The sequence below is a fragment of the Aegilops tauschii genome, chromosome 4 (assembly GCF_002575655.3).
Source record: "Aegilops tauschii subsp. strangulata cultivar AL8/78 chromosome 4, Aet v6.0, whole genome shotgun sequence".
NCBI lineage: Eukaryota > Viridiplantae > Streptophyta > Magnoliopsida > Poales > Poaceae > Aegilops > Aegilops tauschii.
The window spans coordinates 365,726,140-365,798,228 of NC_053038.3; positions in this window are offsets into that span (position 1 = coordinate 365,726,140).

Here is a 72,089-nt window from a genome sequence, read left to right on the forward strand (position 1 = left end):
ATATTGGCTCACAGCGAAGTGTAGTAGCACTATTTTTAAAAAAAAGGCCGCCGTGCGTTCGGCCGGGATCGAACCCACAAAACGAGGTATACACTCCCGCGACCACTAGTAGTACTCGTTGGAGTACAACGCAACCTAGAATCGCCTTTTGTCGCTAGTAGTACGTACATTGTTCCTTACAAGAAACCCCTAAGAGCATGGTTAATAGTATAGCCAGCTGCTGGCTATAAGCCAGTGTCATGTCATCTACAGCCCATCTTATAGCCAACATGTACAATAATATATCAAAAGAGTGTACTACTTTTTTATTATGTGGCCCACTTCTCATTCTCACAAAGTGCCTAGGAGCACGTGCTAGAGCTGGCTCTTCACGAAGAGCCTGCTTACCTTCTCTCTCCTCTTCTCTTTCCTCCAACTAAACAGAAATATACTAGTTTATTTCTTATAGCCCGCTGACTCAGCTCTATTGTACTTGCTCTAATAATGCAAGAAACCACTAAAATGCCAAGAAACTACTACCACTTGCATACATGGCAGACTTAAGATAAGACTACCTTATCAACCATTGTACATGCTCTTACCAACAAAAATCCTCGAGTGACCTCCTACCTCCGGCCCGTCCACCTAGTCATCCTCGGCCATGGGACGCAGCTACCGCCGCCGGCAGAAGGCGAGGTCAAAACCGCCGGCGGTGCGGAGCCCATGTTGCGGCAGCCTGGATGCCAGCTCCGTCCGGCACTCGCGGCCGCTAGCTAGCCAAGATAGCTCCGTCCAGCTGCTTGTCTGCAAGGTTTGCTAGCTAGATTGGCACGGCAGCGCGGCGGCTTGCTCGCGCGCGCCGCGCTAAGGCCAGCCATCTGGCTCGAGCGAAGGCCAGCGTGGCGGCTTGCTCGCTCGTGAGTCACGCTCGGGCCAGCCTGCCAACCCGTGCGGAGGCCAGCGCGGCGTCCGGCCCGTCCGGCGGAGCGGCGGCCAACTCGCTCATCACCGGCGCCACCGACGAACACGCATCAGTACTGTTTGAAGTAATGTTCAGGAAAAATAATGATTTGAGGGGGAATAACAAGATAGAAGGTCAGATGTGGGTCCCTCGTGTCAACGGTCAAACAAAATGTGTTGGTTTAAGCTGCCTCGTCAGCACGGACGTGTGGGCCAACCCTGTCATAAATGGGTTTAAACGAACCTAATCGGTAGGAGTACTAGGTAGTTTTTGGCGTGGATTAAGAAATTTTGGGTATGTTTTTGCTATTTTTTGTACAATAGATTCTTCCTAGGGCTCGTTGAAAGTGGTAGCTTTTTGTTAAATACTCTACATATTGTAAGTAGGAGTGAAAGTTAAGCTTTGGAAGCCAATAAGCAAGGCTAGTTACATAGTGCATATGTGTACATGATTGAAAGTAAATATCAACCATGAGTGACTAATATCTTGATGGAAAACTCGAAACTATGGAATACTAGGAAAAAATGCATGGTTGGAAATACTAGCAATGTTCATGTCCGTTGCAACGAATCATAATTAGAATAATACTTATTCACAAACTTGGTACAAAACACTCTAATTTTGATATACATATGTCACTAGAGATATATTATGTTTCAATTAGAATATATTCCTTGGGCTGTTTTGGTGAGGTCAGGGAGGGATGTGGTTGGTTTTAAGATACTAATTATGGGTTTTTCTGCAAATTGGTAGACAAGTGGGATGTTGGTGAGAAAAGGCAACAACTTACCTCACAATCGTTAGATGTAGATCTAATGGTCAGAAACGACGGATGGCAGACACACCAGCATCACCAACTTAGTCTTGTGTAGGAGTACTAGCAAGATCCGTGCATTGCACGGAACATCAAGATGCATTTTTTTTATAAAACACTTGTTGTGATTGACCCTTGCGGGAGTAATCCCATGTGTAAAAACTAATGATATCTCGAGAAATATGAGATAAGGTGAAGAGGAGTGGGGTGTGGTGGTGGGTGGTGGTCGGACTGAACGGAGGCATGGGGATTGACGACGCCGGCAGCGGCCACCAGGCCAGTTTGTTCCAGAGGCTTCCTTTCTTAATTGCTCAACAATGAGGTTTGTTGGAGATAAGGATGAACGAGGGAAGGCCTTGTCTACAAATGTGGAGAGGGGTGTGGGTATCTTTTAGTTTAATTTCCATCCGTCAGATATAGATTGGACGGTCTATATTGCAAGATGGCACACGTACCATCATCACCAACTCGGTTTTTTATAAGAGAAGAAATATAAGTATGGAGATACAAACGTATTATCGATACTTGCTTCCATAAACTAGCATCTACATTCTATTCAATGCCTCAGCATGTGGGGCCTTAACACAATGACTTCTCGACTGTGTAAAACAAAGATTTTCCCATCGCCGGCAAGGAGGGGGTGACGGCGGCGCGCTTTTTGGCTTGCTCTAGTCCTAGTAGTCATACTAGGTGGTCTAAGCACGTGTAGATTTATTCTTTTTCACGTCTCGTGTTCGCCGTACTGCCACGACTGTTGATGAATAGACGGTATGTTATTCACGGGGAAACCCTTGTTGAGCATGTTTGCGAGAGAGAGAGAGACAGTGTGCGTGTGTGATATGTTAGAGACTGAGGCAATGATAACAGATTCTTTGTGTCTATGTGTGTGGAGGATAGAGAGAGACATGTACATGGGGCTTTGTGTTGTGTAACGTGGAGACACATATACATAATTAGAGAGTGAGTGTGTGAGATACACATGCGGACATGAGGAGAGATGAGGATCCAAATAAATGGGTGTTTGTGCGTGTCTGTGTGTGTTTGTGCACGCATTTGTGTGTGAGAGGGAGAGAGTGTATGTGGAGTAGAGACCCCACTGATGATGTAAACCTAGTATAAGGGAAGGGGGAATGGTGTGACATGTGTAGTAGCGAGATAGCACGGGTGCGGGCGGGGGGAGCAGACTATTTGGAAGAGACATCGAGTGTGTGTGTGGGAGAGGGGTGTGAGAGCGAGAGAAAGAGAGAGCTAGCGACGGAGAGAGAGAGAGAGAGAGAGAGGAAGAGAGGGGGCGAGAGGGGTCGTTTGTGTCCATAAATGGCGTATAGATAGGGAGACAATGTTGATGTTGTCCGAAATTGTCCTATGAACGGAGACGCAAGGGAAGCGAGTCATCGTGTGTGTGATAGGGACTTCATGAGAGATCTAGAATAGATGGTGTAGAGAACAATGTGCGAAATCGAGAACGATTATACATTAGGGAGCTATGCAAAGAGTCACGACATATATGTATACAGGGAAGGAGCTGGGGCGGGTCCGCATGTGGGAGAGATAGAAAGAGGAGAGTGGTACACAAGGAGACAAAGTGTGCTTGTTTGCAGTGGGGGTGGTGTGTGAGGTGAGTGCGCGAGAACCACATAACTAGGGAGATAGATGTTTGGGGGCCACGTTTTGTGTGTATGGGAAATATACACTCTACATAGTGCGTGTGCTTGGGTAAGAGAGATAGCGGGAGACCTAGAGAGTGAGGGAAGAGATGTGTGCATGCCCGAGACTCCGAGAGACAAAGTGATAGAGACCTATGTTGGGGTCCGGACTTTACAAGAGAGAGGGGTGTTAATGTGCTCGTGTGTTGGTGTTTGGGGGAGAGAACCACTTCTCTATGTGTGTGTGTGTGGTGGTGGGGGGGGGGGTTGACTTCAGATAAAGAGTGAGGTGTCTATATTTGAGGGACTTTAGCGTAATTGAGATATTGTGCACTCATGGTTGATCAATTTGTTTCACAGTTTGTACCATGAGATAACGATACTTTTGAACATGCGTGATATACCTTGATGTACCAGAATTACAAACCTAAGATTGGAATTTTGGAATTCGACTCCATCATTAGCTTTTGTAATTCATTTAAACATAGGTACATTTTTTAAGCCGGGATTTCGTGATTTCAAATTCATATATCAAACCTAGAGATATACACATACGGGCATGTTCAAACTTTATAATCATCCACTTTATTCATACACATACACATTTTTGCTTTTGTCATCATATTTAGGATAAACACATTTGGAATTTCATTTGAATTGGACCGTATGATGGTATTTGCTTGTAGTAGCTCAATGATCCATATTTGAATTGAATGGACAATCTAAGTTTCGAGTTGGAGACATTGATTTTCAAAACTTGCAATTTTTTTTGCGTGCAAAACAAACAAATTGTCGGCCATGATATCATAGTCGGCCGTACGAGAGCAGAATACTTATAATTTTAGGCTCCAAAAGCTTTCAAACTTCCCGCTCACATCGAAATATCACGCGCCCGAAAGTTTAGCCCTGCAATATTTCTGTTTTACCCCTGCCACATGAACGGAAAAGGGCTGCTTTGGTAACTCCATTGTTTTCCCCTCTTTGCCCCCAACATTCTTCACCAGAGCCCCTCCCCTTCCCCTCCCCGACCCCCCAACCACGGCAAGCCGCCTAATCTAGTCCTCCGCCGCAGCGGTGGACCTCACACCTCGCCGGATCTTGTTGGGGAACGTAGTAATTTCAAAAAAAATCCTACGCACACGCAAGATCATGGTGATGCATAGCAACGAGAGGGGAGAGTGTTGTCCACGTACCCTCGTAGACCGACAGCGGAAGCGTTATCACAACGCGGTTGATGTAGTCGTACGTCTTCACGATCCGACCGATCAAGTACCGAACGTACGGCACCTCCGAGTTCTACACACGTTCAGCTCGATGACGTCCCTCGAACTCCGATCCAGCCGAGTGTTGAGGGAGAGTTTCGTCAGCACGACGGCGTGGTGACGATGATGATGTTCCACCGACGCAGGGCTTCGCCTAAGCTCCGCAACGGTATTATCGAGGTGTAATATGGTGGAGGGGGGCACCGCACACGGCTGAGAGATCTCAAGGATCAATTGTTGTGTCTCTGGGATGCCCCCCTGCCCCCATATATAAAGGAGCAAGGGGGGGTAGCCGGCCAAGAGGAGAGGCGCGCCATAGGGGGGAGTCCTACTTCCACCGGGAGTAGGACTCCTCCTTTCCTTGTGGGAGTAGGAGAAGGGAAGGGGGAAGGAGAAAGAAGGAAGGGTGTGCCCCCCTTCCCTAGTCCAATTCGGACCAGACCATGGGGAGGGGTGCGGCCACCTTATGAGGCCTTTCTCTCCTTTCCCGTATGGCCCATTAAGGCCCAATACGAATTCCCGTAACTCTCCGGTACTCCGAAAAATACCCGAATCACTCGGAACCTTTCCGAAGTCCGAATATAGTCGTCCAATATATCGATATTTACGTCTCGACCATTTCGAGACTCCTCGTCATATCCCCGATCTCATTCGGGACTCTGAACTCCTTTGGTACATCAAAACTCAATAAAACTGTCATCGTAACGTTAAGCGTGCGGACCCTACGGGTTCGAGAACTATGTAGACATGACTGAGACACGTCTCCGGTCAATAACCAATAGCGGGACCTAGATGCCCATATTGGCTCCCACATATTCTACGAAGATCTTTATCGGTCAGACCGCATAACAACATACGTTGTTCCCTTTGTCACCAGTATGTTACTTGCCCGAGATTTGATCGTCGGTATCTCGATACCTAGTTCAATCTCGTTACCGGCAAGTCTCTTTACTCGTTCCGTAACACATCATGCCGCAACTAACTCATTAGTCACAATGCTTGCAAGGCTTATAGTGATGTGCATTACCGAGTGGGCCCAGAGATACCTCTCCGACAATTGGAGTGACAAATCCTAATCTCGAAATACGCCAACCCAACAAGTACCTTTGGAGACACCTGTAGAGCACCTTTATAATCACCCATTTACGTTGTGACGTTTGGTAGCACACAAAGTGTTCCTCCGGTAAACGGGAGTTGCATAATCTCATAGTCATAGGAACATGTATAAGTCATGAAGAAAGCAATAGCAACATACTAAACGATCGAGTGCTAAGCTAACGGAATGGGTCAAGTCAATCACGTCATTCTCCTAATGAGGTGATCTCGTTAATCAAATGACAACTTATGTCTATGGCTAGGAAACATAACCATCTTTGATTAACGAGCTAGTCAAGAAGAGGCATACTAGTGACACTCTGATTGTCTATATATTCACATATGTATTATGTTTCCGGTTAATACAATTGTAGCATGAATAATAAACATTTATCATGATACAAGGAAATAAATAATACTTTATTATTGCCTCTAGGGCATATTTCCTTCAGCCTCCCACTTGCACTAGAGTCAATAATCTAGATTACACAGTAATGATTGTTACACCTATGGAGCCTTGGTGCTGATCATGTTTTGCTCGTGGAAGAGGCTTAGTCAACGGGTCTGCAACATTCAGATCCGTATGTATCTTGCAAATTTCAATGTCTCCCACCTGGACTAAATCCCGGATGGAATTGAAGCGTCTTTTGATGTGCTTGGTTCTCTTGTGAAATCTGGATTCCTTTGCCAAGGCAATTGCACCAGTATTGTCACAAAAGATTTTCATAGGACCCGATGCACTAGGTATGACACCTAGATCGGATATGAACTCCTTCATCCAGACTCCTTCATTTGCTGCTTCCGAAGCAGCTATGTACTCCGCTTCACATGTAGATCCCGCCACGACGCTTTGTTTAGAACTGCACCAACTGACAGCTCCACCGTTCAATGTAAATACGTATCCGGTTTGAGATTTAGAATCGTCCGGATCAGTGTCAAAGCTTGCATCAACGTAACCATTTACGATGAGCTCTTTGTCACCTCCATATACGAAACATATCCTTAGTCCTTTTCAGGTATTTCAGGATGTTCTTGACCGCTGTCCAGTGATCCACTCCTGGATTACTTTGGTACCTTCCTGCTAGACTTATAGCAAGGCATACATCAGGTCTGGTACACAGCATTGCATACATGATAGAGCCTATGGCTGAAGCATAGGGGACATCTTTCATCTTCTCTCTATCTTCTGCAGTGGTCGGGCATTGAGTCTTACTCAACTTCACACCTTGCAACACAGGCAAGAATCCTTTCTTTGCTTGATCCATTTTGAACTTCTTCAAAACTTTGTCAAGGTATGTGCTTTGTGAAAGTCCAATTAAGCATCTTGATCTATCTCTATAGATCTTGATGCCCAATATATACGCAGCTTCACCGAGGTCTTTCATTGAAAAACTCTTATTCAAGTATCCCTTTATGCTATCCAGAAATTCTATATCATTTCCAATCAGTAATATGTCATCCACATATAATATCAGAAATGCTACAGAGCTCCCACTCACTTTCTTGTAAATACAGGCTTCTCCAAAAGTCTGTATAAAACCAAATGCTTTGATCACACTATCAAAGCGTTTATTCCAACTCCGAGGGGCTTGCACCAGTCCATAAATGGATCGCTGGAGCTTGCACACTTTGTTAGCTCCCTTTGGATCGATAAAACCTTCTGGTTGCATCATATACAACTCTTCTTCCAGAAATCCATTCAGGAATGCAGTTTTGACATCCATTTGCCAAATTTCATAATCATAAAATGCGGGAATTGCTAACATGATTCGGACAGACTTAAGCATCGCTACGGGTGAGAAGGTCTCATCGCAGTCAATCCCTTGAACTTGTCGAAAACCTTTCGCAACAAGTCGAGCTTTATAGACAGTAACATTACCATCAGCGTCAGTCTTCTTCTTGAAGATCCATTTATTTTCAATGGCTTGCCGATCATTGGGCAAGTCAACCAAAGTCCATACTTTGTTCTCATACATGGATCCCATCTCAGATTTCATGGCCTCAAGCCATTTTGCGGAATCTGGGCTCACCATCGCTTCTTCATAGTTCGTAGGTTCGTCATGGTCTAGTAACATAACTTCCAGAACAGGATTACCGTACCACTCTGGTGCGGATCTTACTCTGGTTGATCTACGAGGTTCAGTAATAACTTGACCTGAAGTTTCATGATCATCATCATTAACTTCCTCACTAATTGGTGTAGGTGTCTCAGAAACTGGTTTCTGTGATGAACTACTTTCCAATAAGGGAGCAGGTATAGTTACCTCATCAAGTTCTACTTTCCTCCCACTCACTTCTTTCGAGAGAAACTCCTTCTCTAGAAAATTTCCGAATTTAGCAACAAAAGTTTTGCCTTCGGATCTGTGATAGAAGGTATACCCAACAGTCTCCTTTGGGTATCCTATGAAGACACATTTCTCCGATTTGGGTTCGAGCTTATCAGGTTGAAGTTTCTTCACATAAGCATCGTAGCCCCAAACTTTAAGAAACGACAACTTTGGTTTCTTGCCAAACCACAGTTCATAAGGCATCGTCTCAACGGATTTTGATGGTGCCCTATTTAACGTGAATGCAGCCGTCTCTAAAGCATAACCCCAAAACGATAGCGGTAAATCAGTAAGAGACATCATAGATCGCACCATATCTAGTAAAGTGCGATTACGACGTTCGGACACACCATTACGCTGTGGTGTTCCGGGTGGCGTGAGTTGCGAAACTATTCCGCATTGTTTCAAATGTAGACCAAACTCGTAACTCAAATATTCTCCTCCACGATCTGATCGTAGAAACTTTATTTTCTTGTTACGATGATTTTCAACTTCACTCTGAAATTCTTTGAACTTTTCAAATGTTTCAGAGTTATGTTTCATTAAGTAGATATACCCATATCTGCTTAAATCATCTGTGAAGGTGAGAAAAATAACGATATCCGCCACGAGCCTCAACATTCATCGGACCACATACATCTGTATGTATGATTTCCAACAAATCTGTTGCTCTCTCCATAGTTCCGGGGAACGGTGTTTTAGTCATCTTTCCCATGAGGCACGGTTCGCAAGTACCAAGTGATTCATAATCAAGTGGTTCCAAAAGTCCATCAGTATGGAGTTTCTTCATGCGCTTTACACCGATATGACCTAAACGGCAGTGCCACAAATAAGTTGCACTATCATTATCAACTCTGCATCTTTTGGTTTCAATATTATGAATATGTGTATCACTACTATCGAGATTCAACAAAAATAGACCACTCTTCAAGGGTGCATGACCATAAAAGATATTACTCATATAAATAGAACAACCATTATTCTCTGATTTAAATGAATAACCGTCTCGCATCAAACAAGATCCAGATATAATGTTCATGCTCAACGCTGGCACCAAATAACAATTATTTAGGTCTAAAACTAATCCCGAAGGTAGATGTAGAGGTAGCGTGCCGACCGCGATCACATCGACTTTGGAACCATTTCCCACGCGCATCGTCACCTCGTCCTTAGCCAATCTTCGCTTAATCCGTAGCCCCTGTTTCGAGTTGCAAATATTAGCAACAGAACCAGTATCAAATACCCAGGTGCTACTGCGAGCATTAGTAAGGTACACATCAATAACATGTATATCACATATACCTTTGTTTACCTTGCCATCCTTCTTATCCGCCAAATACTTTGGGCAGTTCCGCTTCCAGTGACCAGTTTGCTTGCAGTAGAAGCACTCAGTTTCAGGCTTAGGTCCAGACTTGGGTTTCTTCTCCTGAGCAGCAACTTGTTTGCTGTTCTTCTTGAAGTTCCCTTTCTTCTTCCCTTTACCCTTTTTCTTGAAACTGGTGGTCTTATTGACCATCAACACTTGATGCTCCTTTTTGATTTCTACCTCCGCGGCCTTTTAGCATTGCGAAGAGCTCGGGAATTGTCTTACTCATCCCTTGCATATTATAGTTCATCACGAAGCTCTTGTAGCTTGGTGGCAGTGATTGGAGAATTCTGTCAATAATGCTATCATCCGCTAGATTAACTCCCAGTTGAATCAAGTGATTGTTATACCCAGACATTTTGAGTATATGCTCACTGACAGAACTATTCTCTTCCATTTTGCAGCTGAAGAACTTATTGGAGACTTCATATCTCTCAATTCGGGCATTTGCTTGAAATATTAACTTCAACTCCTGGAACATCTCATATGCTCCATGACGTTCAAAACGTCGTTGAAGACCCGGTTCTAAGCCGTAAAGCATGGCACACTGAACTATCGAGTAGTCATCAGCTTTGCTCTGCCAGACGTTCATAACATCTGGTGTTGCTCCTGCAGCAGGCCTGGCACCCAGCGGTGCTTCCAGGACGTAATTCTTCTGTGCAGCAATGAGGATAATCCTCAAGTTACGGACCCAGTCCGTGTAATTGCTACCATCATCTTTCAACTTTGCTTTCTCAAGAAACGCATTAAAATTCAACGGAACAACAGCACGGGCCATCTATCTACAATTAACATAGACAAGCAAAATACTATCAGGTACTAAGTTCATGATAAATTCAAGTTCAATTAATCATATTACTTAAGAGCTCCCACTTAGATAGACATCCCTCTAATCCTCTAAGTGATCACGTGATCCATATCAACTAAACCATGTCCGATCATCACGTGAGATGGAGTAGTTTCAATGGTGCAACTGTTTTGCACCCGTTGTATTTGAACGTAGAGCCTATCACACCCGATCATCACGTGGTGTCTCAGCACGAAGAACTTTCGCAAGGGTGCATACTCAGGGAGAACACTTATACTTTGATAATTTAGTGAAGGATCATCTTATAATGCTACCGTCAAACAAAGCAAGATAAGATGCATAAAGGATTAACATCACATGCAATCAATATAAGTGATATGATATGGCCATCATCATCTTGTGCTTGTGATCTCCATCTCCGAAGCACCGTGCTTGTGATCTCCATCTCCGAAGCACCGTCATGATCACCATCGTCACCGGCGCGACACCTTGATCTCCATCGTAGCATCGTTGCCGTCTCGTCAATCTTATGCTTCTACGACTATCGCTACCGCTTAGTGATAAAGTAAAGCATTACATGGCGATTGCATTGCATACAATAAAACGACAACCATATGGCTCCTGCCAGTTGCCGATAACTCGGTTACAAAACATGATCATCTCATCCAACAAATTATATCACATCATGTCTTGACCATATCACATCACAACATGTCCTGCAAAAACAAGTTAGACGTCCTCTACTTTGTTGTTGCATGTTTTACGTGGCTGCTACGGGCTTAGCAAGAACCGTTCTTACCTACGCATCAAAACCACAACGATAGTTTGTCAAGTTGGTGCTGTTTTAACCTTCGCAAGGACCGGGCGTAGCCACACTCGGTTCAACTAAAGTGAGAGAGACAGACACCAGTCAGTCACCTTTAACCAACGAGTGCTCGCAACGGTGAAACCAGTCTCGCGTAAGCGTACGCGTAATGTCAGTCCGGGCCGCTTCATCTCACAATACCGCTGAACCAAAGTATGACATGCTGGTAAGCAGTATGACTTATATCGCCCACAACTCACTTGTGTTCTACTCGTGCATAGCATCAACGCATAAAACCAGGCTCGGATGCCACTGTTGGGGAACGTAGTAATTTCAAAAAAATTCCTACGCACACGCAAGATCATGGTGATGCATAGCAACGAGAGGGGAGAGTGTTGTCCACGTACCCTCGTAGACCGACAGCGGAAGCGTTATCACAACGCGGTTGATGTAGTCGTACGTCTTCACGATCCGACCGATCAAGTACCGAACGTACGGCACCTCCGAGTTCTACACACGTTCAGCTCGATGACGTCCCTCGAACTCCGATCCAGCCGAGTGTTGAGGGAGAGTTTCGTCAGCACGACGGCGTGGTGACGATGATGATGTTCCACCGACGCAGGGCTTCGCCTAAGCTCCGCAACGGTATTATCGAGGTGTAATATGGTGGAGGGGGGCACCGCACACGGCTGAGAGATCTCAAGGATCAATTGTTGTGTCTCTGGGGTGCCCCCTGCCCCCGTATATAAAGGAGCAAGGGGGAGGCAGCCGGCCAAGAGGAGAGGCGCGCCATAGGGGGGAGTCCTACTTCCACCAGGAGTAGGGCTCCTCCTTTCCTTGTGGGAGTAGGAGAAGGGAAGGGGGAAGGAGAAAGAAGGAAGGGTGCGCCCCCCTTCCCTAGTCCAATTCGGACCAGACCATGGGGAGGGGTGCGGCCACCTTTTGAGGCCTTTCTCTCCTTTCCCGTATGGCCCATTAAGGCCCAATACGAATTCCCGTAACTCTCCGGTACTCCGAAAAATACCCGAATCACTCGGAACCTTTCCGAAGTCCGAATATAGTCGTCCAATATATCGATATTTACGTCTCGACCATTTCGAGACTCCTCGTCATATCCCCGATCTCATTCGGGACTCCGAACTCCTTCGGTACATCAAAACTCAATAAAACTGTCATCGTAACGTTAAGCGTGCGGACCCTACGGGTTCGAGAACTATGTAGACATGACTGAGACACGTCTCCGGTCAATAACCAATAGCGGGACCTGGATGCCCATATTGGCTCCCACATATTCTACGAAGATCTTTATCGGTCAGACCGCATAACAACATATGTTGTTCCCTTTGTCACCGGTATGTTACTTGCCCGAGATTTGATTGTCGGTATCTCGTTACCTAGTTCAATCTCGTTACCGGCAAGTCTCTTTACTCGTTCCGTAACACATCATCCCGCAACTAACTCATTAGTCACAATGCTTGCAAGGCTTATAGTGATGTGCATTACCGAGTGGGCCCAGAGATACCTCTCCGACAATTGGAGTGACAAATCCTAATCTCGAAATACGCCAACCCAACAAGTACCTTTGGAGACACCTGTAGAGCACCTTTATAATCACCCATTTACGTTATGACGTTTGGTAGCACACAAAGTGTTCCTCCGGTAAACGGGAGTTGCATAATCTCATAGTCATAGGAACATGTATAAGTCATGAAGAAAGCAATAACAACATACTAAACGATCGAGTGCTAAGCTAACGGAATGGGTCAAGTCAATCACGTCATTCTCCTAATGAGGTGATCTCGTTAATCAAATGACAACATATGTCTATGGCTAGGAAACATAACCATCTTTGATTAACGAGCTAGTCAAGTAGAGGCATACTAGTGACACTCTGATTGTCTATATATTCACACATGTATTATGTTTCCGGTTAATACAATTGTAGCATGAATAATAAACATTTATCATGATACAAGGAAATAAATAATACTTTATTATTGCCTCTAGGGCATATTTCCTTCAGATCTACCTTCCGCACCTTGGAACCCCCAACTGCCAACTCACCACTTCACCGGATCGCTTCAGCGACTGGCTTGTCCACCGCTCCAGATCTCCTTGACCGCCATCATGGTCCACCGCACCGGATCTGCTTAACTGGCGCCCTCGTCCACCACATCATAGGCCCTTCACTGACTCCCTCGTCCGCCCCTTCGCTGGCCCTTCATAAAAGCCCTCGTCCGCCGCAACAGATCCGCCTCACCGAAAGCACTGTACAACGCGCCCGCCAAAGCCTTCGTCCACTACACCGGACCCCCTCCACGGACGCCATATTCAACTCCACCGGCCCTGCTTTACCGACGCCACAGCCTCATCAGGTTATTTCGATTTGTACTCCTTCAGTTTTTCTCTTTATCGTGCAACTGTTCACTTACCACAGATGAGCTTTCTTGTATGCCGACAGGCGCCGCAACCGTAGCACCAGAGCCGCTTCAGCGACGGCGACAGCCGGCCCAAACTCAACCGCAACACGAGCACCATCGACGATCCTTAGCTATCAAGTATGACAACGATACCCATACGCCGCCGAGAATCAGGTACTATTATCCAACGGCCGGCGCCTACGTTCACTTTCCTAGCATAAGCACCGCACCTTTGAATTTCTTCAGGGCATCATTCAGTTTTTCATGAGACGCGTTATTCTGCTTGCACCTGTAGGGCCATACTTCTGGCAGTGAACATGTTACATGTGCTAAATTACATACCAGTGCACATATAGTTAATATGCTTTAGTTTTGTTCTGATGCCACCTGTTGGTTCCATCAGACTGCTTAATGTTCTCTATGCTTAATTACACATCAGCAAACTAGCATGTGGTTTCGCTGCTTTTTGTTCGTTTTACCCTACATTTTCTGATGCTAGCTATTACATCACTACTCCGAGCCTCTGTTCATTACTTGTTTGTGTGTTCTTGATCTTCCCAAGTTGCATGACTAATTTGATGCTTCTATTAATTATGGAGCTGCCAACCCCATCAAGCAAAATATTTGTTCTTTTGGGGCTGGCACCTCGAACAAGCATAAAAATAGAGGGAAGCAGATATATTGTCGTGTATGCACACACCCTTCTTTCATTAGTTTAGATGAACCATTGATGATCAATTCGGACCAGTGCATGCGATTAAAATTAATTTTACCTAAATAGATGGTGCAGAATAAACTACAACAACTAGATTTGCAACCACGGGATGCTGACGATATCTTCAAAGAACATTGCAACAGCAGCTAGGCTTCACAACAACATATGGTAAGCCAGTGTGTTTTAGTACATGTGAAATGTAATGCGAGTGGGTTGCTTTCTTGGCTTGTGCCCTCAACGTGTAATCCTACCGAATTACAAATAGTTCAGTTGTCTGCTTTGCTGTATTGCTTGATTCGAATGCTTATTTGTTGTTACGCTATACCTGAGTTGGCCAATATGTCAGCAGTGCCTGCTGTACTATCGTAAAGAAATGCATGCCTATTTCATTTGAGTCCTTAACTTTTCCTCTCAACTTCATCACAAGACTGTCTTCGTAGTTTATATGAGGCCACACTGTTAAGTGCTTTCTCAGATTATTTCAACTGCTTAGATGCCTTGGCAACTTAAATATAGTGGTTGTACACTCCCTTTCAACTAGGGATGTCAACTGGGTCCCGTTTAATCCCGATTAAAGCCCACTAGTGGTATGATAGTTCAAAAGAGTTTTTGTTTTTTGAGGAAAATGAACTAGGGAGGTAGCAAAAACTAACTAGATGGGACTGGCGAATGTCGTTTATTTGCCACTTACATCCCTAGTTTCATCTTACCATTTTAATTTCTTTTCGGTTGATGCTGCTTCGAACCATTTAAATATAGTTGGCCATGCTCGGCAATAATTTGTCCGTCGTTTACCATGTAAGCTTACTGCCTGGATCATACGATAACTATCTCTTACTGATGTCTAGCGGAAACCTTTCAGGATGCCGTTCACACTAGGACACAATGTACAACCCCAGAATCTATTTGTGGAAGCAGTGCGCCATCCATGTTACCAGATGGTAGCAGTTCAGAGGCAACACCGCCGGAGAGCAGTCTGAGCACATATATTATAGTGCTTGAGGCTCTACTAGAGGCAGAAAGAGATGGTGTGGCTGCCATGAATGAGGTAATCTTTATCTTGAGGCTGGAAATTACGGAATTAGCGGCACGCATTATGCAAGCAACCCAAGAATTGGAGGAAGTAAGAATGTTGCATTTGAAGACGGAGGAGGTCCTGCTGTTTCTGCTATCTGAAGCCCAAGGTAATCCCGGTTCTTCTTTAGATACCAGTTGAAATTGTCATTAGATTATTGTACTTGCATGTTGTGTCATGTCTCTGAATGGATTATGTTGCAAGACCCCCTATGTTGTCCATGTGTTGTAATGGTCCAAATTTTTTAGGCGAGGTAATCCTCAGTACTTATATGATTGACATAAGGTGAACTGTTTTTCGTGTGAGCATATTGTATTGGATGAAATAACTGTTTGACTCAGAGTGTATCCAACCTACTGAATTCGAAGATCACAGCATTTCTAAATCATAATCATATATAAAGGTGGAATAAATCTTTGTTGTGGTTTTGAAGAAATAAATAACAAAACGTATAATTATCTGTGGATATTCGTAATCGAATACAAATTGGATTTGAATTTAGTTTGCCAGGTCCCAGGGAAAACGTGAATGCTAATTCTCCCAAGTTTTGAACGAAGCGGCTAAACACCCACTATAATTTGTGGGCTGCCCGAAGCAAGTGTTTGCGAGATGGAAATTACTGTCTACCCCTGACACTTGACATCCTTATCGACCGGATTTACACTGCTGTCGATAGGGGTAGACTAGTAACTTCAATCAGACGTGACACGACGGCCTCTGAGCCCATTCAGACACGGTGGGCGCCAAACGTGGGCGGCAAAACACATTTGATTCAAGCTCGTCTGAAAGACATGTGTCTCTTCCTCCATTTCCCCATTCATACACGGTGGGCGGCAAAACAAACTCTCCTCGTCCGAAATCGATGTAGGCTAATATTTTAAATAGGGGCAGATGTGTAACTTCCATCAGACGTGACACAACTGCCCTACCTGTCAGCCCCGTTCATACACCGTGGGCGCCAACCGTGGGTGGAAAAACACCCTCTCCTCGCCCGAAATAGTTACTGGCAAATATTTGGGAGATGCGAGATTACTGTCCTATCCCCAACCGACGCGATGTCCTAAATTTTAAACGGGGGATAAGTTTGTAACTTTCCCCCATTTCAGAGAAGCGTGTCCCAAAGTTTGAGATCCCCCCTCCCCTCCATTTCCCCATTCATACACCGTCGGCGGCACGACAACCTCCGCACTGCGGCCAGCCTCCTCCGTCCGCCACCCCATCCTCCACCTTGCCGGAGCCGCTACCCCTACCCCGTCGTCCACTGCAAGAGATGGACGTCTCTCATCCACGGCGCTGGACCAGGATCCTTTCATCGCCTCCTCTCACTTCATCGGCGCCGTCGTCCACCTTGCCGTTGCCGCTCCTACGACCGCCTCGTCCACGGCAACAGGATATATCCCCCGACCCGGCCGTCTGCCGTCTAAAGTCTTCTTCCCCGCCGCCAACAGCCATCGCACCCGCAGCACGCTCAACGTATCAGCATAGGCCTACACGGCGTCGCAAGAGAGGTGGTACTCTTCCATATGTGCTTGAGTTATTGATCTCACCCGGAAAATAGATCGTAATTTGTTTACTGTACTTTTCTTGTCCGTACCAAATCGTAGTGGCTAGTTGAAAGCAAACATTGGTTGCGAAGTAGCTTTGTCCGGTTTGCACCTTCAGATCCGCCATGGCACGGGCACTATACTCGTAAAGCTTATGGTTTCCCCCCTTTATATACCCTACCATCATCGTAGGTGCTTCGTGTCGTGCTAGCACTGCCCCTCAAGACCTCAGCCCAAAGCTTACGTGTTGAAATACGAATCTGATATGATGCTCATATCACTAAAACAGAGAACGTTTAATTGGTCACCTAATGTTCCTATATTCGTTTCGAAAAGCATGTGCGCCACCCACTGGTCTAGCTAGTTCCACTTTCCTGATTTTTCTCTTGATGCTTAGGGTTTTCCCCTTTTATCTACTCTACTATGATCTGCATAGGTGCTTTCTGTCGTACTAGCATTACTCCACCCTTCAAGCTAAACAACACAACACTCAGAATTCGAAAGCTTAGTTGTTCAAATATGATTGTGGTATGATACTGATATTAGTTAACCGACACATTTAATTGGTTAGCTAAAGGTCCCACTTGAGTTTCCAAATGCATGTCGCGACATATAGAGAGACATCATAATTGCATTTCTTTGTCACTTGTTGACCGTACTTTCTTGTCCATACCAAATCTTAGTTGTTATTTCAAAGCAAACATCGGTTGCTAACTACCCTTTGCGCGGTTTGCAGCTTCAGATCTGCCATCCCACTGCCACGGTCAACACTGTACTCATCATGCTTATGTTTTCCCCATTTTATGATGACCACAATCAGCCTACGTGGTTCGTGTCGTAATAGCACTGCTCCACCCATCGAGCTAAACAAGCTTAGTTGTACAAATTCATATCTGATATTATTGCTGATATTAGTAAAACTGAGAGATGTTTAATTGGTTAGCTAAATGTTCCTACTTTAGTTTCGAAATGCATGTGAGCCACATATGGAGAGACCGGAAAGAATAGTATTTCTCTGTGCGCTTTGGTTCATCATGGGTGGCCAACCGACATTGTATTGAAAGACTTGTAATATCTTCAATCTGCTTGCTCTTCTTCTCTTCTTTAAGATGATACTCTTCTCTTGCGGTCAACTGGTCAGGTCGAGTTGTTCTCCCTTAGTATATTTTGAATCTATCAGGTCAGGTCGACTTGTTCTTCTTTACTATATGTTGAAGCTATCATCTGTGAAGTGTCATCACTTCTGGAGCTCTCATATTTTGAGTAGTAGGCCACATTATATTAATGCACACAACAAATTACAGCATGCATGGCATCTTTTAAAAGAATTGCAGAGATAGCACAAAGGGGTTTACAGGGAGGCAGTATTGGATTAGAATCACTTCTGCATTACAAAGAAAATCTCACTTATTTTTATGTTTTCATGCATGTCAGATATTGAACATTATCAAAATGAATATGAGAATGGGCGCACGAGAGGAATATTGCGGAATGATCCACTGGCTAACAAACTTGGCATGGTGGAGGATGGCCTATCTTATTCACCCATCAAGGTGCTTGCTCTAACTTTGCAAAGTTGTATTGGTCGCACATATTTTGCATCTGACCTCTTGCATTACTTCTACTTTGTTACACCATCTGCTTAGTTTAAGCATCATATATGAGTATATGCCATACCTATCCATTTTCTGTACCTATTCCATGTGTCGTCACACTATGTTTTTCCAGTCAAATGTTGTTATTTCGTAATAGATGTCCAAAAGGAAGAGGGTGAGTGCAGATCCTCAAGGAGTACAAACTAGGTATTTGGAAAAGGTAGTGATACCTGTTAAATCTGATAGATCAGCAGCCACAGAAAACACAGGCCCAACTGTACCACACTTTACCCCTACTCCAGTGGCCAAACCCCTATTAGAACTGCTGGGAGCCCAGCGTCAGGTACTGTGTATGATATCAATTCAAAATTTGAACTCCTAAATTTCTGCTTGTGCCTTACCTTCTCTCTTGTATGAAAACTAATTTCAGATGAATCTCCTTGCTCAAAGGATCATACGATCTCAAAACAATAATGCGCTCTGCATTGCTCTTGTCAGTACCTCTCTCCCTTTTGCCTTGTAACGATGTACTTAATTAATTGCTATTTGATTATGTATCATCAGTCTGCACTTGAGCTTCATTATCCTCTGTTTCTTCCAATATCATTTGATCTATATTTACTCTTTGCAAAATGTAGAATAATGGCAACGCTTATAAAGAATTTTCTTTGGGGAATTTATTGAATTATCCTTCCATCAACATGGAGAAGGGCTTTGTCCAGCCCGTGTTAACATGTAATGTAAGTTCATCCTTCTCAAGCCTTCAAACTTTGTTCTAGTATATATTTGGATAGGCATCATTTCCTCCACTACTGTTTGCTTTGCTGTTTACATCTGATTGGATGTTTGCAACAACTACCAGTTTCAAATTGTAGTTGTAAAAACATGTTCCTTATGCAGAACAGATCCATTTATTTGCTTATATAATTGTGAAACCTGTTACGTGTCTCCTTGTTTCTCTTTCAGACTCGTATCTCTTACGCCAGGCAGAACTTTAGGGAAGATAGTGAGCCAAACCATCTTGAGGACGGCGAGATGACCCCAAGGTCCTGTCTTGATGAAGACAGTGAGTTGAAGCTACTCACCGGCAGCTGTGAGACAACCTCTGTGCAGTCGCTGCCTCAATCAGTTCGACTTCTTCAGTCTCAACTTAAAGCGGAAAGGCTTGCTTCAGCTCAGCTCCGACTTGAAGTCAAAGATGCAATGAAGATATCAGAGGACTGCCGTGCGCACCATCATGCCTTAAATCTAGTGTTGATGCATCTATCGTTGACACAACTGAGGTCTACTCAGCTTCTTCAGCTGCTTGGGGGGCCCGACGTGGCCAGGCCTAGTGCCTTCTGAAGTGCTCTCAGTTTTTGTATATTCTTTTGTCGGCGCATTTATTTGCACTGGTGGCGAACTTTGATGCCCAATGGATGTAATATGTGTGATAGCCTAGCATAAGTTGCTTGCTTATTTATTTCCTTGTTGTCTTGTTTATTTGTTTGCTTGTAGTCATTGCAGTTCTTTTTCCGCGGTTTGCTAGTGGCTGCAATAACCTATTTTTTAAAACTAGGCCACAATAACCATGGGCTAATATTTACTATAGTGACACTGGGCCTCCTACGGGCCGTAGAAACAGTGGGCCTTCTACGGGCCGTAGAAACAGTGGGCCTTCTACGGGCCGTAGAAACAATGGGCCTTCTACGGGTTGTAGAAACAATGGGCCTTCTACGGGCCGTATCATCAATGGGCCTTATACGGGTCGTATGATCGATTGGCCAAACATGGGCCAAACAGACCGCATTCTGGCCGTAAATGGGCTAGAATTGGAATCGTCCGTTCATGGGCCGACCATAACGGGCCATCGTTAATAGGCCGTATTTGATGACGCTGTGAAAATGGCCCAACGTATTAACGGACCACAAACGGGCCAACTGTAACAATGGGCTGAATTTGGCCCACAAGCAGAAAATGACAGTAACGGGCCGTAAGTAAACGAATGCTAGAAAATAGCCCAAGAATAAATGGGCTCTGAGAAGGCCGAAAGATAACATGGGCTGGAAACGGCCCAACGGAATAACGGGCCGTTAATGGGTATAAAGTGATACACTGTTCATTACGGGCCAGTTTCACCACGGGCCGTTAATGGGTGTAAAGTAATACACTGTTCATTACGGGCCAGTTTCAGCACGGGTCGTTTATAGGCCAAGAGTTACATAGGGCCTCATATGGGCCGAAAGACATCATGGGCCATACATGGGCCAGAAGTGAAAACGGGCTGGAATCATATTGGATGGCCCAGATGACGCTACTGGGCCTAATTCGAATAGGGCGTAACGGGCCTTGGGTTAGCGGGCTGTAAATGGGCTATATGCGAACAGGCCGTTAACAGGCTTTCCATGGGCCGGCCCGCCAGCTTTTGACCAAGTCAAATGGGCCGGCCTTTTCACAGGAATGGGCCACTGTTGGGCCGTGCCACGTGTCGACGTATCATATGCGCCTTCTGTCCAATGAGTGGATGACATCTGTCCCAGCGATGAGCCGACACGTGTTTCCTCCAGCTAATGATGATTTTACACCTGGAAAATCCCCATTGGTCGGGGCTGTTAATGGGTTATCGGATCCAAAACCCGACCCGATAGCTTAACGGTGTTCCGTTACGGTGGATGCCACGTGTCGGTCACCCTTGATGAAAGCACTTCAGTGACGCGCGATTTATCGTCATGGAAGTGGACACTTCCGTGATGATAATTTTGGTAATGTCATGGGACACTTCTACGACATCACAGGTATGACTATCTTGATTCTGTCATAAATTTGTCATGGATGTACATGCATGACAAAAAACGCGACCTACTGTGACAAACACGTATCATCACGGAAGTGTATTTTTTTGTAGTGATAATCAAGTGATTCCAAAAGCCCATCAGCATGGAGTTTCTTCATGCGCTTTACACCAATATGACCTAAACGGCAGTGCCACAAATAAGTTGCACTATCATTATTAAACTTATATCTTTTGGCTTCAACACTATGAATATGTGTATCACTACTATCGAGATTCAATAAAAATAGACCACTCATCAAGGGTGCATGACCATTAAAGATATTACTCATATAAATAGAACAACCATTATTCTCTGATTTAAATGAATAACCGTCTCGCATCAAACAAGATCCAGATATAATGTTCATGCTTAACGCTGGCACCAAATAACAATTATTGAGGTCTAAAACTAATCCCGAAGGTAGATGTAGAGGCAGCGTGCCGACGGTGATCACATTGTCATTGGAACCATTTCCCACGCGCATCGTCACCTCGTCCTTAGCCAATCTTCGCTTAATCCATAGCCCCTGTTTCGAGTTGCAAATATAAGCAACAGAACCAGTATCAAATACCCAGGCACTACTGCGAGCATTAGTAAGGTACACATCAATAACATGTATATCAAATATACCTTTCACTTTCCCATCCTTCTTATCCGCCAAATACTTGGGGCAGTTCCGCTTCCAGTGACGAGTCCCTTTGAAGTAGAAGCACTTAGTCTCAGGCTTAGGTCCAGACTTGGGTTTCTTCACTTGAGCAGCAACTTGCTTGCCGTTCTTCTTGAAGTTCCCCTTCTTCCCTTTACCCTTTTTCTTGAAACTAGTGGTCTTGTTGACCATCAACACTTATGCTCCTTCTTGATTTCTACCTCCGCAGCCTTTAGCATTGCGAAGAGCTCGGAAATTGTCTTATCCATCCCTTGCATATTATAGTTCATCACGAAGCTTTTGTAGCTTGGTGGCAGTGATTGAAGAACTCTGTCAATGACACTATCAACCGGAAGATTAACTCCCAGTTGAGTCAAGTGAGTATGATACCCAGACATTTTGAGTATATGTTCACTGACAGAACTATTCTCCTCCATTTTGCAGCTGTAGAACTTATTGGAGACTTCATATCTATCAATCCGGGCATTTGCTTGAAATATTAACTTCAACTCTTGGAACATCTCATATGCTCCATGATGTTCAAAACGTCGTTGAAGTCCCGGTTCTAAGCCGTAAAGCATGGCACACTGAACTATCGAGTAGTCATCAGCTTTGCTCTGCCAAGCGTTCACAATGTCCGGCGTAGCTCCTGCAGCGGGTCTTGCACCTAGTGGTGCTTCGAGGACGTAATTCTTCTGTGCAGCAATGAGGATAATCCTCAAGTTACAGACCCAGTCCGTGTAGTTGCTACCATCATCTTTCAACTTAGCTTTCTCTAGGAACGCATTAAAATTCAACGGAACAGTAGCATGGGCCATTTATCTACAACAACATAAACATGCAAAATACTATCAGGTACTAAGTTCATGATAAATTAAAGTTCAATTAATCATATTACTTAAGAACTCCCACTTAGATAGACATCCCTCTAATCATCTAAGTGATCATGTGATCCATATCAACTAAACCATGTCCGATCATCACGTGAGATGGATGTTGATCATATCTACTATATGATTCACGCTCGACATTTCGGTCTCAGTGTTCCGAGGCCGTATCTGCATATGCTAGGCTCGTCAAGTTTAACCCGAGTATTCTGCGTGTGCAAAGCTGGCTTGCAACCCGTTGTATGTGAACGTAGAGCTTATCACACCTGATCATCACGTGGTGTCTCAGCACGACGAACTGTCGCAACGGTGCATACTTAGGGAGAACACTTGTACCTTGAAATTTATTGAGAGATCATCTTATAATGCTACCGCCGTACTAAGCAAAATAAGATGCATAAAAAGATAAACATCACATGCAGTCAAATAAGTGATATGATATGGCCATCATCATCTTGTGCCTTTGATCGCCATCTCCAAAGCACCGTCATGATCACCATCGTCACCGGCTTGACACCTTGATCTCCATCGAAGCATCATTGTCGTTTCGCCAACTATTGCTTCTACGACTATCGCTACCGCTTAGTGATAAATAAAGCAATTACATGGCGATTGCATTTCATACAATAAAGCGACAACCATATGGCTCCTGCCAGTTGTCGATAACTATTACAAAACATGATCATCTCATACAACAAATTATATATCATCACATCTTGACCATATCACATCACAGCAAGCCCTGCAAAAACAAGTTAGACGTCCTCTACTTTGTTGTTGCAAGTTTTATGTGGCTGCTACGGGCTTAGAAAGAACCGTTCTTACCTACACATCAAAACCACAACGATTTTTCGTCAAGTGTGTTGTTTTAACCTTCAACAAGGACCGGGCGTAGTCACACTCGATTCAACTAAAGTTGGAGAAACAGACACCCACTAGCCACCTGTGTGCAAAGCACGGCGGTAGAACCAGTCTCATGAACGCGGTCATGTAATGTCGGTCTGGGTCGCTTCATCCAACAATACCGCCGAATCAAAGTATGACATGCTGGTAAGCGGTATGACTATTATCGCCCACAACTCTTTGTGTTCTACTCGTGCATATAACATCTACGCATAGACCTGGCTCGGATGCCACTGTTGGGGAACGTACTATTTCAAAAAGTTTCCTACGATCATGCAAGATCTATCTAGGAGAAGCATAGCAATGAGCGGGGATAGTGTGTCCACGTACCCTCGTAGACCAAAAGCAGAAGCGTTTTGTAACGCGGTTGATGTAGTCGAATGTCTTCACGATCCAACCAATCAAGTATCGAACGCACGGCACCTCCGCGATCTGCACACGTTCAGCTCGGTGACGTCCCTCGAACTCTAGATCCAGCTGAGGCCGAGGGAGAGTTCCGTCAGCACGACAGCGTGGTGACGGTGATGATGAAGTTACCGGCACAGGGCTTCGCCTAAGCACTACGACGATATGATTGAGGTGAAAAACTGTGGAGGGGGGCACCGCACACGGCTAAAGATCAACTTGTGTGTCTATGGGGTGCCCCCTCCCCCGTATATAAAGGAGGGGAGGAGGAGGCCGGCCAGCCACAAGGGGCGCGCCCAAGGGGGGGGGGGGAATCCTACTCCAAGTAGGAATAGGTTCCCCCCTTTCCTACTCCAACTAGCAGAAGAAGGAAGGAGAGGGAGAGGGAAAGAGGGGCCGCGCCCCCTCCCCTAGTCCTATTCGGACTTTCCTTGGGGAGGGGGCGCCACCTCTTGGCTGCGGCCCTCTCTCTCCCCTAAGGCCCACTAAGGCCCATAACTTCACGGGGGGGGGGGGGGTCCGGTAACCCTCCGGCACTCCAGTTTTATCCGAAACTATCCGGAACACTTCCGGTGTCCGAATAACATGGTCCAATATATCAATCTTTATGTCTCGACCATTTCGAGACTCCTCGTCATGTCAGTGATCACATCCGAGACTCCTAACAACCTTCGGTACATCAAATCACATAAACTCATAATACGAATCGTCATCGAACGTTAAGCGTGTGGACCCTACGGGTTCGAGAACTATGTAGACATGACCGAGACACTTCTCCGGTCAATAACCAATAGCGGAACCTGGATGCTTATATTGGCTCCTACATATTCTACGAAGATCTTTATCAGTCAAACCGCATAACAACATACGTTGTTCCCTTTGTCATCGGTATGTTACTTGCCCGAGATTCGATCGTCGGTATCACCATACCTAGTTCAATCTCGTTACCGGTAAGTCTCTTTACTCGTTCCGTAATGCAGCATCCCGTAAATAACTCATTAGTCACATCGCTTGCAAGGCTTATAGTGATGTGCATTACCGAGAGGGCCCAGAGATACCTCTCCGACAATCGGAGTGACAAATCCTAATCTCGATCTATGCCAACTCAACAAACACCATCGGAGACACCTGTAGAGCATATTTATAATCACCAAGTTACGTTGTGACGTTTGATAGCACACTAAGTGTTCCTCCGGTATTCGGGAGTTGCATAATCTCATAGTCATAGGAACATGTATAAGTCATGAGCAATAGCAACAAACTAAACGATCATAGTGCTAAGCTAACGGATGGGTCTTGTCCATCACATCATTCTCTAATGATGTGATCCCATTTATCAAATGACAACACATGTCTATGGCTAGGAAACATAACCATCTTTGATAAACAAGCTAGTCAAGTAGAGGCATACTAGGGACACTTTGTTTGTCTATGTATTCACACATGTACTTAGTTTCCAGTTAATACAATTCTAGCATGAATAATAAACATTTATCATGATATAAGGAAATGTAAATAACAACTTTATTATTGCCTCTAGGGCACATTTCCTTCAATTGTTGCCTATCTTTGCATTGATAGGGTGGAAGAGAAGTTGCAGTGTGTAGCCCTAGGGGTCATACGCTAGTAGGCATCCCACAGGGTGCAATTGAGCATGGAAGGGGTTGCTCAGCCTTGATACAAAACGCTCAGGATGAGGGAATCACTACTTCTAATCCTTTAGCTCCGGCACGAGCCCACAAGCGAGCCTCGTCCCGGATAGTGTGAGCAAGGCCGTCATTCGATGGTTGTAGGTTGTCTAAGACTGCGGTGTTACGGTGCTTCCAAAGGGACCAAGCGACAAGAGCTCCACTCACTCCACACACGTGGAAAGGATGTTTATCCAGGTTCTGGCCACCCGCGGCGGTGTAACACCCTACTCCTGCTTTAGTGTTCTTTGTATTTGTTGAATGAATACTCCCCTTGCAAATGCACTTCTTACCACCTTTTATATACTTGATGGGCCAAAGTTGACCCTTTTCTTTTGTACGCTAATGATGACGAAGTGAACAGGTTTAGCTGACAATCCCTATGGTAGATTTCACCATGTACTTTTGCACTGGACGCACATTGCCGAACGTCAGCGGACAGACCCCGACATGGCGGGGTTGTACCGAGAGCATGCGAGATGATTGTGTGCTCGTTCTTTCGCGGGAAACGGTGGAACAGGTAACCCGAAGAGCGGAGTTCTTCATGTCCTCAGGTAACCCTGGGAGCTAGGATTTGTTGTGTGGCTTGGATCCTTCTCCTCAACCCTAACACCAAGCGGCCGACATGCCTTATAAGATGAGAGGATTAAACCCGAGAAGCACCTTTCCCTTGTTGATGTCGCGCCCATCTTCTAGCAAGACGGACTGCCAAGACGACATGTTCCCCGAGAGCGAGGGAAGTCCCATTCTCGTGCCTCTGACAACCTTTCGGATCTCCAGTTCAGAGAATTCCAAGCACACATCAGTTGTTGTTCCCCCTTCGGCAATCACGACAAAGAAAGGCGAAGAGGAAGGACATTTGTTACGCATAAGCTAGAACTCTAGTGAGCTTATTAGGGGAAGCTTCGACAAAACAGGCACGGCGTCCTGAGTAGGCGGGGGGTCCAGACAAATCTCTGATGACTGTTGTCTACCATAGAAAGTAGCTGAAAGTAACAAATAGCGATCTCCAAAGATGCTCGCGTGATAGGCACAACGATGTCTCAATCTTTCGATGAGAGGTAATTTTTTGATTTGCATGGAGTTGGCTTTGATGATCTAACTACAACGCGCGATGACGTTGTGCCTTAGCAATCGCTAAACCAACCCCAAGAGGTTACTGACCATATCGGTGCAAAATCAACATGGCCACGATTTCATGAAGGTCTAATTCCTGCATGAAATCGAAGAAGAAACAAGATTTGTGATTTACAATCTGGATACTACGGATACAGATGAAGTACTGATGAAAGTAGTGGTTCTGTAAGCAGTCTTGCTCTGGTAGCTGGACATAAACGAAGTAGATGAAGTTGCGGCCATGGAGAACTTTTAAATAAACAGAACCCGATTCTAAATGATGGCCTAGCTGGAGTACTTATAGTGGGGTGGAGGAGTAATTCAGCGGCCATGCGAGGGTGCTGAAATCCACCCTAGGTTGGTTTCATCAACTAACACAGGTTCATAAAACTATCTATGGTCACTTCAAAATTATATGGGCTTGGCCCAAAAGTAGGTAGCGTAGCACCTATACAAGCCCATGGACGAAAAATGTGAAGTGCCATCTTGTATATTTCGTCGATGTCTTCATGGGTCATCATGGTGGCTTCAAACTCCTAAAACATATACTTATGGCTCCACTTTCATTCCATGCACGTTCGCTTTCATCTCCATGCTTGATCATGCTCCAGTGCTCGTCTCTCTTATTCATGCTAGGCCCTTCATTCCCGAGGAGTACAAGCATGTCTAATTTAGACATCATCACAATTCATGAACAATAGAAATATTCCCGAGAAACAAAAGTACATAATTATTTAATTCGTGTGCGCTAGCTCCAACAATTGGTACTAGTTTTCTAAAACTTAGTGGTAGGGGTTCTAGGTGTAACAGTGGTTGGGATGTCCTCATCGTCATCTCCTTATTTAATTGACGTTGTTCTCAACGGGGGCTCATCCGCCTCTCCAAAATATGGCTTAAATATGTAATATTAAGTTTGGGACTACCCCAAAATGTGCATGCACGGGTTTATATGTAGTGTAGTTTATTTTTCCAAGACCTTAAAGGGACCGTCAAGCCATGGGATTAGTTTATACTTGCGCAAATCAAGAAACCTACATTTGTGAAAATAAAACCAAACAAGATCTCTAGGTTAAAAGACAACATTTTTCACGTTTACCATTAGCAAGCTTGTATTTCACATTCATACGATCAATATTTTCCTTGGTTTGCTCATGAATTCTCAAAATCAATTCAGGAAATTGTTTAACATCAAAATTTACCTTCTCTCAATATGAAAGATGCAGTAATAGGTTGGTGCATGAGGTAGAAAATTGTACACAACTTCAAAAGGGGCCATCATAGTGGTAGAATGCAACAAACGATTTGAAGCAAATTAAATATTGGGTAAACATTCTCCCCATATGAAGTTATTCTTTAGAATATCCCTAACCATGGTCGACAAGGTTCTATTGATTGCTTCATTTTTTCCATCAGTTTGGGGATGACATGATACTAAAAGCAATTTAGTCCCTAGCTTAGCCCATAAACATCTTCAAAAGTGGCTAGAAAATGTACTATCATGATCTGAAACAATAATACTGGGCATGCCATGCAAGAAAAATAATTTCATGAAAGAACAAATCAACAACATGAGCAACATTATCGCTTTTATGACATGGCATAAAGTGTGGTTCTTAGAAAATCTATCCACGACAACAGAGATGCTATCCTTTCCCTTCTTTGTTCGAGATAAGCCTAAAACAATTTGCATGGATATATCTTCCCAAGAAACACCAGAAACGGGTAAAGGTGTATGTAAACCAGTAGGAGTGTGTCGTGACTTAGCTTTTTGACATGTGGTGTAGTGAGTAACAAAACGCTCAACATTTTGCCCCATCTTCGACCAAAAGAAAATACGGAACACGCTCGTGTTCCTTCTTCTTTATGTCGTAGTGTCCCATTAATCCTCCTCCATGCATCTCCTACAACAACAAAAGATGAACAAAGCTAGTTGGATGCATAACTTGTTGGCATGCAAACCAAATCCAACATTAGTGATGATATTGTTCCATGCTCTCCCTTCTTTACAATGATGCATCACATCTTTAAATTTGACATCATGCAAATATTGATCTTTGATGGTCTGCAAACAAAATATATTGAAGTGAAGTTGCGAAAGCATGGTATTACAACGAGACAAATCATCAGAAATATCATTTTCTTTACACTTTCTTGTGTTTTAATAACATAAGCGAAAGACTTAATGGATTCAGACCACTTAGCATAACTACAATTCAGTTTTTCTTGACTTCTCTTATGTTTCAGAGATGCATGATCAAAATTCATAACAAATTCATTGGGCCATAACAATGTTGCCATGTCTCTAAAGTCCAAACAAGAGCATATAAATCTTTGTCGTAAGTAGAATAGTTAAGACTAGGCCCACTCAGTTTTTCAGAAAAACGTGCAACATGTTTGTCATCTTATAATAACACACCTCCAGCCAATTCCACTAGCATCACATTCAAGTTCAGAAGTCTTACTAAAATCAAAAAGTTGGAGCAAAGGAGTACATGCTAACTTATCTTTTAGTATCATAAAGCATCTGCCTGTGCATCGCTCCAAAGTTTGACACATCCTTTTTTCTAAGCTCACTAAGAGGTGTTGCAATGGTGTTGAAATCCATATCAAAGCACCTATAGAATCTTGCAAGATTAAGGAAAATCCTCACTTGGGTTACCATTTTAGAAGTCGGCCAATCTCACTGGCTTCGATCTTGACTTTATCAACTTCAATACCGTGTGGAGTGACAACATAGCGAATAAATGAGGGTCAATCAGTGCAAAAATAAGCACTTCCCGAGGTTATAATCAAACGTGCATCAAATAGAGCATTAAAAACAACACTAAGATATGCTATATTCCACACCAAAACAATATTGGGCAGAAGTATTGAAGGAAATATGCCCTAGAGGCAATAATAAAGTTGTTATTTATGTTTCCTTATATCATGATAAATGTGTATTATTCATGCTAGAATTGTATTAACCGAAAACTTAGTACATGTGTGAATACATAGACAAACAGAATGTCCCTAGTATGCCTCTACTTGACTAGCTCGTTAATCAAAGATAATTAAGTTTCCTGACCATAAACATGTGTTGTCATTTGATCAACGGGAACACATCATTATAGAATGATGTGATGGACAAGACCCATCCGTTAGCTTATCATAATGATCGTTTAGTTTTATTGCTATTGCTTTCTTCATGACTTATACATATTCCTCTGACTATGAGATTATGCAACTCCCGAATACCGGAGGAACACGTTGTGTGCTATCAAACATCACAATGTAACTGGGTGATTATAAAGATGCTCTACAGTTGTCTCCGAAGGTGTTTGTTGAGTTGGCATAGATCGAGATTAGGATTTGTCACTCCGTGTATCGGAGAGGTATCTCTGGGCCCTCTCGGTAATGCACATCACTATAAGCCTTGCAAGCAATGTGACTAATGAGTTAGTTACGGGATGATGCATTACGGAACGAGTAAAGAGACTTGCCGGTAACGAGATTGAACTAGGTATGATGAAACCGACGATCGAATCTCGGGCAAGTAACATACCGATGACAAAGGGAATGACGTATGTTGTTATGCGGTTTGACCGATAAAGATTCATAGAATATGTAGGAGCCAATATGAGCATCCAGGTTCCGCTATTGGTTATTGAACGGAGATGTGTCTCGGTCATGTCTACATAGTTCTCGAACCCGTAGGGTCCGCACGCTTAACGTTCGATAACGATTTGTATTATGAGTTATGTGTTTTGGTGACCGAAGTTTCTTCGGAGTCCCGGATGAGATCACGGACATGACGAGGAGTCTCGAAATGGTCGAGAGGTAAAGATTTATATATTGGAAGGTTATATACGGACACCGGAATGGTTCCGATAAGGTTCGGGGATTTTTCGGAGTACCGGGAGGCTACCGGAACCCCCTGGGAAAGTTAATGGGCCTATTGAGCCATAGTGGAGAGAGGGAGGCTGCCACAGGAGGTGGCGCACGCCCCCCCCAAGCCCAATCTGAATTGGACAAGGGGTGGGGGCGCGCCCCCCTTCCTTCTCCCTCTCCCCCCTTTCCCATTTCCCCTCTCCATTGGAAGGAAGGAGGGGGGGGGGCGAATCCTACTTGGACTGGGATTCCAAGTAGGACCCCCCCCCTTAGCGTGCCCTCCTTTATATATGTGGGCATGGGGGCACCCCAAAGGCACAATAGTTGTTTCTTAGCCGTGTGCGGTGCCCCCTTCCACAGTTTACACCTCCGGTCATAGCGTCGTAGTGCTTAGGCGAAGCCTGCGCAAATCAGATCACCAACATTGTCACCATGCCGTCGTGCTGATGGAACTCTCCCTTGACCCTCTACTGGATCAAGAGCTCGAGGGACGTCATCGAGCTGAACGTGTGCTGAACACGGAGGTGCCGTACGTTCGGTACTTGGATCGGTCGGATCGTGAAGACGTTTGACTACATCAACCGCGTTAACATAACGCTTCGGCTTTCGGTCTACGAGGGTACGTGGACACACTCTCCCCGTCTTGTTGATATGCATCTCCTAGATAGATCTTGCGTGATCATAGGATTTTTTTTGAATTGCTACGTTTCCCAACAGTGGCATCCGAGCCAAGTCTATGCATAGATGATATGCATGAGTAGAACACAATGAGTTGTGGGTGATAATAGTCATACTGCTTACCACCAACGTCTTACTTTGATTTGGCAGTATTGTTGGATGAAGCGGCCCGGACCGACATTACATGACCGCGTTCATGAGACTGGTTCTACCAATGTGCTTCGCACACAGGTGGCTGGCGGGTGTCTGTTTCTCCAACTTTAGTTGAATCGAGTTTGACTACGGCCGGTCCTTGTTGAAGGTTAAAACAACACACTTGACGAAAAATCGTTGTGGTTTTGATGCGTAGGTAAGAACGGTTCTTGCTAGAAGCCCGTAGCAGCCATGTAGAACTTGCAACAACAAAGTAGAGGACGTCTAAATTGTTTTTGCAGGTGTTGTGATGTGATATGGTCAAGACGTGACGAGATATAAATTGTTGTATGAGATGATCATGTTTCGTAGAAGTTATCGGCAACTGGCAGGAGCCTTATAGTTGTCGCTTTATTGTATGAAATGCAATCGCCATGTAATTGCTTTAATTTATCACTAAGCGGTAGCGATAGTCGTGGAAGCAATAGTTGGCGAGACAACAACGCCGCTACGATGGAGATCAAGGTGTCAAGCTGGTGACGATGGAGATCATGATGGTGCTTTGGAGATGGAGATCAAAGGCACAAGATGATGATGGCCATATCATTTCACATATTTTGATTGCATGTGATGTTTATCCTTTATGCATCTTATTTTGCTTAGTATGGCGGTAGCATTATAAGATGATCCCTCACTAAATTTCAAGGTATAAGTGTTCTCCCTGAGTATGCACCATTGCTACAGTTCATCGTGCCGAGACACCACATGATGATCGGGTGTGATAAGCTCTACGTTCACATAAAACGGGTGCAAGCCAGTTTTGCACATGCAGAATACTCGGGTTAAACTTGATGAGCCTAGCATATGCAGATATGGCCTCAGAACACTGAGACCGAAAGGTCGAACGTGAATCATATAGTAGATATGATCAACATAGAGATGTTCACCATTGAAAACTACTCCATCTCACGTGATGATCGGACATGGTTTAGTTGATATGGATCACGTGATCATTTAGATGACTAGAGGGATGTCTATCTAAGTGGGAGTTCTTAAGTAATATGATTAATTGAACTTTAATTTCTCATGAACATAGTACCTGATAGTTTTTGCATGTCTATGTTGTTGTAGATCAATGGCCCGTGCTACCGTTCCCTTGAATTTTAATGCGTTCCTAGAGAAAGCTAAGTTGAAAGATGATGGTAGCAACTACACGGACTGGGTCCATAACTTGAGGATTATCCTCATTGCTGCATAGAAGAATTACGTCCTGGAAGCACCGCTAGGTGCAAGGCCCGCTGCAGGAGCAACTCCGGACGTTGTGAACGTCTGGCAGAGCAAAGCTAATGACTACTCGATAGTTCAGTGTGCCATGCTTTACAGCTTAGAATCGGGACTTCAAAGATGTTTTGAACGTCATGGAGCATATGAGATGTTCCAGGAGTTGAAGTTAATATTTCAAGCAAATGCCCGAGTTGAGAGATATGAAGTCTCCAACAAGTTCTATAGCTGCAAAATGAAGGAGAATAGTTCTGTCAGTGAACATATACTCAAAATGTCTAGGTATCATAACCACTTGACTCAGCTGGGAGTTAATCTTCCTGATGATAGTGTCATTGAAAGAGTTCTTCAATCACTGCCACCAAGCTATAAAGGCTTCGTGATGAACTATAATATGCAAGGGATGGAAAAGACAATTCCTGAGCTCTTCGCGATGCTAAAGGCTGCGGAGGTAGAAATCAAGAAGGAGCATCAAGTGTTGATGGTTAACAAGATCACTAGTTTCAAGAAAAAGGGCAAAGGGAAGAAGGGGGACTTCAAGAAGAATGGCAAGCAAGTTGCTGCTCAAGAGAAGAAACCCAAGTCTGGACCTAAGCCTGAAACTGAGTGCTTCTACTACAAAGGGACTAGTCACTGGAAGCGGAACTGCCCCAAGTATTTGGCGGATAAGAAGGATGGCAAAGTGAAAGGTATATTTGATATACATGTTATTGATGTGTACCTTACAAATGCTCGTAGTAGCGCCTGCGTATTTGATATTGGTTCTGTTGCTCATATTTGCAACTCGAAATAGGGGCTATGGATTAAACGATGATTGGCTAAGGCAAGGTGACGATGTGCGTCGGAAATGGTTCCAAGGTTGATGTGATCGCTGTCGGCACGCTACCTCTACATCTACCATTGGGATTAGTTTTAGACCTGAATAATTGTTATTTGGTGCCAGCGTTGAGCATGAACATTATATCTGGATCTTATTTGATGCAAGACGGTTATTCATTTAAATCAGAGAATAATGGTTGTTCTATTTATATGAGTAATATCTTTTATGGTCATGCACCCTTGATGATTGGTCTATTTTTGTTGAATCTCGATTGTAGTGATACACATATTCATAATATTGAAGCCAAAAGATGCAAAGTTAATAATGATAGTGCAACTTACTTGTGGCACTGCCGTTTAGGTCATATTGGTGTAAAGCGCATGAAGAAACTCCATGCCGATGGGCTTTTGGAATCACTTGATTATGAATCAATTGATGCTTGCGAACCATGCCTCGTGGGCAAGATGACTAAGACTCCGTTCTCCGAAACAATGGAGTGAGCCACTGACTTATTGGAAATAATACATACTGATGTATGCGGTCCGATGAGTGTTGAGGCTCGCGGCGGGTATCGTTATTTTCTAACCTTCGTAGATGATTTGAGCAGATATGGGTATATCTACTTAATGAAACATAAGTCTGAAACATTTGAAAAGTTCAAAGAATTTCAGAGTGAAGTGGAAAATCATCGTAACAAGAAAATAAAGTTTCTACGATCTGATCGTGGAGGTGAATATTTGAGTTATGAGTTTGGTCTTCATTTGAAACAATGTGGAATAGTTTCGCAACTCACGCCACCTGGAACGCCACAGCGTAATGGTGTGTCCGAACATCGTAACCATAGTTTATTAGATATGGTGCGATCTATGATGTCTCTTACCGATTTACCGCTATCGTTTTGGGGTTATGCTTTGGAGACAGCTGCATTCACGTTAAATAGGGCACCATCTAAATCCGTTGAGAGGACACCATATGAACTGTGGTTTAGCAAGAAACCTAAACTGTCATTTCTTAAAGTTTGGGGCTGCGATGCTGAAAGGATCGAGATGGACCTAGAGGGGGGGGTGAATAGGTACAATTACAAATTTTAATTATTACTTAGCAATTTTAGGCAATAGTGCGGAATATGAAAGTGAGCCTAACAATTGCAAGAGTGATGCTAAGAGACAAGCAAGATAAACAAGTAACCCAAGTATGTAAGTAAGCAAGCACAATATGATATAAGTAAGTGCTAAGAGACAAGTAACCACAAGTAGAGAGTTAGGGTTAGGAATAACCGCAACTCCGAGAGACGAGGATGTATGCCGATGTTCACTTCCTTGGAGGGAAGCTACGTCACCGTTAGAGAGGTGGATGTTACCACGAAGGCACACCAACGCCACGGAGGCTCACCCTATTCTCCCTTTGAGACAACACCACGGAGGCGTTTCTCAACCACTAGTGGTAGACCTTGGGGTGGTCTCCAAACCCTCAGAAACTTTTCCGGGGGTAATCACAGTGGTCGATTCCTCTACGAAAGACTCCTACCGCCTAGGAGTCTCCAACCTCCAAGAGTAACAAGAACGATGGGAAAAGCTCAAGAACTTGCTCAAATCACGAATTCCTTTGGTGAGAAGAAGGGGAAGGAGTGGATCTATCACTTGATTGGAGAACTTCTCTCAAATGTTCCCAAATCAGTTGGGGATCTAGGATTTGGTGTAGAGGATTGAGAGAGAGTGAAACGTGTTCTTGGCAAGCTCAAAGTGAATGGTCAACCTTATCCCGTGGGAGGGAGAAGGCTATATATAGTGTCAGTGCAAAACAGACCGTTGATCCACTTAGTGCACAGAAGCTGACGGACGTCCGGAGGGTACCGGACGACCGGTGACTCATATTGGACCGGACGTCCGGCCGGGCCGCCGGTCGTCCGGTCGCTGGAACATCTACCAGGGGCGCAGATGAGGTATGAGACTCACAGTCAGCGGACGTCCGGTGTGGTCGAAAATCTGCAAGTAAACGTTCTGTTGAAGTGCACCGGATATCCGGAGACGAGCGGACGTCCGGGGGGATCGGTCTTCCGCTAATATCTATTCTGTGGAGATGCACCGGACAACCGGGGAGAACCGGAAGCCCGGTTGGTTGAGAGAGGCCGGACGTCCGTAGACTTTCGGTCGTTCGGTGATATTTGAACCCATTTTCTTAGAATCATACCAATATTTGTGCATAAGTTAGAGGAAGAATTTTGAGATGATATGTGACGGATTTTGTGGGTTTGAGCAAGTTCTTTCACGAAATCCAACGATCCGCGGGATCCCTATACTCAAGAACAAACCAAAAAAGGAGCCGAAGCTTTCTGTCTTTGTCTTGTGTCTCTGCTCTTGAGTGATATATGTATATATATTTATGTCCGTAGTCATGATCCACACACAGCCCTTGTGACATAATCCTGAGATATACTTGATAAACATGATTAGTCCCAACATGCATGTTGTCATCACCATCAAAATATGATTAAGGGCATGATTTCACTTTCAATCTCCCCCTCTTTGGTAGTTGATGACAACATACATGCACTTAAAAAAACTTTGAATATCGAAAGGATTTGTTGTGGAGCTCCCCCCTAAACATGTGCAATAATTAAAGAGTAAGCATGAAGAGAGCTCCCCTCAATATGATACCAACACAACCAAATCTCATACACAAGATATTCAAGACAACATAAACTCAGAATAGGCTCCATATAAGTTCATCACTCATAGCATAGAACATAAGTCGACAAAACTCATAACATGAGTTCGATACAGGCTAATAAAAACATAACATGAGTTCATATCATAGCATCACATAAATAAGTGCCTACTCCCCCTTGGCATCAAATACCCAAAAGGGGTCATAATAACATCAAAGAGCATCACCATCATCATCATGAGCACCACTGCCACCAGCCTCGTCAAAGAAGTCAGCCCACTCGGGACCCGAGGGAAAACCAAAGTCAGAAGGGGGCTCGTCAGGGAGACGCTCATTGTCACTCACATCATAAACTCTGGAGTCTCTCAGACGAGCCTTCAGAGCATTCTTGGAAGTGACCATGCGAGTGACAACGTCGTGATTTTGGGAGCAATGAAAGGTAAACACCTTCATCATGGCAGAGTGAGCCTTCCCAAGAAAGCGAGCCATGCGCCCAAAGGATGCAGAACTGGAAGGAGTGGAACGAGAAGTAGGAGGAGGAACACTAGCTGCAGTGTGACGAGCAGGAGCAGAAGAGTCCTTGGGGACCCAATCATCCGCCATGTGAGGTGGAATGACCCACCGCTCATGCAAGTGAGTGCGGGCAATGGGAAATGGAGCAACACTCTCGATAAAAGCTTGAAGAAAGGGGGCATGAGGAAAGGCCCGCTTGTGCTGAAAACTAGCGAGGCGGATCTCATGCCACAGAAAATGAGGAACATTTATCTTTCCCTTTGGAGATGCATAGAGTCGATGCATGATATCAATGCAGTAGCTGTTGCAAGACCCCTTGTCACCCATCTTGGGATAGATGGTGCGAATGACACACTGATAGATGATGAAGAAAGGTGAGTGCCAAATGGAGACTTGGTTCAGACCCTTTTGTTTCTCCTCATTAGTCATTTCTCCTATCGGTCTGAGAAGATCCGCACAGACCTCAATGCCCTTGGGCCTATGGTTGGGGTCATCCTTATGGATTTTGAAACCGGTGTCAGGAAACCCAAGGGCAGCAACAAATTGAGAATAAGACGCCGTGAGCACGGTGTCAGAGGTCATCCAAGTGACAGTGTTATTTGGACCAAAGTAACATGTGGCATAGAATTGATGAATGGCAGCTTGGTTAAAGTCATGTTGAAATGCAAATGGGGCAGCAAGATTAGATGACTCAATGAGCTAAATAGCCCCCGGATATTTCGTTGGATGAGCACGAATGTGTTCAAGATCAATGCATACATGGAGAGATAGGCCTTTAGGAATGATGATAGTGGTAAAAATGCCGGCTTGGACATTAGTGCGAAAACGATTGTCCCGAGAGTCACGAGCAACCGTAAATTGATCAACATCACGATGCAACTTAAGATAGGAAGCAATGGGAACCTCGTTGAACCGCTTAACGTGGCGGGCGAGTGGTAAAGGGGGGTTCAAGAGAGATATGACAAGCATCACCGTGAGGTTGGACCGGAGGGTTAGGAGGCTTGAAGGTGGGCCGCCGAGTCCCGGGCTTCGGAGCAGTGGCGCGAACAAGAACATGCTCTCCTCTCTCCATATGAGCCAGCTCATCTTCATAGTCGGAGTCCTCCGTCGAGTCTTCACTTGGAGAGTGGCGAGGCAGAGGGGCACGCTTCCTTGGACGAGCCCATTCTTGGGAATCGTCGGAATCACCGCGATGAGATGGACGAGAGGACCGAGTCGGATTCAACACCCCACCACCATAGATCGAAGAATCGATGGATGAGGGGAGAATAAGAGGAGAAGCTACCTCGGGAGGACGAACGGGGCGAGGAGGAGATGTGACGGGGACGAACGAGGCCCTCGACAACGGCCGGGACGACCCGACGGGGTCCCAACAGCGAGGCGCACGACCAGCGCGTGATCGCAGCGAGGAGAGCTAGCGGCGGCGGCGGCGGAGAAGAGATGAGGAGCGGGCGAAGTTAGGTTTAGGAACTGCTCAATCTGCATGCTATATATATGCGGGCCAGGAATTGACCGGACAACCGGTGTGAAACGGACGTCCAGGACCTGAGAAAGCAATCAGATACGCCAAGTAGCGGACGACCGTCAAGACCGGACGTCCGACGTGTTTAGGCAGGGCAGAAATTAGCAGAAGTCCGGTCTCAGCGGACGACCGGTAATATGGCACCAGAGAGGATTTAACGGACGTCCGGTACATAGCGGACGACCGGAAGCACTTATGGATTTTTGAGAAAACTAGGGTGTCATAGTTGGTGCTAATGACAATGATGGGAAGATGATGAGTTCAAGACGTAGTAGGATGCAAGGACATAATATATTAAGCAATGAGTATCCTATGTCAACAACACGAAAACACATACCGCTCATATATTGTTCTAACGACAAGAGCGGAGGCTACTGCCACCATGTATGAGTATATGTGACATGGCTCCGCAAAGAGTGGAACTTTGGGTGCATAATCACTACTCCATCATTGAAAGCTCCATAGTTAGAATAACATGGTAGCTTTGAGAGTGTTTGTTCTTTTTATGCATTTCATAGGGTGAGGGTACTCATGAGTAGAGTGTCTCCCCCTAAATATATGCCTACATCGAGACAAGACATTATGACAATGCATGCATGGGTACTAGTTTCCACATAATGTTGTCAAGCTCCAAGATACCAAGTTCACGCCTAACTTGACAAAACCTTGCTTCATCCAATGGCTTCATGAAAATATCTGCAAGTTGCATATCTGTGCCAACATGAGCAATGTCAATATCACCCTTCCACATGATCTCTCAAGAAGTGATACCTAATATCAATGTGCTTGGTGCGGGTATGATCTTTGGGGTTCTCAGCAATATTGATGGCACTTTCATTATCACATAGAAGAGGCACATGTCTATAGGTGATACCGTAATCCTTCAAAGTTTGCCTCATCCATAGTAATTGAGTTGCACAACTGGCGGTTGCAATGTATTCAGCTTCTGCGGTGGAAAGGGCAACACAATTTTGTTTCTTCGAGGACCAACTTACCAAGGAGCGTCCAAGAAACTGACATGCACCGGAGGTGGACTTACGATCCACTTTGTCTCCAGCCCAATCCGCATCCGTGTACCCAATGAGATCAAACTTAGCATCCTTGGGGTACCATAGACCCAACTTTGGGGTGTGAACAAGGTATCTAAGAATAGGCTTAACCGCCTTATGATGACTTTCCCTAGGGGAAGCTTGAAATCTAGCACACATGCATACACTAAACATGATGTCTGGTCTAGATGCACAAAGATAAAGCAATGAACCAATCATAGAGCGGTAAATAGATGGGTCGAACGGAATACCATTTGTGTCTTTAGTGAGTGCAATTTTGGTTGGCATGGGTGTCTTACCTGGACTAGCATCATACATGCCAAACTTCTCTAGGATATCCTTGAGGTATTTTGCTTGAGACAAGAAAATTCCTTCTTGAAATTGTTGAATTTGAAATCCGAGGAAGAACTTCAAATCCGCATTGAGTGACATTTCAAAATTCTTGGTCATTGAAGCCGCAAACTTCTTGCACAAATGAATGTTAGGAGAACCAAAAATGATATCATCTACATAGATTTGGCATAAGGTCAAATCACCCTTGTCCCTTTTAGTAAAAAGAGTGGGATCGATCACCCCTCTCACAAAACCATCATCGAATAAAACTTCTTAAGATGATCATACCAAGCACGAGGTGCTTGTTTGAGGCCATACAAAGCCTTATGAAGTTTATACACATAGTCTTTGTGATCGGGATCAACGAACCCAGGTGGTTGTGATACATATACTTCTTCTTGTAGAGGACTGTTAAGGAAAGCACTCTTCACATCCATTTGATGTAATGTAAAACCATTGAAAGCGGCATAAGCAAGTAAGATGCGAATGGATTCAAGACGGGCAACGGGGGCAAAGGTCTCACCAAAGTCCAAACCTTCAACTTGTGAGTACCCTTGTGCCACTAACCTTGCCTTGTTACGGATGATCACACCATTCTCATCTTGCTTGTTCTTGAAAATCCATTTTGTTCCAATGATGTTGTGCTCGGTAGTTGGCCTCTTGACTAATGACCACACTTGATTGCGTTCAAAATTGTTCAACTCTTCTTGCATCGCAACGAGCCAATCGTTGTCCATTAATGCCTCTTGTACCTTGAGAGGCTCAACACTAGACACAAACGAGAAGTGAGCACAAAAGTTTGTCAATTGTTTACGAATGACTCTACCTTCCGATATGAGGCTCAACACTACATAATGGAATGGAGAGCATATTTAATTTAAAATATTTAAAAATATTTTCAACACTCAATTCAAATGAATAAAGAAAATACGCGCGCGCGCGCGCGCACACACACACATATATATGTGTGTGTGTGTGTGTGTGTGTGTATCATTGTCTTTTAAAAAATGTATAAAATTATTCATGTATTGGAAAAAATGGTTCTTGTATTTGAAAAAAGAGTTTGTGTAGTAAAACAAAAAATCTATGCTTGTCCAGATATATGTTCTTGAACTTTGAATAATAATATACAATATTTTCCCCAAGAACACAACAGGAAAAAGTCAACTACATAAGCGAAAATAAATTTAAAACAAAAATAGAAAAATGAAAATAATGAAAATAGAAAAGGTAAAAAAGACATGATCCGCCCCATGTAGATGCGCGATAGCTGACGCATAAACGCTGAACGCTGCTGTTTTGGATCAAAATTTCCCAAATGCTATTCAGCGTTTATGCGTCAGCTAATGTGTTAGCGGTACAAATCGCCCAAGCGCTCCCCGACTAGCACTTGTAATGGATCGGCGCATTAGTGTCCATAGGTGCCGGTTTTCGGAGGCCAGATTTTTTTTGTTCCTGAGTTTTTTGGGCCGGGTTTTGTTCGTTTTTCACTTGTTTCTTTCTTTCTTTCTTTTCTTTTCTATTTATTACTCCTCCCGTCTCATAATATAAAAGCGTTCTGGACATTAGAGTAGTGTCAAAAACGCTCTTATATTATGAGACGAAGTGAGTATTTTTTCTATCTGATTTCATTTTCTTCCAAATTTGCGATTTTTTTTCAAATATATGAACTTTAATAATTCGTAATAAATTTTCAAATTACCTAACTTTTATGAATCTGCAAACCTTTTTTTTCAAATTCAGAAACTTTTTCCATGTTCATGAACTTTTTGCAAATGTACGAACATTTTTTAATGTATAAATTTTTCAAATACACAATTTTGTTTTCAAATTTATGACTAAATAACGAACATTTTTTTGAAAAACTAGTGACCATTTTTTCCAAATAATGAACTTTTGCCAAATTTGTGAGCTTTTTTCAAATGCACAAACATCTCTTCTTTCACAACTTTTTAAAATAAACTAATGGATAGCAAAGCAATAGTAAATGTAGTACTCTCTCTTTTAAAAAATATGAAAATAGTGATCTAAACGCTCTTATTTTTTTACGGAGGGAGTATAAAATAAGAGACTACTTTTTTTGAGGGAAAAATAAGAGACTACTGGCTAGCTACCGAGCAGAACAACTTAGCTACTGAATCCAGAGACTTTTTACAAATGGGCAAAAAATTAAATTTCTTGGATTTTAAAAAATGCCTAACTTTTTAAAAATGCGTGGTTTTTTAAATTCACAAATTATTCCCAAATTCATGATTTTTTTTCAAATGCATGTTTTTCCTTTTAAATTCACAAAAATTGGCCCATGAACAATTATTTTTCAGAATCATGAAATTGTTTCAAATAAATAATTTTTTTAAAAAAATTCACGATCATTTTCTCGTTTCACATTAAAAATACATTAGACATTAAAGCAACAACAAAAGTATTTTGAAAAAGAATGATGGTAAGCAACAGAGTCGAACAGCCTAGCGCCCCGAGGCTCTATTGGACTGTAGCCCGTCTAGTCTTGCGCGAGAGATGCGAGCGAGCGCTAAGGGCACTGAGGAGGGGAGCGGTTGTGTCTCGCTTATATCAAACACACAAGCCCGCCTCGCTTCAGGCGTCGCTCGTAATGGGCCCGCTCAAGTAGCTTTGTGCAGATTAGTTTATTTTTCTTGTACTACGTAATTACATGTGTGTTGCTACAGGTGTAAAAACATGTTGATTGTTCCATACCAATTCTGATTATTGAACTATATACATTAGAAATTGGTATTTACTTGAGATTGATTTTTAGAGATTCATTTAGCACCTTGGTTAGGAAGGTGGCCCCGTAACATTAATTACAGAGTTATTTTGCATTACAAATGAAAAAATAAAACCATTATTGCAAAAGAAAAAAAATCTGCTATTGTCTTTTAATACATGGCAGACATATTATTGGTGATTGAAGAGGCTCCCTGCATGCAGGGGGAGTTGAACGAAACTGTCTTTGCCGGCAGGAAAAGGAACACCACCTATTTTTAGGCAGTAGAGATGTTTTCATTCATTAATTTTTCTGTATTTTATTTTGTTCATATATTAAAAATAACATTCTAAATATATTCACAAACTTAAATTTACTTTCAAATTTGAAAAAATGTTAATGTTATGTAAACAACTTTATAGCGTAATGTTTAAGAATGTTCGAAGAAAATTTCCTACATTGAAAAATTTGCCATGCAATGAGAATAAATGTTTATGCAATGTAAAAACGTTCAATTAATTATAGCAAAAAGTTTGGTACCGTTCAAAAAATGTCCATTACTTTGAAAAATGTCACGATTTATGTTCCGGATTTTTTATTTTTTTATAAAATAAAAATGTGCACATAGTTTTATAAAAAATGGCTGTATCGTTAAGAAAATAACTACGTGTAATTAAAAACAATTAGCGAAAAATATATTTTAGAAAACATTTATAATATATATAAAAATATTAAACATGTATAAAAATGTTTTAGTTGTATATAGAAAATATAGAATGTGTGAAAAATAGAAGTCAAAACATAAGTTTAAAAATGCTAATCATATATTTTAAAATGTTAAACATCGATAAAAAATGTATAATATGTATAAAAAATGTAGACATGGAAAATTAAGTCAATAGAAAATAAAAAATAAAAAATAAAGAAAATCTGTCAAAAGCGAGGAGAGAAAGAAAGAAAACCAAAGGAAAAAAAGAAAGAGAAAAAAGAAAGAAATGAAGAAAAAACTAAGTAAACCGGAGAAAATCCGAAGAAAACGATGCAAACGGAGAAAAAAATCGATAAAACCCACTAGAAAAAACTCGCGTCCAGCTACAATACAGTGTCGGCCTAGTAGCACAATGCCGGAGGCGGGACGGAACTAAGTCGTGCAATTAGCGAGAAATAACCTTGGCGCTGCGGAAGAGCTCTCAGTACCCATGCTTAGACCTTTCTTTACACGGGCCTAGGGCCAGTTTGGTTTGTGTCCTGGACACCACGCGTGGGAAATATTGATGCCTCGCACTGGCGTGAGAACTTCAATTTTTTTGCCTGGTCAGGCCACTATAGTAAGCGCTGTTTGGTTCGTGACCTGGCCGGAGGAGCGCTAAAAAAGTCGATCTGGCCTCTGACACAGCGATTTGATTCCTCCTCTAACGCCTTGTTTCTTGGGCCATGCAATTAATAAGCTCAGGCTGCTGCTCCAGGCAAGCCCAGGCGTCCAATATCAGTTGCCTGGAGCAGGCAGCAGGCTAACCAACTTTCCTTGTTTTGGGGCCAGGCTAATTGCGTTGTCATGTTTTGCGGCTAGGCTAGCTTCCCTGTCCCTAGGACTTCAATCAAACAGGAGCCAGGCAGCTCCCAGGGAGGCACCAGACTAGGCATGAAACCTTGCAGACGTGAACCAAACTAGCCCCTAGTCGTTCGTGCACTGCAATGGCGACTTAGCAAGGAGAGCGGTGAATTGGTGCCCAGGCTCATATGAGCCTGAGCATGAACAGTACCGCCATTTAAAATAAAAAAAATCTTAAAGGTGCAAGATGCTCCTGTATGTGAACTTCTGTAAAATTTCGTGAAGTTTGGACATTCGAGGAGCTCGTGGCAAAAAAAATAAATTTTTGATGTCTGAGAAACTTTTGAAAATCGCACTGTTCATGCCTGATTTTGTCTTTTTTGCCGCGAGCTCCTCGAATGTCCAAACTTCAAAAAAAATTGCACGGAGTTCACGCATAGGAGCATCTTGCACCATGATTTTTTTTGTTTTTTATTTTTTAAATCGAGGTACTGTTCACGGGGCTCATCTGGGCCCGGCCTCCGGGTTGAATTATCGCTTAGCGAGGCCTTACCCTATCTATTTTTCTTTTTGATGAGAATGAGACCTTAACTTACCCTATTTTTCTTCTTCTTGTGATGAAGCCTTACCCTATGTTTTTTCTGTGACTTAAAAAAAACCCAATGTTTTTTCTTTCAGAATATTGGCACAGTATCGTTTCAGGCTTGGAAACTATTCAGGAGTTTGGCTTACCCCCCCCCCCCCCCCCCCCCCAAAAAAACGGAAAAACTAACGCCCACACGTGTGGGCGTTTGCACATCGCCCACACGCCTCCATCACCACTCATTTTGCCACGTATGAACAGATGACATCAGCATAAGTCTTTTTGGTTTTCGGCTTAAAAATGTTTTATCTCCTAATTAAAAAAGCGAATTAAAAATCCGTTTTCACCATTAAATCCGTCTCGACGAGATCTTCAAAACTAGACCCCATGTTGATATGTTTCGATGAATTTTTTTTGCCCAAAAGTTGCCATGATGTTTACACCGTATTTGCCATAGTGCTTAAACTAAAGTTGCCATGTGACAATTTTAGTTTGTAGATCATGTCAATTTTAGTTTTTCGATGATGGCAATTCCAGTACTTTGACCATGAAAATATTTTTTGTATAAACCATGGCAATTTTAAGTGCATGTATCATAGCAATTTTAATTTATGATTCATGGCAAGTCTAGTTTCTTAATTCTTGTTTTATAATATGTCAAAATTTACTTTTAAATGTAGAAGAAAATAGCTGAAACATATCATGGCAACTTCAGTATAAACATCATGGCAATTCATGTGCAATAGACACGGCAACTTTTAAAAAAAAAAATATTCGTCGAAATATATTGATATGAGATCTAGTTTCGAAGATCTCGTCACCAGGGATTTAATGGTGAAAACGGATCTTCAATCGGATTTTTCATTTAAGAGATAAAACATTTTAAAAACAGAAAATCCAAAAAGATTTCCACCTGCATGCATGCGGTGACATGGCGTAGTCTGTGTGCTATAGGGCGTGTGGGCGGGTTTGGCTCCCACCACACGTGTGGGCGTTAGTGTTGTCCAAAAGAACTATTCAGGAGTTGACCACCAGTTGGAACTTTTGGCTTTTCACCTTTTTCTGATTATTATATACGGGAAACGTTCAGCATATATGGCATGGTCAGGTCAATGTCAGGTAAAGAAAAATGGCCGTGGTATGTGTCAAGCTAAAACAATCAAGGAACCTATACTAGGCGTTGCATTGCACTCAAACGAGAGATTCAGATGAAACGCCGCCTACAGATTTCAGTTCTCAACGAGCCTGCCAGGAAGAGTGAAGAGAGGACGTTCCATTTTTTCTTCCAATCCAATGGCACCTGTCACAGAACATATTGATCATTAAAAAATGGAATAGTGCATGCATGCAAAAAATACTCCTTGGAGAAGTGCCTAGTGCATCTCTACATGTCGCATCAACGCGTGATCCAGCGTGTTCGAGTGAGAACGCGCTGGGCGAGTCCAAGACGGCTGCTCAGTCGACCATCCCGGTCAAACTCAAACAGATGATGTGTCTAAAGTCTAAACCCACAACACCGCGTGCCACTCTAGCTAGAACAGAACCTTCCATCGCATGGGCCTTCTTGCACGAAAATGACCACCCCATCTGTTTGTTTAATTACTTCAGAATGGTCCTTTTTTTGCGAGATAGCAGTATAAAAATAACAGCCTTTCACTATCAGAAATATGATAAGTGCCATGCCCCTTTACAACTATTTAACGGTATTATCGGGCAGCATCGAGCCGTCAAGATTACCGACGGAGCGGGTAAACCTTGGGATGGATCATTTGGTTGGGAGATAGCTGCAGCCGCTTGTACAAAGACCAGACTACGGCATGGAGTCATTGTTCTTCACGTGTTCGTTCGTGGCATGCCACCTCATTTACCGGGCCAACTTGGACTCGAACTCGGAAAAGCAACTGCCTCGCTAGCTGCCGCCACTTGCGAGAGAGCCAGCAAAACCATGCTCTGATGCGTGGAACGCGCCGAGTTGCCGGCTTGCCATTAACCATCGCTTACGCACGTGGTGTGCTTGGCTTCTCTTATCGGCGTTGAAGGATTATCAAGAACAGATCAAACTCTTTCTATACTAATCAATTCAATTAGCGGTAACTGTTGCTACGAGGAATAATGTAATTAGTTATATGCTGTTCTAAATCAAATGAAGCCTGAAAGAAACATTAGTAGTAATTAACAAGGTCGGTCGGCAAGAGATGGATTCAGTTATGCTCACCTCGCGTGGATCCAGTTTTGGCTGCTTGCGATGCTCCAGCGTCATCAGCGTGGATGTTGCTTAGGAATAACATCGGGGAAGCACATGGCTGAACTACACCTGATGCAATGAGGGGAGAACTTGGGTAGCCGGCTCATAAATTCCATTTGCTCACCCGCAAAGCGATGGATTCAAACGTCAATCCGCACCAACGCGGCTGGTGACAATAAACAAACTAATCAAGCACCATTGCGGTGTGGGCCGCCTTGCTGTGACGCCGCACCAATTCAGCGACACTGTAGCCACCGTCATCCACCACTGTCACCAACCGCTAAGCAGCCTATGACCTACATATATGTATGCTCCTAACCCAACATAGTTAACTACTGGAGAGAGAGGGGGAAAGAGCAGAAAGATCACAAGAGAACTGCAATCAGTTTTTGTGTCAATGGGTCCTTACTTTCTTTTGTTATTATGAAATTACTAAAGCTTTTTAGATTCAGCCTTAATATATTTTGTTATCAGTGTGTCTATTTTTTGGCACTCGACTCCTTTTCCATGCGACAATTGTCATTTTCTGGCGAACCCTGGGATCTTGATCCAACTCATATATCATTAATAACTCTCATCACCTCTCTATTGCACTCCTGGTCGCATAACGAGGTCTTCGCCAACTTGTACATGCACCACCGCCATCCATTATTCGCATGTGTTCCAACCTAGATAGGCCAACACTCACAGAGTCACAAGGCCATAGCCACCCCCCTCCTGCACCCACCCCCCTAACTTACTCCCTCCCTTGAAGCCATCTCCATTGTGTTTCCCTTCTCTAACGGATCTCGCGTCATCACCTCTCATGGCTCCTATCGCGAACTAATGTTGTTGTTCCTCTCCCACCTCAAAAGATCGTCTACACATCAACATCGCCCACCGTTCATCTTGCCATGTTCAAGTACCATTCCGCTAGACAACCCTCTAAGTCCAGATACATAGAAAGACCTCCGCCCGAACCCCTTAACCTTAACCTTGCCCGCAGTAGAGTAATGGCAATGACAACACCATTGATACTTGGGGAGCACATGAAGAGCAACCACATGCAACAACAAAGAAGCAGAAGAATAAGAAAGCAAGAAGTAGGACAATGATTGTGAAAGGACAAATTTGTCCCTAAGTGGGTGTTGGTGTTAGACAATCGATTAGGGAACTAATAGTATTCATGAGTTATATGAGCGCATTCTAGTCCCATGAAAATGAAAGAAACGTAGTCAAAGACCCTCTACACAAAAATTCAATAGGAAGATGACATATATAAATTGTGCTATGTTTTTCCTTCTCTATGTTAGTAGTAGGAAAGCCATAATGTATGTATGCTCGGGGGAAGCCCAGAGGCTCTAGATTGTACTATGGATTGTCAAGATTGGCTACCGGACATCCTAGAATATTAGCCAGAGCGGTCCAAATCTTCTGTCGCCGGAGTTAGTTCGGAGGCTTTGGGCTTATTTCGGGCCATCTAGTCCCACTACTATAAAACCAAAATATTTTTTGCCTGAATTCTAGACTTGACCTGGAGATTTCAGGTGACGCACACAAAAATCCATATAGCAAAAAATAGGGAGGCCTATTGTAGGACGTTTATGAGTTTTAATGGGAGGGGGATGGTCGAATAGACTGAGGTTTTAGTTGGCCAAATTTAAGCATAATCTATGGATGAATGTATTTTACACTCATATTGAAGTATAAATTCTAAGATATTTGAATGTGCAACTAATCCCCAGGTGATTTTGGTAATTACTAACAACACATATGTCATTGAACTAATGGCTATTCAAAGATAGATTTCAGGAAAGTTCAATGTTGGCATGGCAAGGACATGTGGATGTGGACCCCTCAAAATGCTAAGGAAGCATATTGGCAAAAGCTTGAAGACTCCTCATTTTTGGTTGAGTGATCCAAGATCACATTGAGTCCATAGGAAAGCCAATACTATTAAAAAGGGGATGAGGTTTTGATCATGACTTATTTGCTCAGAGTGCTTGAAGATATTGCTCCCAAATCCTCAACCACTTTCCCACATTCCAATCTGTCAAAACCCTAAAGCCAAACTCGGTCTCACCGAAACTCTCACACTGGACCCACCGAGTAACTCAAGACAGTGCCACTAGCCAAACCCTAGAAACTCGGTACAACTGAGATGGCATTCAGTCCCACCAAAGTGCAGTGACCAAGTTTCTGTAACCAGGCGAAGTCATTTCGGAATGACTGGGATGAACCGATCGGAATTACCGAGACGAGGTTCTGCTTAGGTCATCGCTAATCGGTCCCACCGAGTGGTTATGTTCAGTCTCACCAAAGCCTAACGTTCAAATCTTTTACACTGTTCGGTCTCACCAATATTTCTGTTCGGTGTCATCGAGTTGTGCATAAAGTTTGTAACAGTTGGTTTTTTGGTGATGGCTATATATACCCCTTCACTCTTAGTGAGAGAGAGCCATCAGACTGAAACTACACTTCCACCATTCATTTTCTGAGAGAGAACCACCTACACTTGTGTTGAGATCAAGGCATTCCAATCCAACCATTTGAACCTTGATTTCTAGCCTCTCCAAGTTGCTTTCCACTCCAATCCTTCTTCTACCCAAGCCAAATCTGTGAGAGAGTGATTGAGTGTTGAGGAGACTATCTTTTGAAGCACAAGAGCAAGGAGTTCATCAACAACAACAACATCTATTACCTTTTGGAGAGTGGTGTCTCCTAGATTGGTTAGGTGTCACTTGGGAGCCTCCAAGATCATATGGAGTTGAACTAAGGAGTTTGTAAGGGCAAGAAGATCGGCTACTTTGTGAAGATCTATACAATGATTGAGGCTAGTCCTTTGTGGACGTAAGCCATGGTGGAATAGACAAGGTTGCTTCTTCGTGGACCCTTCGTGGTGGAGCCTACCCTCCGTGGGTTGAAGTCTCCATCAACGTGGATGTATGATAACTTGATAACACCACCTATCGGAACCACGCCAAAAATCACCGTGCTTTCATTGCGTTTGATTTCTCCAATCCCTCCTTTACGTTCATATGCAAAGTCTTTACTTTCCGCTGCTCAACTCTTAGACTTGCATGTGTAGGATGTTGCTTGACTTGGTAGAATTGCTAAAGCTTGCCTACAACTAAAATTGGGAAAATGCTAGGTTTTCATTTGGTCAAGTAGTCAAATCACCCCCCTCTAAATATACTTTCGATCCTACAAGTGGTATCGAAGCTTTGGTCTCTATTGCATTGGTTTCACAACCTAGGAGAGTATGCCATCTAGTGAGGGAAACTATCACCGTAGAGGTCCATATTTCAATGGTACAAACTTTGCTAGTTGGAAGCATAAGATGAAAATGCATATTCTGATCATAATCCCGCCGTTTGGGCTATTGTTCGTGTTGTCTTGCATGGTGAATTATTTGAGGATGGAAAAGAACTGGATCGCGAAGCAATCGTGGAAGAGTTGACGATGTTGCAATACAACGCTCAGTCATGTGACATTCTCTTCAACGGTTTGTGCCCCGAGGAGTTCAACAAGATTAACTGCCTCGAGAATGCAAAGGAAATTTGGGATACTTTGGGTGATATGCACGAAGTTACCAAGTCCGTCAAGGAATACAAGTTGGATGTGCTTCAAAGTCAACTTGACAAGTTCAAGATGAAGGATGACGAAGGAGTCGCTGAAATGTGCTCTAGGCTCACTCTCATCACAAATGAGAGTGACAGCTTAGGAAGCGAAGAGATGGCCGACAAGTTCATCATCAAAAAGATCCTTAGAGCCATGGATGGAAAGTATGATACCATGTGCACATTGAAGGAAATATGCCCTAGAGGCAATAATAAAGTTGTTATTTATATTTCCTTATATCATGATAAATGTTTATTATTCATGCTAGAATTGTATTAACCGGAAACTTAATACATGTGTGGATACATAGACAAGACACGAGTCCCTAGTAAGCCTCTACTAGACTAGCTCGTTCATCAGAGATGGTTAAATTTCCTAACATTAGACATGAGTTGTCATTTGATGAACGGGATCACATCATTAGGAGAATGATGTGATGGACAAGACCCATCCGTTAGCTTAGCATAATGATCGTTAAGTTTTATTGCTATTGCTTTCTTCATGTCATGTACATATTCCTTCGACTATGAGATTATGCAACTCCCGGATACCGGAGGAATACCTTGTGTGCTACAAATGTCGCAACGTAACTGGGTGATTATAAAGATGCTCTACAGGTATCTCCGAAGGTGTTTGTTGGGTTGGCATAGATCGAGATTAGGATTTGTCACACCGAGTATCGGAGAGGTATCTCCGGGCCCTCTCGGTAATGCACATCATAATAAGCCTTGCAAGCAATGTGACTAATGAGTTAGTTGCGAGATGATGTATTACGGAACGAGTAAAGAGATTATCCGGTAACGAGATTTAACTAGGTATGAAGATATCGACGATTGAATCTCGGGCAAGGAACATACCGATGACAAAGGGAATTACGTGTGTTGTCATTGCGGTACGACCGATAAAGATCTTTGTAGAATATGTAGGAACCAATATGAGCATCCAGGTTATTGAACAGAGAGGTGTCTGGTCATGTCTACATAGTTCTAGAACCCGTAGGGTCCGCACGCTTAACGTTCGATGACGATTTTGTATTATCTGAGTTATGTGATTGGTCGAATGTTGTTCGAAGTCCCGGATGAGATCACGGACATGACGAGGAGTCTCAAAATGGTCGAGAGGTAAAGATTCATCTATAGGACGATAGTATTTGGACACCGGAAGTGTTCCGGGGGTACCGGGTACGTATCGGGTCACCGGAAGGGGTTTCGGGCATCCCCGTGGCAACTACATGGGCCTAATAGCCCAAGAAGGGGACTGACAAGCCCCTAGAGGGCTGGTGCGCCCCATGTAGGCCGAAATAAGGGGGAAGGAAAGAGGAGAAGAGGGAAAGGAACGGGAGGGATTCGGCCTCCCCCTTCCTTCTCTCCTCCCTACTCCTTCCTCCCCCCTCCGGATGAATATGGAAGGGGGGAGGCCGAATTGGGAGGCGCCCAAGTAGGATTCCTCCTACTTGGGGCGCCCCCTTGGCTGCCTCTCCTCCCCTCCAACCTATATATATGAGGGGGCACCGCTAGAACACACAACATTGATTCCTAGCCGTGTGCGGCGCCCCCCTCCACAGTTTACGCCTCTGGTCATATTCACGTAGTGCTTAGGAGAAGCCCTGCGTGGATCACTTCACCATCACCGTCACCACGCCGTCGTGCTGACGGAACTCTCCCTCAAGACTTTGCTGGATCAAGAGTTCGAGGGACGTCATCGAGCTGAACGTGTGCAGAACTCGGAGGTGCCGTACGTTTGGTGCTTGATCGGTCGGAACGAGAGGAAGTTCGCCTACATCAACTGCGTTATCAAACGCTTCCGCTTCGGTCTACGAGGGTACGTGGACACACACTCCCCCTCTCATTGCTATGCATCTCCTAGATAGATCTTGCGTGAGCGTAGGAATTTTTTTGAAATTGCATACTACGTTTCCCAACAGTGGTATCAGAGCCAGGTTTATGCGTAGATGATATGCACGAGTAGAACACAAAGAGTTGTGGGCAGTGATCTTCATACTGCTTACCACCAATGTCTTATTTTGATTCGGCGGTATTGTTGGATGAAGCGGCCTGGACCAACCTTACATGACCACGTTCATGAGACCGGTTCCACCGACAGACATGCAACTAGTTTTGCATAAAGGTGGCTGGCGGGTGTCTGTTTCTCCAACTTTAGTTGAATCGAATTTGACTGCGGCCGGTCCTTGTTGAAGGTTAAAACAACAAACTTGATAAATCACCATTGTGGTTTTGATGCGTAGGTAAGAACGGTTCTTACTAGAAGCCCGTAGCAGCCACGTAAAACTTGCAACAACAAAGTAGAGGACGTCTAACTTGTTTTTGCAGGGCATGTTGTGATGTGATATGGTCAAGACATGATGTGATATACGTTATTGTATGAGATGATCATGTTTTGTAATAGTTATCGGCAACGAGCAGGAGCCTTATGGTTGTCGCTTTATTGTATGAAATGCAAACGCCATGTAATTGCTTTACATTATCACTATGCGTTAGCGATAGTTGTAGAAGCAATAGTTGGCGAGACGACCACGACACTACGATGGAGATCAAGGTGTCAAGCCGGTGACGATGGAGATCATAACGGTGCTTTGGAGATGGAGATCAAAGGCACAAGATGATGATGGCCATATCATGTCACATATTTTGTTTGCATGTGATGTTTATCTTTTATGCATCTTATTTTGCTTAGTACGGTGGTAGCATTATAAGATGACCCCTTACTAAAATTTCAAGGTATAAGTGTTCTCCCTGAGTATGCACCGTTGCGACAGTTCATCGTGCTGAGACACCACATGATGATCAGGTGTGATAAGCTCTACGTTCACATACAACAGGTGCAAGACAGTTTTGCACATGCAGAATACTCGGGTTAAACTTGACGAGCCTAGCATGTACAGACATGGCCTTGGAACACTGGAGACCGAAAGGTCGAATGTGAATCTTATAGTAGATATGATCAACATAGATATGTTCACCATTGAATACTACTCCATCTCACGTGATGATCGGACATGGTTTAGTTGATATGGATCACGTGATCATTTAGATGACTCGAGGGATGTCTATCTAAGTGGGAGTTCTTAAGTAATATGATTAATTGAACTTAATTTATCATGAACTTAGTCTTGATAGTTTTTGCATATCTATGTTTTAGATCAATGGCCCTTGCTACCGTTCCCTTGAATTTTAATGCATTCCTAGAGAAAGCTAAGTTGAAAGATGATGGTAGCAACTACACGGACTGGGTCCGTAACTTGAGGATTAGCCTCATTGCTACACAGAAGAATTATGTCCTTGATGCACTGCTAGGTGTGCTACCCCCCAGCAACTGCAGATGTTGTGAATGCCTGGTAGTCGCGTGTTGATGACTACTCGATAGTTCAGTGTGCCATACTTTACGGCTTAGAATCGGGACTTCAAAGACGTTTTGAACGTCATGGACCATATGAGATGTTCCAGGAATTGAAGTTAATATTTCAAGAAAATGCCTGAGTTGAGAGATATGAAGTCTCCAACAAGTTCTATAGCTGCAAGATGGAGGAGAACAGTTCCGTCAGTGAACACATACTCAGAATGCCTGGGTATCATAACCACTTGACTCAGCTGGGAGTTAATCTTCCAGATGATAGTGTTATTGACAGAGTTCTTCAATCACTGCCACCAAGATACAAAGGCTTCATGATGAACTATAATATGCAAGGGATAGAAAAGACAATTCCCGAGCTCTTCCCAATGCTCAAAGCTGCGGAGGTAGAAATCAAGAAGGAGCATCAAGTGTTGATGGTTAACAAGACCACTAGTTTCAAGAAAAAGGGCAAAGGAAAGAAGGGGAACTTCAAGAAGAATGGCAAGCAAGTTGCCACTCCCGGGAAGAAGCCCAAGTCTGGACCTAAGCCTGAAACTGAGTGCTTCTACTACAAAGGGATTGGTCACTGGAAGCGGAACCGCCCCAAGTATTTGGCGGATAAGAAGGATGGCAAAGTGAACAAAGGTATATTTGATATACATGTTATTGATGTGTACCTTACTAATGCTCGTAGTAGTGCCTAGGTATTTGATACCAGTTCGGTTGCTCATATTTGTAACTCGAAACAGGGGCTACAGATTAAACAAAGATTGGCTACGGACGAGGTCACGATCCGCGTCGGGAATGGTTCCAAGGTCGATGTGATCGCCGTCAGCATGCTACCTCTACATCTACCTTTGGGATTAGTTTTAGACCTGAATAATTGTTATTTGGTGCTAGAGTTGAGCATGAACATTATATCTGGATCTTGTTTAATGCGAGACGATTATTCATTTAAATCAGAGAATAATGGTTGTTCTATTTATATGAGTAATATCTTTTATGGTCATGCACCCTTGAAGAGTGGTCTATTTTTGATGAATCTCGATCGTGGTGATACACATATTCATAATATTGATGCCAAAAGATGCAAAGTTGATAATGATAGTGCAACATATTTGTGGCACTGCCGTTTAGGTCATATTGGTGTAAAGCGCATGAAGAAACTCCATGTGGATGGACCTTTGGAATCACTTGATTATGAATCATTTGATGCTTGCGGACCATGCCTCATGGGCAAGATGACTAAAACTCCGTTCTCCGGAACTATGGAGCGAGTCACTGACTTATTGTATATAATACATACCGATGTATGCGGTCCGATGAGTGTTGAGGCTCGCGGCGGGTATCGTTATTTTCTGACCTTCACAGATGATTTGAGCAAATATGGGTATATCTACTTAATGAAACACAAGTCTGAAACATTTGAAAAGTTCAAAGAATTTCAGAGTGAAGTGGAGAATCATCGTAACAAGAAAATAAAGTTTCTATGATCTGATTGCGGAGGTGAATATTTGAGCTACGAGTTTGGCCTTCATTTAAAACAATGTGGAATAGTTTCACAACTCACGCCACCTGGAACACCACAGCGTAATGGTGTGTCTGAACGTCGTAACCGTACTTTATTAGATATGGTGCGATCTATGATGTCTCTTACCGATTTACAGCTATCGTTTTAGGGTTATGCATTAGAGACAGCTGCATTCACGTTAAATAGGGCACCATCTAAATCCGTTGAGACGACACCGTATGAACTATGGTTTGGCAAGAAACCTAAGCTGTCGTTTCTTAAAGTTTGGGGTTGTGATGCTTATGTAAAAAAGCTTCAACCTGATAAGCTCGAACGCAAATCAGAGAAGTGCGTCTTCATAGGATACCCAAAAGAAACTATTGGGTACACCTTCATTCACAGATCCGAAGGTAAGATCTTTGTTGCTAAGAATGGATCCTTTCTAGAGAAGGAGTTTCTCTCGAAAAAAGTGAGTGGGAGGAAAGTAGAACTTGATGAGGTAATTGTACCTTCTCTCGAATTGGAAAGTAGCTCATCACAGAAATCTGTTCCCGTGATGCCTACACCAACTAGAGAGGAAGCTAATGATAATGATCATGAAACTTCAGATCAAGTTACTACCGAACCTCATAGGTCAACCAGAGCATGTTCTGCACCAGAGTGGTACAGTAATCCTGTCCTGGAAGTCATGTTACTAGACCATGACAAACCTACGAACTACGAGGAAGCGATGATGAGCCCAGATTCCGCAAAATGACTTGAGGCCATGAAATCTGAGATGGGATCCATGTATGAGAACAAAGTATGGACTTTGGTTGACTTGCCCGATGATTGGCAAGCCATAGAGAATAAATGGATCTTCAAGTAGAAGACTGACGCTGATGGTAATGTTACTGTCTACAAAGCTTGACTTGTTGCGAAAGGTTTTCGACAAGTTCAAGGAGTTGACTACAATGAGACCTTCTCACCCGTAGCGATGCTTAAGTCTGTCCGAATCATGTTAGCAATTGCCTACATTTTATGATTATGAAATCTAACAAATGGACGTCAAAACTGCATTCCTTAATGGATTTCTTAAAGAAGAGTTGTATATGATGCAACCAGAAGGTTTTGTCGATCCTAAAGGTGCTAACAAATTGTGCAAGCTCCAGCGATCCATTTATGGACTGGTGCAAGCATCTCGGAGTTGGAATATACGCTTTTATGAGGTGATCAAAGCATATGGTTTTATACAGACTTTTGGAGAAGCCTGTATCTACAGGAAAGTGAGTGGGAGCTCTATAGCATTTCTAATATTATATGTGGATGACATATTGTTGATCGGAAATGATATAGAATTTCTGGATAGCATAAAAGGATACTTGAATAAGAGTTTTTCAATGAAAGACCTCGGTGAAGCTGCTTACATATTGGGCATCAAGATCTATAGAGATAGATCAAGACGCTTAATTGGACTTTCACAAAGCACATACCTTGATAAAGTTTTGAAGAAGTTCAAAATGGATTAGTCAAAGAAAGGGTTCTTGCCTATGTTACAAGGTGTGAAGTTGAGTCAGACTCAATGCCTGACCACTGCAGAAGATAGAGAGAAAATGAAAGTCATTCCCTATGCCTCAGCCATAGGTTCTATCATGTATGCAATGCTGTGTACCAGACCTGATGTGTGCCTTGCTATAAGTCTAGCAGGGAGGTACCAAAGTAATCCGGGAGTGGATCACTGGGCAACGGTCAAGAACATCCTGAAGTACCTGAAAAGGACTAAGGATATGTTTCTCGTTTATGGAGGTGACAAATAGCTCGTTGTAAATGGTTACGTCGATGCTAGCTTTGACACTGATCCGGATGACTCTAAGTCACAAACTGGATAAATATTTATATTGAATGGTGGATCTGTCAGTTGGTGCAGTTCCAAGCAAAGCATCGTGGCGGGATCTACGTGTGAAGCGGAGTACATAGCTGCTTCAGAAGCAACAAATGAAGGAGTCTGGATGAAGGAGTTCATATCCGATCTAGGTGTAATACCTAGTGCATCGGGTCCAATGAAAATCCTCTATGACAATACTGGAGCAATTGCCTTGGCGAAGGAATCTAGATTTCACAAAAGAACCAAACACATCAAGAGACGCTTCAACTCCATCCTTGATCAAGTCAAGGAGGGAGACATAGAGATTTCCAAAATACATACAGATCTGAATGTGGAAGACCCGTTGACTAAGCCTCTTCCACGAGCAAAACATGATCAGCACCAAGACTCCATGTGTGTTAGAATCATTACAATGTAATCTAGATTACTGACTCTAGTGCAAGTGGCAGACTGAAGGAAATATGTGGCAGCCTGGTTTTTTTTGCCCTTTCTTATTTGCTTGAAATTTCATTTGAAAGTTTTTGAAACTTGGAGTTTCTGAATCTTTTCATTTGGACTTAAACACTTGGGCATCCTTGGCTTTCACCCAAGTGTTCACTTCTCTCCCAAATCATCACTTCACTTCTGATCCACCACAAAATAACCTTTGGAATATTTTTCTTAAATGAAAAATATTCATTTTCTCTCAAAAACCCTAAGCCAGATCTGTTTGCTTCAAGGCAACCCTAATTTTTATGGCTTAGAAAATTCTAAGATAATTCAAAAATATTCTAGGGACCCTAGGGCACCTCCCTGAGCAAAAATATTTCATCACTTTTTGGAATATTTTTGCTACAGAAAATCTTTTCTGTTCTGGACAGAAATGGTGGTTTCTACAGCAACTACCATTTTACTTGCTCCATTTGACCTGAACTTTCTTGTGCATCTTTACCTTAGTAACTTATAACTAGCCTCCAAAGCACAGCCCCAAACTCCTAGCCATTTGACCACAGTAACATCACAAAGTTACTGACCAGAAACTTACCTGGCTTGTAAAATATTCTCTACTGCACCTGGATCCAAACCAAACCGTGGTAAACTTCAAAACTACCACGAACAACATGCCAGACATGATTTTTGGACGAAGGCTGGCCTGAGGAGAGAGTTCGCGCGGTGACCACGCATGTCCACAATACCAGGCATGCGTGTCGACGCGCTCTGGGTGACGCCGAGCGCTCTGTTCGAGCGTGCTCGCTTCCCCCGCCTGCCCAACCATGCCAAACCCCGCCACCATCATCGTCTCGACGTCCTTAACTCCTCCCTGGCACTCGCCGACGCTGGAGCTCGCCGCAGCGAGCACGGGCAAGGTCCGGCCAGCCCAACAGTGCGGAGCGCACTGTGCTCGTCGCCATCCCCTTGATCCTGTGCTCGTTTCCGCTCGCCCACAGTGGCCGCGTGACCTCCGTCGCCTTCTCCCCCTCTCACTGACGCCGCTCATCGCCGGGCGCCGTGGACAGGTGTCCACCGGCGGAGCCCGAAGCACCCTCGCCGCTCGCCTATAAATAGAGCCACCCCCAGCCTCCTCGAGCACCACCCAGCACTCACACACACCCAACGATCGAGTAGGAAGCCGTAGCCCGGCCAGGCAGGCCTCGGGCCACCGTCCCCGAGCTCGAGCTCGCCGGCGATCCCCTCTGGTCGCCGCGGTAGCTCCAGCCCCTCCCAGGCCTGGGCGACCCCTCCAAGGCCTCCGCCTCTCTCCGGTGAGGCCATCTCACCTGCTTGGAGCCTCTGGAGTGACCTCTGCTCGCCATCTTCCTCAACTCCGGCGACCTCCATGTTCTGCCTCCACTTGCGAGCTAGTTTCCGACGCCATCCGACCACCCCTAGCCACGCTACGGGTACGGGAAGGTGCGCCATCGTCCCCTCTCTCAATCCCTCCCTCTCGTTTGGGCCAAGGAGCCCTCGTCGCCGGCGAGAGCTCCGGCGAAGCCGCGGCCCTCTCTGTTTCTCTCTCCCTCTTCCCCCACCTGACTAGCGGGCCCCGCTAGTCAGCCACTCAGTACACATGCGAAGCGGTACGAGTGGTGGCGCCCCTGGGCTTTATGCCTTCGACGTCACCCCCCAGCTGTTTCTTTTTATTCAAATTCATTTATATTCCAAAGAGCTTCAAACAATTTTAACTTTTTAACCATAAGTCCAAATGAGATGATTCTTTTTGCATTGTGTTCTTTGAAAGGAAATCTAACAGCTCACCAAAGATGAGATTTTTCTGAGCTGTTTAGAATTTCTGGTGAATTTCAGAAGTGTTCTTGATATTTTCTTTTTGTGTTTAAAATTATTTTCAGAAGGTGAGGCTTGTCTTGAGGATCACCAGGAGGCTTGTGAACCTCATCTGCACTAAGGCAAGCCACAACAACATTTTTATGATGCCATTTCAATATTTGTGATTTTCTCACTTAAATGAAATAATTAACCCATGCATTTAAATAATTATTGAATTATTTGTATTCTGTTAAGTATTGGTCAGTTGTTATGCTTGATTTACATAATAGTTGAATCTAGTTTAAGTGGGTAAAGCAAGTTAAAATTTATTTGAGGTGATGTTAGAAATAATTTTGTTATGCGTGTTAGTAATTATTTAAAGCTTTGTGTTTGCATTCTTAAATTGATAAAAATTTGTTAGAAAATACTCTGTTAAATACTTGTTTAATCATATTACTTGTCTTACAGTATGTTTGAACCCAACTTAGTGATAAAGAAATTAAGAGTTGTTGATAATGATATCTTTTGGTGAAGCATATGAAAAATTTATCGGAGTTACTTTCTTGCGTAGGAAATTAATAAAACTTGTTGCAAAATATTTTGGTTAAGTTGTGAGTCATTTTGAGCAAGTAGAGTAATATGAGTTGTTGACGTTTATGCTTGGTGTGCATATGGATGACGACGGCCATTTTTATCAATATGTGATGCATGTGTTGTTTTGCATTTCATGGCATGCTATGACACCGGTCATTTTTAGTTTAAAGTTAATCCTGAATATAACTCAACTTGAATATACCGTTGACTGGGTCATGGTGCCGCTGAATCAAGTTTCTTTCCAGTGCAACCACATTTGCCTTGTGGGAAGGCCTTGATTCGGTCCATTGACACGGCCTCTGGTCGGTGCCTCCATCTAGGGAAGATTATGTCGTGTTTGCCCTGGCCCGGTAAGCACACATAATCTTGTGTGCTCGTTGATGAGATTATGGTACCGAGTCCCCGAGTGGGAGTGTTTTGACCACGATGGTGGTCGGGGTGTCTTTGGTAGACACGGGGCCACCCAGGACCAGCCCGTTGGGGATTTGGGTCGGAGTGGCCGGGAGAGTGCTGTAGCAATGGAGGGGTTTTGTCAGAATGCCGTTGGTCCACCCGAATGGGAATGCGAGGCCATGGGTTCCGTGGTGTGGGTACGGTGTGCTACCTCTGCAGAGTGTATAATCTATCGATAGCCGAGTCCACGGTCACGGACACCTCGTACTAGGTCCCACCATGAGTCAACTTTTAATAAAAATTGCACACTAAGCTATGAACTTTGCATTGTCAATGGATGGCAGAAAGGCCATCGAGGTATTTGGGACCAAATGATGGTCGTGGTTGTGATCGCCGTAAGGATCACGAGTTGTTCTTGAGAAAGACCACTATGGTGGTGTGTTTGTGGTCCAGAGATGATCACAGTTGGTAAGCTGTCCTGAGGGACGTTCGGGCTTGATCACAGCATGTTGACATATAATGTTGCATTATTAATAATTGGTTAAATATCATGATATTGTTTGTCATTATGATTATGCTTGTTGTGAGCTTGCAAGTACATTCAATGTACTGACCTGGCGTGTCATGCCAGATTTTAGGAAAGTCTCGTTGGAAAGGAGCGCTGTTCGAGTCTAGATCATGTCCACATCAGTGTCCCTGTGATATGGAGCTTCCGCTACGACGTTATTCCGCTGCCACGTAGTTGTTCGAGTCGAGGCCCCTTTATGTTCACTAAATAATGTACATATTGTTCCGCCGCACCGAGTGTGCCGCTTGGCCTCGACCACTGTTGTAATATGAACTCTGTTCCGCTAGCATCAATAAAGCGGTTGTTTTCTGTACCAATATGTTGTGTGTTGCCAGAAGACATGATCTCTGGGCTGGCAATGCAGGGTGAACCGGTCGCTCTGAGCCGGGGTGCCACAAAATATGCCCTAGAGGCAATAATAAAGTTGTTATTTATATTTCCTTATATCATGATAAATGTTTATTATTCATGCTAGAATTGTATTAACCGGAAACTTGATACATGTGTGGATACATAGACAAAACACCGAGTCCCTAGTAAGCCTCTACTAGACTAGCTCGTTAATCAAAGATGCTTAAGTTACCTAACCATAGACATGAGTTCTCATTTGATGAATGGGATCACATCATTAGTAGAATGATGTGATGGACAAGACCCATCCGTTAGCTTAGCATAATGATTGTTAAGTTTTATTGCTATTGCTTTCTTCATGTCATGTACATATTCCTTCGACTATGAGATTATGCAACTCCCGGATACCGGAGGTATACCTTGTGTGCTATCAAACGTCACGACGTAACTGGGTGATTATGAAGATGCTCTACAGGTATCTCCGAAGGTGTTTGTTGGGTTGGCATAGATCGAGATTAGGATTTGTCACTCCGAGTATCGTAGAGGTATCTCTGGGCCCTCTCGGTAATGCACGTCATAATAAGCCTTGCAAGCAATGTGACTAATGAGTTAGTTGCGGGATGATGTATTACGAAACGAGTAAAGAGACTTGCCGGTAATGAGATTGAACTAGGTATGAAGATACCAACGATCGAATCTCGGGAAAGTAACATACCGATGACAAAGGGAATTACGTATATTGTCATTGCGGTACGACCGATAAAGATCTTCATAGAATATGTAGGAACCAATATGAGCATCCAGGTTCCGCTTTTGGTTATTGACCGGAGAGGTGTCTCGGTCATGTCTACATAGTTCTCGAACCCGTAGGGTCCGCACGCTTAACGTTCAATGACGATTTTGTATTATATGAGTTATATGATTTGTTGTCCGAATGTTGTTCGGAGTCCTGGATGAGATCACGGACATGACGAGGAGTCTCGAAATGGTCGAGAGGTAAAGATTCATATATAGAATGATAGTATGCGGACACCGGAAGTGTTCTGGGGGTACCTGGTACGTATCAGGTCACCGGAAGGGGTTTCGGGAATCCTCCCGGCAACATGGGCCCAATGGGCCAGGAAGGGGACAGACCAGCCCCTAGGGGGCTGGTGCACCCCATGTAGGCCGAAATAAGGGGAAAGAAAGAGGAGAAGAGGGAAAGGAAGGGGAGGGATTCGGCCTCCCCCTTCCTTGTCTCCTCCCTCCTCCTTCCTCCCCCCTCCAGATGAATATGGAAGGGGGAGGCCGAATTGGGAGGCGCCCAAGTTGGATTCCTCCTACTTGGGGCGCCCCCTTGTCCGCCTCTCCTCCCCTCCAACCTATATATATGAGGGAGGGGCACCACTAGAACACACAACATTGATTCCTAGCCGTGTGCGGCACCCCCCTCCACAGTTTACGCCTCCGGTCATATTCACGTAGTGCTTAGGCGAAGCCCTACGCAGATCACTTCACCATCACCACGCCGTCGTGCTGACGGAACTCTCCCTCGACACTTTGCTGGATCCAGAGTTCGAGGGACGTCATCGAGCTGAACATGTGCAGAACTCGGAGGTGCTGTACGTTCGGTGCTTGATCGGTCGGAACAAGAAGAAGTTCGACTGCATCAACCGCGTTGTCAAACGCTTCCGCTTTCGGTCTACGAGGGTATGTGGACACACTCTCCCCCTCTCGTTGCTATGCATCTCCTAGATAGATCTTGCGTGAGCGTAGGATTTTTTTGAAATTGCATGCTACGTTTCCCAACACACATTGATCGAAATGATGCCAAATTACAAAGATCTCAAGCCCACATAAGTCATTGGAAGGATTGTTCCTCATGAGATGTCACTCAAGGACAAAGAGGAGCTCCACAACAAGTCAAGTGGTGCCTACAAGGACTCAAGCAATTCTCCCACAATATCAAGTGACAAGCTAGTATCCAATGAAGAGATAAGCCTAATGGTCAAGAACTTCAACAAGTTCTACAAGAATAGAAGCAAAGGGAGAAGCTCCGACTCAAGACACTATGAGCAAATATTATCAAGTCATGACTGAAATTGCTACAATTGTGGAAGACCCAACACTACTCCAATGAGTGTACGACACCTCACAACAAAAGAGATGAGTCACCTACAAGAAAGAGTAGAAGAGATGAATCACCTCATAGAGAGAGGAGTAGAGATGATCATTATGAACAAAGACCTTCTCAGAGAAGCAAGGATTTGGAAAGGAAAGACAAGTTAACCAAGAGCTACTCTAGAAGAAGACATAAAGCTCATGTTGGTGAATGGGTTTTCGGCTCCGACTCTGACAACCAATCCCAGAGAAGTTACCACTCCAACTCCGACTATAGTCAAGATGAAGGTGTTGTCGGACTAGCTCTCGTATCCTCCAATCATATAACCTATTTGATTCACCAAATGAAGGAATTGGAAGATGTTTCATGGCTAAAGGACCCAAGGTATCACACCCCAAGTACCTTGACTTTAATAGCGATGAGGATGATTTTCTAGGTGATGATGACTTGCTCAATGATAAAACTAGTGATGGTAGCTATAATGAACTTGCTAGTAATCATGATAGTCAAGATGAAACGAGTGACAATGCTATGAGGGAGATTGAGCATTTAACTAAATAACTAAACGCTCTTAAGTTAGCTCACGAAACAACTCAAGAAGATCATATAGAGATCCTAAGAACTCATGAGAAGCTACACTTAGAGAAGCTAAATTTAGAGCAAGAGCATGAGTTTCTAAAAGTTATCAATGATGATATTTGAAATAAGAGTCCCTCCTACATTGCCAAACATCTCCCCTTGTCTACTTTTATGCCACAAGTTAAATCTAAGCAATCTATTAACAAGAGTAAGAAAGGTTCTACCTCTAGTAGTAACAATAACAATGTTAAATCCAATGTTGTTAGTTCTAGTAGTTCTATTGATTCCACTAATGATTCTCTTAGCCAAGTTACACTTGAGCAAGAAAACAATTTATTGAACGGAATTATAGAAAAAGGTGTCTACAAGAGCCTTGCCGGAAGTAAGCAATCTGATGAGATTGTTCACAAGCAAGGATGGCATCGGAAGAACCAAGATGAGTTGAGTGGGAAGAAGATCAATACCCCAAGACGAAGTTTGTTCCTCAACAAGAGAAGTATATATGATTCTATTTTCGTCAAAGGGAGACAAGCTCAAGATGATCTTCCACCACAAGACTGCAAGCAAAAAGGCAAGGGCAAGCTTCAAGAAAAGATTGACTCATTTGAAGAACCACCTCAAGACTTGGTCAAGTGGGTTCCCAAGACTACGTCAAGTTCTACTTCATCAAGTGCAACTACAACTTCCAGGATTACCATCAAGTTGATGTGATTCCCAAAGAAGAAGAACTAGGGAGTTCTTGAGGTTTGCTCCGCCAACAAACTTCACTCATATTCATTCATGGCAAGAAATTGTGCAAACAACCTCAAAATCATGCACTAGTTCATGGAGTCACAAACCCTCTTGTTGGTAAGTCAAGCGACAAGGTATTCAATGCGTTCATGGACATCATCACTTGTGCATTTCACTCTATGTCTATGGATATCCTTGTTGTTCCTTGTGGGACTAACCCATGTAGGTATTGAAAGTGCCAAAATCCAAAGGATTTCTCCCAATTCTTGATGATATTCATTAGCATCAAGCATCCACATCTAAAACATCTACATGAAGTCTTCATCGACAAAACCCAAGGTTAGTTCACCCCTCTTTGGGGGGATCTCACATCTAGGGGGAGCTTTGCTCTAAGACTTGAGCTAAAGCAACTCTAATGGTGTGAATACATTAATGCTTTATGGAAAAGTGGTAACCCCACTTGTGCTTAAAAAATGAGTATGACCTATGACCAAATGTTCTCATTTGGCTCCTAAGTCAATATACTCATATATAGATGACTTTGTAATCGACCCTTTCTTGATAGTTTCTATAATTGATTGTGCATGTTTGACATATTTCATTTGCTATCTTATTGTGTGAGCATGTTGCAATGCATATTTTCTCATTCGAGGAGATCCAATTGTTGTTTGGTTCAGTTGGATATTTTTGCCAATTGGATGTACAAGAATTCCTAAGAACCTTCTCTAGCTATCTATCTCAACTTGTGTGAAATTCATTCTTCCTATATCACAAAATTTGAACAAGCTTCTTTTCATACCCAAGATGAGACGGTCATACCACCATGAACACTGCGCTGCAGCTCTCGCCGTCGATGAGGTTCGCTAGTGAGTACAACACCACGTGTTGCACTGCTGCTCCGTCGCGCCCGTCATGCCACTTATGAGATGGTAGTAGCACCAAGAGCACTGTGCTACAGCTCTTCGCCAACCGGCGTGTTGCACTGCAGCTCCGTCGTGGTAGTGCGCTGCGTGGAAGCATCCTCGCCGCTAACGAGATCCATGGGTCGCAACACTCCTCCTCTGTAGCATGGTGCTTGCTATACTGACATGCTCGTAAACACCAACCACATCGATGCCCAATCGTCAACTCCCATCACAGCAACGGCCGACACGGGGGGTGGCAGTGTCAGTCCACAATCGGCGATGATGGTAGCAGATTGTAGCGGCGCGTGGAGATTGGGAAACAACACTTGAACTGCGTCCATGGCCGCGGTGGTCGATGGAGAGAAATGGGATCCAGCTTGGGCAGCATCACGACGGAGGAGGCAAGAGGTGGAAGATGATAGGGGATCGATCTCGGGGAAAAATGAGTGGTCTGGACATGTGTAGGAGATAAGGATATAAGGATGGATGGGCGGCGCCTAGCCCCATAGGGACGCGTGGCGAGCGTAGAGGACGGTTTACGCGAGCGATTGATCATCCGAATGAAAGTAAACATTTTCCTTATGATATTCTCCTTAATAATTAATGAAAATATCATCCACCACCTCGAGGGTTTGTTTCTGATATACTTTTTGTTATTCTTCTCATTTTTTTAGAAAAGGAGGATTACCCCCGGCCTCCGCATCAGAGTGATGCATGCATCCCCTTTATTAAGCAAAGTAACCGAAATGTCTGTGGTCCAGAACAAGCTCGCTCAGAGCTGAAAAAGTAATCAAAAAAGTAAAAGTTGCTACAACCAGCAAAAATCGGACAAGATAACTAAACACCTATCCTATTACTAGATTGCCATCCAAACCGGTTGTAGATATCCCGAGCTACCATCTCCCATCGGGTAGACCCAGTAACCAAAGTGTTGGGGATGTTCCCTAAGGCTAAGACCCGAACAAAGTATGGCCCGCCAAGAGCCTGAAGGCCCTATGGGTCATCCCATTTTCTGAGTCGTGGCAAGATGATAATAAGGGCCAAAGGTCCAAAACGAGACCCGACAGGCGGCCGGCTCTCAGAGGAACTCGATGGGCCGACTCATATGGAGGCCCAGAAGAAAGATCTTCCTAACTTGGAGAACAAAACAAAAAGGAGTTGGAGTAGGATACGGGTTAAGTGTACGACCCAAAATCTTCTATAAACCTTGGGACACAACCTATTATATAAAGAGGAGTCCCTAGTGTCAGTGTCAAAACCAGCGAATCTCGGGTAGGGGGTCCTGAGCTGTGGATCTAGGATCAATGGGGAACAAGGGACGATGAACACAGTGTTTACCCAGGTTCGGGCCCTCTCAAAGAGGTAAACCCTGCGTCCTGCTTGATTGTATTTGATGTATGATGTGGTTACAGAGTAGATCTACCTCAAGATCAGATGAGCTAAACCCTAGGTTGATGAGGTGATGGATGTAGCTCTAGCCCTAAAGACTAAAACCCTCCGGTTTATATAGGCACTGGTTGGGTTAGGGTTACATGCAATCGGTTACAAGGAAGGAAAGATCTTGCCTAATCTTGACTTGGAGGGCACACCACGACTCCGAAGATTCCTTATCTGGCAACAGATCGGTACCACAGCATGGTCTTCACATCAACCCTTTAGTCCGACCCACAGGTATTGGGCCGGCATCCCGAGGACCCCGTAGTCCATGACTCCCTCAGTAGCCCCCGAGCTGGCCTCCAACGCCGACGATTGCTATCAAACATCATGGGATCTTCGGCTTGCGAGGTGAGTTCTTTACCTATCCGGAGTACCATTCTTATGCCGAACACTATTCGGAAACCAAACTGTATTCGACAACTTGGCGCCCGAAGACATCTTCAGATCAAGATGGGGCCGTCAGAGATTAATGCTTTCCTCGGGGCAAGGGCCAGCCTTGACCATCGCACACCTTTCCAGAAGGCGGGCGACCCATGCCACCTTTTCGCGGGCCCGTCCCTTTGGTTTTAGGGCGGAACGTTTATTTATAGATTCCAAGGGCGCGCCATCCTCCAGAGCCGCGCTGCGTCGTCTGGCCCGGCAAGTTCAAGACGGATCTGGCTCCGTGCTACGACGGCACTCTTGACCCCACTGAGTTTCTCCAGCTCTATTAGTTGAGCATCGAGGCGGCGAACGGCAATGATAAGGTCATGGCAAACTGGTTTCCCATGGCCCTCAAGGACGGCGCACGCTCTTGGCTCCTGAACCTTCCGGTGGGCTCGATCTCCTCCCGGGACGAGCTTCACGAGCGCTTCGTTGCCAACTTCCAGGACACTCGTGACCGTGCACCCACAGCAGGCGACCTGCGGCGCATCAAGCAATAGCCGGGGGAGACCTTGCACAAGTACATACAACACTTCAACACCGTTCGCCTCAAGATCCCCAAGGTGTCAGATGAGGCTATCATCTCGGCGTTCTCTGATGGCGTCCGCGACGTCAAGATGAAGGAGGAGCTTGCCATCCATGAAGACCTGTGCTCGGCTCTAGAGATGTTCAACTTAGCGGCCAGGTGCGCAAGGGTAGAGGAAGGTCGCCTCTCCCTCTTGGAGCCTCCGGAGGTCGATCCCGACGATAAGAAGGCCAAGGCTAAGGACGTGAAATGCAAGGGTCCCGCTGTGCTGCGGCTGAGCCTGAGATGAAGTGCGGCTGCAACCACCCCGAGTCCTCCTAGGGCAGCCGCCCATTCTGTGTCTTCCACAACATCCACAGCCACAACACCAAAGACTGCCAAGAGCTCAGGGCGATCCGCAACGAGCGCCTTGGCCGCCGCCCCGAGCGCGACAACCGTGGCTATGGCCTTGTCGGAGGCTGCGGTGGGGGGCGCTAGGACAACCGCGACCCCCGCCAGGACTGGCGCGATTAGCCCCGTGAGGATCGCTGGCAGGGCCAGCCTCGCGATGGCCCCTGGAGGGACCAGCCTCATGAGGACCGTCCCCAGGGCAACGCCGGCCTCCCTCCACTGCTGCTGGCACCAAGCAGGAATGACGACCACCTCCAGGACGACGGGGCTAGGGGCTTCCAAGACCCTCGTGCCATTTCCTGCATCCTGGGTGGTGCTCAGGTCCCCGCTTCCCATCGCATCTTCAAGCAGTTTGCTCGTGAGGTGAACGCGGCCCTCCCCAAGCTCGAGGCGTCGCGTCCCCTTAGGTGGTCCAAGTATGCGATCACCTTCGACTCTACAGATCAGCTTAAGTGTTCAGCCACCGCTGGTGCACTCCCGATGCTCTGCTCGCCGACCATCAGCAACGTCCTCGTCACCAAGACACTAATCGATGGTAACGCAGGGCTCAACGTCCTCTCCGTCGAGACGTTCAAGACACTCCAAGTGCCCTACGACCAGATCCTCCCCACCAAGCCCTTCTCAGGGGTGACCAACGGCTCCACCATCCCCATAGGGCATATCCGTCTTCCCATCACTTTCAGCAAGCGCGACAACTACCACACCAAGCTCATCGACTTTGACGTCGCTCACATTCGCCTCCCGTACAACGCCATCCTCGGGTACCCGGCCCTCGCCAAGTTCATGGCAGTGACTCATCACGGCTACAACGTCCTGAAGATGCCAGGGAGCGGCAACATCATCGCGGTTGCCTGTGACGAGAAGGATGCGGTGTGCTCCCTCGAGCGCGCCTACCAGGCCGCTGCAGTCGAGAACTCGGACGACGAGGGTGCCATCCATCCTCCTGAGGCCGCCCCCAAGAAGAAGAAGCAGCTCCTCCTCAAGTGCCGTCAGGAGGCTGGGGCATCCGACGATCATGCCTCAGGTCTTGCGCCCACTGCTGGGGCGCCTTCCTCTCTCGCATAGGGAGGCACGCCCGGCGCCCTCTCAGGACGGGCTCGGGGGCTCTCCTATGGAGGGCCTCTGGCCTGACCAGTGTCACGAGGGAGGTGTTCAGGCACCATGTGGAGGCGTGTTTCAACGCGCGCTTCCACGAGCAGGGCATAGGGCGCGAGGCGCGAGGCGCTCAGGAGTTCATCACCAAGGCGATCGAGGAGCTTCAGGAGGCGCGAGCCATGCGCGGTGAGCGCCGCCCCGCATCACTTAGTGCAGCTGCCGCCCCGGACATGGGTGGCGAGCTGTGTGTCTGTATCAACATCCTAGGCCTCAACAGGGCTGCTTCTCAGGAGCTCTTCTGTCCATCCCGCGTTAGACGGAGTGGGGGCTACCCATGCAGCTAGGTTCGCATGCCATTCGGCTTGCTGAACGCGGCTGCCTCACACCAACGCTGCATGGAGGGCATCCTGGCGGCTCACGAGGCTAGGCGCCAGGCGATCCTGATGGAGGAGGCGCGGGAACCTCGCGAGCCAACCGGGGCTCAGGAGCTGGCCAGCTCATGATGAGTGACTTCTGCGGCACGCATTTTCAGCTGCTCCAACACTTCTACAATGACGGTGCGAGGTGACTTTTCGGTTTGTTCAGTTGAGGGCGCCCATCGGGCTGCATTATCCTCAAGCTGTACGGGTCCGTCCCTGCAGCATGTATCGTTTTGCGCATGAATCAGAACTGGCCTTGCCCTTTCATGAGTTGCTTTATGTTATCATCTGCATGTCTGGTGCTTCGCCACCATGAATGCCGTGCGCCCTCACAAACCCGCCCGTGACCGCCTCATGATTAAGGACTGGCACAGCATCTGTGCTCGGGTCCGTCCCTACAGCGTCGCTAAACCCAAGTGGCCGAGCTCTGTCTCACAGGCTAGCTCCCATGTACGTGACCTCCCGTGGTCCTTGATGCCTTGTTCTCGCATGTGCTAATCAAGGGTGGATGAGTCAGGGCGCGCGCCCCCGTGCCTCGCCTCCATGGGAGCCGCGCGCCGGTTGTCTTTCTTTAGGATTGTTGCATGAGAAGACTGGGCACATCATCTGTGCTCGGGTCCGTCCCTGCAGCGTCGATAACCCAACGACTGAGCTCTATCTGGCGGGTCGGCCCCGTTCACGTCACCTCCTAGGGTCGTTGGTGTCTGACCTTCTCATGCGATGCCCTCCAGAGATTCACTCGGTGTAGGCCACCTAAACATCTCGCAGGGCCCTCACAAATGTTCCGGACCAAAAATTCAAGCGCAACTTGCCTTGAGGTAGGGCCTCGTGAGTCTCGCGCTGGCTCACGAGTGCCCATATACACCTCCTTCAGTCCTGCTGTGCTAGCCACGTGTACGGACGGGGTTGTACACGCCTTGGAGTCTACCCCAGAGGGAGCTCCCACTCATGCACCAGTGGAAGCCCCATGCTCCGCGCTGGCGGACAACACGGTCGAGGAGCGGCTATGCCCATGCAAGAGTGGAAGCACCATGCTCTGCTCTGGTGAATAAATAACCGAGGGCACCCTAGCGGTTGCAGTAACCTCAGGAGAGCCACTAGGCTCGCTCTCTGGCCCCACCACGCCGCCTTTCCCCGGAAGGGCTGCGTGAGGGGGCTGGGCACGGGGCTACGCTCAGGCCACGCCTGGCGCACGCCACCTCACCAGGTCTATCGCACCTGGTCTTCGCGTGTCCCTCCCAAGCAAAGGCTGGCGAGGAAAGGTATGGAGGGCTCCGGATTAACTTAGACGATGCTCGCATTTCCTTCATGAGGGTTGTTCTTACGTCAAGGGGGACCCCTAAGCATCGCGACTCAAGGCCTCACTGGTCACGTAGCCCCTCACCCCTTGGTCTCGACCTGGTGATCCGGATGCCCCAATGGCGGTTGAGGTATGTGCGGGGTCGGGCCCTGCCGACACATACCACTAACGGAAACAGAAAGGAAATCGAGCATGAAAAGGAAATCGTGGAGTCCCAGGAAATTATTACAAAACATAATGTCTTATAAGTTCAAAGCAGAAGTTCTCACACCTCCGCGAGGCACGGTAAATGTCGCAGGATCAAACTGGGAGGAAGCGCCACCTTCAACCTTGGCTGCCGCCGTCGCCTGCCTTGGGGAGCCCGTCGTCAACAATGCCGCCGTCATCCTCGCCGCTGGCTCCGGTCATCGCAACCGCGGGGTCGACGCAGAAAAACTTTTGCAGCAGGGCCTCCACATACTTCTTCATGACCTCGGCAACAGCGTCGCGTGACTCAGGAGCCATTGGTTCGATCAGCGCGCCAAGGTCGAAGCTTGGGTACCGGAGGTGGAGGTGGCTGAAGACACGCGTTGCGGCCGCGGTGAAAAGTGCGCGGCACTCCCCCTCCACCATGGTGCCCGCTCCGCGACGATGTCCTCAAGCGACTCAGCGAGCTTGGGGAGAAGCCCGATGAGGCCCTCCTCCGGAGTCTCTAGCGCACTACAAAAAAATACACTTCCGTGATGATACGTGTTTGTCACAGTAGGTCACGTTTTCTGTCATGCATGTACATCCATGACGATTTTATGACAGAATCAAGATAGTCATAGCCGTGCTGTCGTAGAAGTGTTCCATGACATTACCAAAATTATCATCACAGAAGTGTTC